General features: G+C 43.3%; 3 protein-coding genes and 2 long non-coding RNA genes across 8 annotated transcripts; 2 read left to right on the top strand and 3 right to left on the bottom strand.

Annotated features, from left to right (window-relative positions):
* Positions 1-553: 553 nt before the first annotated feature.
* LOC115148959 (uncharacterized) lies at positions 554-5,333 on the top strand. The gene is made up of 3 exons (XM_029691312.1): positions 554-943; positions 3,322-4,338; positions 4,458-5,333. Exons 2-3 carry the CDS (start codon positions 3,331-3,333, stop codon positions 4,467-4,469), a joined length of 1,020 nt encoding a protein of 339 aa, XP_029547172.1. The 5' UTR covers positions 554-943; positions 3,322-3,330; the 3' UTR covers positions 4,470-5,333.
* A 6,235-nt stretch (positions 5,334-11,568) lies between these two features.
* LOC115148958 (uncharacterized) lies at positions 11,569-18,466 on the bottom strand. 2 transcript variants are annotated; one of them, XR_003866769.1, is made up of 3 exons: positions 17,435-18,466; positions 15,174-15,342; positions 11,569-12,145 (listed from the first exon to the last, which is right to left on the bottom strand). It is a non-coding gene; the product is annotated as an uncharacterized LOC115148958 (long non-coding RNA). The 2 variants fall into 2 exon arrangements; XR_003866768.1 differs by lacking the exon at positions 11,569-12,145 and having other exon boundaries at positions 13,474-15,342.
* A 904-nt stretch (positions 18,467-19,370) lies between these two features.
* On the bottom strand, positions 19,371-26,057 carry LOC115148956 (uncharacterized). Its single transcript, XR_003866767.1, has 4 exons — positions 25,936-26,057; positions 20,165-20,291; positions 19,962-20,080; positions 19,371-19,864 (listed from the first exon to the last, which is right to left on the bottom strand). It is a non-coding gene; the product is annotated as an uncharacterized LOC115148956 (long non-coding RNA).
* Positions 26,058-33,710: 7,653 nt separating this feature from the next.
* LOC115148955 (zinc finger protein 3) lies at positions 33,711-37,779 on the bottom strand. Of its 2 annotated transcripts, none has more exons than XM_029691310.1 (3): positions 36,803-37,779; positions 36,329-36,688; positions 33,711-34,679 (listed from the first exon to the last, which is right to left on the bottom strand). In XM_029691310.1, exons 1-3 carry the CDS (start codon positions 37,383-37,385, stop codon positions 34,099-34,101), a joined length of 1,524 nt encoding a protein of 507 aa, XP_029547170.1. In that variant the 5' UTR covers positions 37,386-37,779; the 3' UTR covers positions 33,711-34,098. The 2 variants fall into 2 exon arrangements, with proteins under 2 accessions (XP_029547170.1, XP_029547171.1); XM_029691311.1 differs by having other exon boundaries at positions 37,630-37,779.
* Positions 37,780-41,197: 3,418 nt separating this feature from the next.
* On the top strand, positions 41,198-62,037 carry LOC115148954 (insulin receptor substrate 1-B). Of its 2 annotated transcripts, none has more exons than XM_029691309.1 (3): positions 41,198-41,906; positions 43,659-46,967; positions 57,231-62,037. In XM_029691309.1, the coding sequence occupies exons 1-3, from the start codon at positions 41,546-41,548 to the stop codon at positions 57,236-57,238; spliced, it is 3,678 nt and encodes a 1,225-aa protein (XP_029547169.1). In that variant the 5' UTR covers positions 41,198-41,545; the 3' UTR covers positions 57,239-62,037. The 2 variants fall into 2 exon arrangements, with proteins under 2 accessions (XP_029547169.1, XP_029547168.1); XM_029691308.1 differs by having other exon boundaries at positions 43,659-46,973.
* The last annotated feature ends 6,013 nt before the right edge of the window (positions 62,038-68,050 follow it).

Genomic DNA, 68,050 nt, shown 5'->3' with positions numbered 1-68,050 from the left:
GATAGGGCTGGAGAAATGGAACCACTCTCAAATTCAAAGACAGAGCGATTGATGCAAGGGCTCACAGTCATGAGAGCATATTTACATATTTTGAAGCTATACATTCACTCATCTGAAAACAAAAACATAAACAAAAGACAATATCACTTCATATTTTCCTTGGATTATAATCGGGAAATTAGGCAGTTGTAGCCCAAAACCATTAGTCTTATATTCTTAAAGAATTAATGGTTACTTATATCATTATTGGAAATTAGTAATAAATGTAATAATCAATGTAATAAATTAGTCATTACATTGGTGTGAGTTCAAGATAAATTGTATGGTCATAAAGCGTTACTGATAAATGTAGCATCAGCTGAACGCTATTTCTGTTATCTGCCAACGGCGGTAATATATATTCTGGGTTGTAGGATTATAGGAGTGATGCGTGATATTGCCCATCCTAATGGAGAGGACTCATTCTGAACTGTACCAGAACCAGAGCACGAAGGCTCCGCCTACTCAGCTGGAACTAGCTCGAGCATTGGTCTGCATTGTGTTATATAGATAAGGATTCTGTGGGAGTGATTTGACTGTACAAAAACTCTGATTGGTTTGAGACTTTATCAGTCAAGGTAGCAGTAGCAATAGAGGCTTTCAGAGATAAATCATTTGACACAATATAACAACTGTTTCTGGTTAGCTGTCATTGACATCGAGTGATTAAGCCTGTTATTTCTCGGAAACTAATAGCAGGTGTCATCAACCACGCTCGAAGAGTCAACCATCAAGCCTTGCCTTTTTTCTATTCGATTTGCTGCTAAACCGAAACGTCTGTGCAATTACTGGTTGAATCACTTCTTGTAACACTATTTAATTGCTCACAATGCAGGACACAGCATCGCCAATAAGCAGATTCATTACGCGTTTCACGGATTTCCAGGAAGACCGATAACGAAAGGTACAACTTGGATGAAGAAATGCATGTCATAGCCACATATTTTCTTGTATGCTACTTCTATTAAGAACAATGATTCATTTGGAAATGTACTATGTTTTGCTGTGTGAATGTGAATGCGCCAGTCGCTCTCTAGAACTTGCTTTAGGCCTGTAGCCCAGTGGACTTTGTCGGTGTCTAATATACATATTTATACATTGTGTGAAACAGTGTGATCATATGGAAATAATGCAACCGTTCGCCGCTGCAGTTATTGCGACGTGTCATTATGTTTCTAATACGAATCTAGGGTAAACATGTTATAAAATGGGTATGGAAGTTTTCCAAATTTAAAGGTCCTTTTTCATTTCAACTATGTATATTTCTGTAGCCTAGTTACTGATGTGCTGTTGAGCGCACGAGGGCGGGGCCAACCCAAATAAATGTGGGGAGGGAAAAACGAAGAAAACAAACCCTCCAAATGTAGGCCACCGTGCGTGACCCAATTCCTCGTAACACAGCGAGTGAATATGGAACACGGCGTTCCCCCGCCCCTCGTCATGGCTCGGCACAGTTCCAGGGCAAAGCTCTGTGTTTTACTGTGCCAGGATGGTAGGTTCAATAAAAATGACAGTACAAGAAGTAGGTTATCACTATATAACACTGGATTCTAAAGGGATTCCTCATATTGCTGTCATTTCACAGTCTCTACTGATGATGGCAACAAACACACTAACTATTTAAAACAAACAAAATAATAGATTCACTATTGGATTGTGAATCAGAATGCTTAATGGTAGTCAAGTTTATCTTCTCCGTCTTCCCTTGAATCAAGCCATACTTATAAAGGTGAGCAGGGTGAAGAGTTTTGTATTAAAGTATCAGGTTTTCTTGGCTCAAGCGACTGTGTGACAGATATTTTGTTTTGGGCCCCTGGCAGTGTGATCAGTCTGGCTCTGACCTACTTTCCTCCTAACTTCATACCTGCAAAGCTATTAATATCCCTGACATGGGGTTGGAGGAGCAGCACACAGCATATTCAACTGGACCTAGTTTTACCCTTATTATCAGCATCTCATCAACATATATATGTATTATACAGCTGCCTAGAGCTATTTCCTATTAATTATTGTGGTCAGGTCAGGACAACCTACTTCAGGGATCTTCAGCCCTGTTCATGGAGACCTACCCTCCTGTAGGTTTTCACTCCAACTAACCTGGTTCAGCTCATCAACCAGCTACTTATTAGAATCAGGTGTGCTAGATAAGGGTTGGAGTGAAAACCTACAGGACGGTAGCTCTACAGGAACAGAGTTGGTGAGCCCTGGCCTACTTAATACCTGTTATTTCTTAGCACAGGGTTTCCCAAACTCAGTCCTGCCCCCCCCCCCCCTGCACGTTTTGGTTTTTACCTTATCACTTTATACTGAACAAAAATATAAACAACAATTTCAAAGATTTTACTGAGTTACAGTTATAAGGAAACCAGATAAGGAAATGATTCAATTGAAATAAATGAATTAGTCCCCAATCTATGGATTGGGAGCCAGGCCCACCCACTGGGGAGCCAGGCCCAGCCAATCAGAATACGTTTTTCCCACAAAAGGGCTTAATTACAGACAGAAATACTCCTCAGTTTCATCAGCTGTCCGTGTGGCTGGCCTCAGACTATCCCGCAGGTTAAGAAGCTGGATGTGGAGGTCCTGGGCTGGCGTGGTTACACATGGTCTGCGGATGTGAGGCCGGTTGGATGTACTGCCAAATTCTCTAAAACGACGTTGGAGTTGGCTTATGGTAGAAAAATTAACATTCAATTCTCTGGCAACAGCTCTGAGAATTGGCATGCTGACTACATTCCTGCAGTCAGCATGCCAATTGCACGTTCCCCAAAACTTGAGAGATCTGTGGAATTGTCTTTTGTGACAAAACTGCACATTTTAAGTGACCTTTTATTGTCCCCAGCGCAAGGTGCACCTGTGTAATGATCATGCTGTTTAATCAGCTTCTTGATATGTCACACCTGTCAGGTGGATGGATTATCTTGGCAAAGGATAAATTCTCACTAGCAGCGATGTAAACAAATTTCTACACAAAAGTTTAGAGAAATAAGCTTTTTGTGCATATAGAACATTTCGGGGATCTTTTATTTCAGCTCATGAAACATGGGACCAACACTTTACATGTTGCGTTTATATTTTTGTTCAGTATACACACATTTGATTGACACATTTTGGATAAAAAACAGGCGATACATTTAAGTGAAGTAGAGCAACGTTTTATGAATAACCTCCATTTTCCTTCCACCGTAATGTTACTGGATATATTTGGAAATGCTTTAAAAAAAATTCAAGCCTGATTTTACCAATGTAGGTTATCTTTAATTGTGTTTGATGTGTTTTCAGAGGCCAGCCATGGAGGACAGGAGAATTCTCCCTACAGGGGGAGCAGGTGATCCAAAAACAAAGGGCATACCCTTAGTGGTCAAAACTGAGCCGGACACAAAAACCCGTAGGGTGAGAGAGGAGGCACAGCCTACCATACCCATCAGGGTTAAAAAAGAGGACGTCTCTGACGTGCCCCTCAAAGTGCCCAGATTCCAGTACGTGGACTTTCCTTCGCTGCACCAGTGCATCCAGCAGCTCACCGTGCCACCCCTGGACAGCTGGCTGAAGGGTTGCCCTCTGGCCCTGGGAAGACCCTCTGGAGGATGTACCCCTCTCACTTCCAAGGAGAAGGCTCCCAAGTTTAAGTATGTGGATTATCCCTCTCTGCACCACTGCATCCAGCAGTTGTCTGTGCCGCCTCTGGAGAGCTGGAGCTCGGGGTTGGCCAGGCCAGGGAGTGCAGCGACAGGGGGACCTGGATCCACCACCTCTCAGCCCAGCTCTGTGAGGGGGAATCAGACAGGACAGGGAGATGTTTCAGCATCGGCTCAAAAACAGGTCAAGTACACTGCTTTCCCCTTCCCTGGTCCTGACCCCAGTTCCATCCAGTTTGTGAACTCCTCAAACCAGGCATCCCATAAGCCTCAACTGCATCAGATGCGCTTGAGCAGTCCTCCCCGAGCCAGGCCCGCAGTAAGCTCACAGGGGGAAGAGGCTCGCCATAAGGTGGTGTGTTCAGATCAGCTGTCTCAAAAGTCCTCTAATCCCAAATCTTGGGTTGCTGGAATGAAGCGTGTCAGAGGAGCAGGGCCACTCCATCAGAGTAATAGGAAGTCAGCTGGTGATGATAATTGGCATGCAGACCTAAAGAAATTTCCAGAAAGTCATCAAGAGGCCAAAGTGGAGCTCAGTGACTCTCCTGACCTAGGGCAAGGTTTTTGGAGAACCATCCCAGAGTCTGTCTGCCCCTTTTGCCAAAATATGTTTTCAAATCCAGAGGAATTGCGGATCCACCAGAAGAGTCACAGAGAAAAGGTGAGTCTGTAGTACCTCGAAAAATGTTCTGAATATGTGACAAATCCTTCTTTATCCGATCAAATTGTGTATCAAAGAATGATGAATCTTGTCTCATGATGTTTGTCATATAATTTCAGAAGCCACATTGATGTCTTGACCAAGGACACGTACAGCTGACAACAAGGAACATCTTCACAACTGTGCATCTACTTCAGTACTTACTACACAGGCGTGGACTGTGGCAGTCATCTTCACAAATTATTGGTGACCTGAAAGGGGTCCACTGAGGTGGTTTTGAGTGTTGCGTGTTTATCTTGATGACCTACTGTAAGTGAGGGACTACAAACAAACTCCTTTAGCTAAGAGCTTAATTCATAATTCAGTTTAGGAATTAAATGTGAAATGAAATGTAATAGATTGACCTGCAGTGGCTTTTGATAGTCTTACAACTCCTCATTTACTTATGGGTTAATTTGCTAGGAGGTGGAACGAACACATTAGATTAGATATAACAGGAAAATCAACCATTTGATGTTTCAATTCAAATGTCAGGAATTCGATTGAAATGCAATGCAATGCATTCATTTTTTGTGCTGCGGTTGTTGAGAATTTAGTTTTAATATATTTTCCTTAAAAGGGATGCCAATGTTTTCCTGTTTACAAGCTCTTGTTGGTGAAGTTTCGCTTTATGGACAAAAAACATTAGTAAATTGGGGTATCAGCACCTTGTTCACTGGAGATGGCTGCCTGTTCAGTATTTTTAACATAATTATCCAGCTTTGGATGCCTATAAAACCATTAGCTTTTGCTGCAAAACAACACAGGCTTCTTTATTATTATCTAATGTTTTTATGCTTTGTATTTTGATGTTTCTTTTTTTACAATGGTAATTACATATTATTGCTTGTAATGTCAAGAAATAACTTTACACTTTTCTTAAACTTTGTTTTCAATTGTCTGTGTGCATTAAAGCTTTTCTAGTAAAGATGATTACTCTACTTTCTAGCAAATGCTATACGCATACAAGTGTCACATTATTTTCAGTACATACTATGGTAACCTACACTACACTGCTCTCTAAAGAAAATGCCAAGAAAACAACCATGATTATTAAGAGCTCAACCTTTCCATCAACAACATAATTACAAAACTATTTGTGATGATGTATGGCTATGCCATTTAGAACTAGGCCTAAAACAGTAAAAGTTGTAAAGTAAACCAGTCAAATCAAATTGTATTTGTCACATGCTCTGAATACAACAGGTGTCGACCTTATCATGAAATGCTTACTTACAAGCCCTTAACCAACAATGCAGTTCAAGAAATAGAGTTAAGAAAATATTTACAAAAGAAACTAAAGTAAAAAAATCTAACCAAAATTAACACAAGAAAATTACATAACAATAACGAGGTTATATACAGGGGGTACCTGTACCGAGTCAATGTGTGGGGGTACAGGTTAGTTGAGATAATTTGTACATGTAGGTAGGAGTAAAGTGACTGTGCATAGATAATAAACAGCGAGTAGCGGGGGGGGGGGGGGGGGGTCAATGTAAATAGTCCGGGTGGCCATTTGATTAATTGTTCAGCAGTCTTATGGCTTGGGGGTAGAAGCTGTTTAGGAACCTTTTAGACCTAGACTTGGCACTCCGGTACCGCTTGCCATGCGGGAGCAGAGAGAACAGTCTATGACTTGGGTGACTGGAGTCTTGGACAATTTTTGGGGCCTTCCTCAATTTTTGGGGCCGAGTATAAAGGTCCTGAATGGCAGGAAGCTTGGCCCCAGTGATGCACTGGGCCGTACGCACTATACTTTCTGTAGCACCTTACGATCAGATGCCGAGCATTTGTCATACCAGGCAGTGATGCAACCAGTCAGGATGCTGTTGATGGTGCAGCTGCATAACTTTTTGAGGATCTGGGCACCCATGCCAAATCTTTTCAGTCTCGTGAGGGGGAAAAGGTGTTGTCGTTCCCTCTTCAAAACGGTCTTGGTGTGTTTGGACCATGATAGTTAGTTGGTTATGTGGACACCGAGGAACTTGAAATTCTCGACCCGCTCCACTACAGCCCCGTTGATGTTAATGGGGGCTGTTCGGCCCTCCTTTTCCTATAGTCCATGATCAGCTCATTTGTCTTGCTCACATTGAGAGAAAGGTTGTTGTCCTGGCACCACACTGCCAGGTCTCTGACCTCCTCCCTGTAGGCTGTCTCATCGTTGTCGGTGATCAGGCCTACCACTGTTGTGTCGTCAGCAAATTTAATGATGGTGTTGGAGTTGTGCTTGCCCACAGTCATGGGTGGAAAGGGAGTACAGGAGGGTACTAGCACGCACCCCTGGGGGGCGTGTGTTAGTGTTGAGGATCAGCGTGGCAAATATGTAGTTGTCTACCCTTACCACCTGGGGGCGGCCCGTCAGGAAGTCCAGGATCCAGTTGCAGAGGAAGGTGTTAAAGTCCCAGGATCGTTAGCTTAGTGATGAGCTTTGTGGGCACTATGGTGTTGTCAATGAACAGCATTCTCACATACTGTAGGTGTTCCTTTTGTCCAGGTGTGAAAGGGCAGTGTGGAGTGCGATTGAGATTGAGTCATCTGTTGGGGCAGTATGCCAGACCATAACTAAATGCTTTCATTCAAAGAATAGGGATATTCCACTTGGGATACAATGTTTCACTTACACAATACAACTATAGCTGAGAGCTGTGCAGCAAAAGTTTGATTGATGAGGACTATGCGGAGAAGACCCAAAGTTAAAAGTCTGTCTACCGAAAACCCTCAAAATAATAGATTTTAAGGTAAGGGTTAGGGTTGGGGTTAAGGTTAGGGACATCCCAAGGATCCAGAAAAGAGATCTGGTAACCCAGAAGTAAATTTGGTCATCTGTGTTATTAACTCTGTCTGTGCTTCTGTGTTCACACTATACTTGCAGAGGAAAAGGTGAAGCGAGAGGATTTACTCTGCTCAAAATCCAGTAAAAGGCCTAGCTGGCTTCTGGTTGGCAGGTTACTTGACAGTCACCCAATAGCGCCCAAAGGGATGTGCCGGTACTACACTTGGTTTGTAGCCAGGTGCCGCTGCAGCTGCAAGTCACTCAATAACCCCTCACTGGATAAGCCGGTGTCAGTGTCAGATCTGACTGCCTAACTAATCTAACTCACCGTCACGCCGATCTGCGTCACAAACATTTTGGAAACGGTTTCGCTGATTCTCTTCCATAACTCCACCCCATAGTTACTATTGCTATGACCAGTAGTTACTGTTGCTCATCTGTGTGCGAGCAGTTCGTGGGAAAAGGGGAGAGATTGGGCAAAGTACTGCAAGCTAACGTTAGCTAACAAGCTAGCAGCTAATTATGTGGCTATATACTGTATGTAGCTAGCTCACTAGTTAGCAACTCGTTTGTTACTGTATAAAATAGTAGATGGACGTGTTGATTGTATCCTCTGAACTAATAGCTCCAGCACCTTGGTCTGTTAGCTTCCAGGCCAATAAGCTAGCTTGCAAGTTGTGTGGTCATTTAGCTAGATAGCTGCTGTGCAACATAATCAAAGCCATTTACAACCTCTAAACACATCATTGGCTATGCTTATGGAAAGTGTCAAGTTGTGTGTGTATATGTCAGCATTTTAAGGGACAAGTAGATAGAAAATGACTGAAATCCTTCTGGTTGAACACATTTTGGCACACAGTGACTGGGAGAAGAACCCCTTAGGCCGGCTTTCATTACAGTAGGCTATTTGAGTTTGTCCTTGGTGAGACAGTCTTTACAAATACTGCTGGTTGACATCTCTGCCAGTGTGCGTCATGAGGTTATCGTTTGATAAAGTTTGTGCAGGTCCTGTTCTGACCAGAGATGCCCACCTGACAGCCCCTCCAACACCATATTTTGTGAAACAGTAAAACTTGCTTGACTCAATACTGTCAAAGCCGCTAGCCATCGGTATAGCTATACTGCATAATGACTTTTTCCTTGCAAATGTCGACTGGAAATTGAGAGGCATAATAGCCGATAAGTGTTTAGTTAGTTCATTGCTTTGTCATGCCCATGCCATAGCAATCAGTCTGCACAATTAACAAATTATTGTATTAGTGACCTGTGATAGAGACATTGTTCTACAGGTAACAGTTATTCTTGCCCCTGGAATCACTGGTGTTCAAGAAACATGTTACAATTTACACAACGTGTTCAACTAAGTTTCCTTGATAATGGTTTCCAACATACAATTGGCAGAACTTCACTGAAGAGCAAGAACATTTTTGTATTGTAATTCTATTTGCAGAATACCTTATTGAACATGTGACTTGTTGCTGGTAACAAAGTTGCAATGTAAATTTGACTGAACAGTTTCGCAACAGTGGATAAGTCTGCCCTCTTCTTCCTCATCAGTACAGTTAGAAACATTAGCAGTAGAATTGGGGACAAAGTGATGTTCCTCCTCGGTTTCTCTCAGCTATGGAGACAGGTCATCAGCCTGAAACATCTGTGAAAAGGAGCACAACTTATGTATTGGTTAGCATGTGTGGAAACTTAAAACAGAAGAGGTCAGTCTAATGCACCAGGGTGGTCAAGGGCAAATGAAGTGTGAATGAGACTTTCTGTGTCCCGATTCACCACCCTTCTCCCCCACCATAAATTTATAAACATTGAATTGATGTAGTCATTGGCTATAGAGGGAGTTTCCATCATAAAATCCATGACACTGCACATTTTGGGAGATGGGTGGACAATCAGGACATAAGCCTACCCTTTACCCTAAGTCAAAGGAAGCACTCATACAATCACCCTCATGGGCTTAAAAGGAATAGATTGGTGTAAGGAATATGGTGGAACTGCAGTTGGTCAGTGGAACAATTACCTTCTCATAGTTTCCTGATGGTTGGAACACAAAATAGATTAGTTGAAAGGCACAGTGTCAGGTCTCGAAAGCAAATTAACTTGTATAGAAAATACTTTTCTTCCAAAGATAACTTTTGAAGCCTTCAAATATCACATCAGAAAAATGAAACTGAATTAGACTATTTCCAGTCCATATCATAGGTCATCCCCTTTCAGAGACTCTGGTACTGTCCCCACTGTTAACTGACAATATTTACTTGGTATGCATACAAGGCAAATGTAAACATGTCGTCCCCCACAAATGATTTAGTCCCCTTGTGCCAATTGAGATATTGCGTGTGACTAACACATTTCAGTTATTTACTATAGTTCCTGCCTTGGGCCAATCAATATAATTCTCTAAATGCCGGATCTCTATGGCAAGACGCATCATTCACCCAAGTGCGGGCCAGTGCTGTCTGAGATATTGCGTGTGACGAACGTATGAATGGACAGAGACAGATCCACAGTCCACTCCCTCATTTCATTCCGGGGGACAACAAACCTTGACTTGTGTGGTGGAAAGTAAAAAACAGCATAGTATGCCTAATTAAACAGCATAGTATGTAATGAATACATTTCCTCCACATATCCTCCCTTTTGAGACTAAGTCCCAACCTAATAGGAAATTACTTACGAGCATTTCCATCAAACAAGCATTAACATGAGAGGAAAGAGGGAAAGTAGAAGACTGGTCACCATGATGGTAGTGACCCTTAACTTTTTCACACCAACCAACAAACGGTTGTGATCATTCTACAGTGGTCCCTGCAGCGTACGCTCAAACCGATGTGATTAGAATGCTTATTTAGAACGTCCAGTTTCGATTGATGCAACAGTCAGCATTTGAGCTGGCCACACTGTTTATTTCACAGAAACATTTTGCACAAACACAGTCCTTATAAAGTTATGTCCAGAATGTGACCAGTTTATTTTTGGATGCAATGTTCAGACATTCACAGAAGTAGCTACAACATAACACAGTCATCCAAACCAGAAAATGTAGGCTACATTTATCCTAGTGCTAACTGTGGAAAGATTGACATAACATAAGCGTTCATATTTTCATAACTCTCGGTTGACAGAAACTACAGCAGGAATTAGCTAATAGCAATTAGTATATAAAAATAATCACATCACGGGTGAGCTCACCATTGATCTAAATAATTGAGTAAAACACTTTCTAGAAATTGAAATTAATCCAACAATGGGTAGTTTGTGCACGCCACCATGTTTGTTTTTTCTCATGAACCAAAGATAATAAGAGGAGACAAGATGAGTTTGGTCTGTTTATAGTATGCATGTTGAAGGGGGTGTGTCGTCTACCATCGTTCACATCCCATCATTCACTTCCAGAAGTTTACTCAAAAAGTGAGTGAACCCTCCCTCACCTCATTTTGTTATAACATCCTTGGTCCGACAGACGTTTATGTGAAACCCAGAATGCATTGTATTTCAACAAACATGGCTCCACACATAGCTGGAATTAGCTTAGCTCATCATAATCAGTACAACCTTCAAAAAAGTATTTTACACACATAATATGTGTCCATTACAATCTATGCAAGAATCCGAATGCATGATTTGTCACCAGTACTTGAAAATGTGAATAAAACAGTAAATAAATAAATAATTACCACACAACACATTTTCTGATAGTGATGTATCGATACAAGTGGCGCGTGTCGGCAGTCAATTATGTAACCTCACTCCCACTCTGAGCGATTCAGTGTTGTTCTTTATGTATGTAGCTAGTGAGCTAAGCTGTAGCATCAGCAATGTCTTTCAAAAGGAGACAACTCACAAATGCAGATTTTTTTTTTGACAATTCTGACAATGAGTATCAAAGTCAGGAATCAGATTCTGACAGTGACAACGAGGAGCTGCCCCCCAACCTTCTAGCCATTGAGAACCCTGAATCTGAGGACCCCTTGTCCCCTGACGAAGCCTGAGGTCCCTTTGAAGATGCTGGTGTTGATGGAGGCAGACCGACAGTGGCTAATGTACAGGAGGTCTGTGGTAGCTGGAAGGCTGCCAGCCATTTCCTGGCACTGCTGTTTGCTTTGATGAGTCCCAGTCTGGAGTGCAAAGCCCCTTGCCATTTCCCTCTGAGGCAGAGTGCTTCAAGCTGTTTCTGACAGAGGAGCTGGTGGGAGACATACTCGAGGAGACCAACCACTATGCCTTGGGAGCTGCAGGAGAAGAGAGAGCCAGGAGGGAGGGGGAAACTCGCTAAAAGGGTGACAATCACAATTAGTGAATTGCATACCTTCCTGGTGACAATCCTTCTCATGGGAATAGTAAAGAATAACTCCCTAAGAGAATACTGGAGCACAGATCCTATGTTCGCAACTCCCTTCTTTGCCACCCTCTTTTCCCAAGCACGCTTCTTATTTCTGATGCGATGCCTGCATTTCGTCAACAATTCTACTGCCAACCTAAATGACCCGTTACACCAAAATACTTAATGTTCTTACCAGCCTGACATTAGCATTTGGTAGGGTCTTTGTGCCATACAAGGAGCTATGCATGATGAGTCCCTGATGTTATGGAAGGGTAGGCTGGCGTTCTGTCAATATATTCCACCCAAAAGGCACAGGTTTGGGGTCAAGTGCTTTGTTATGTGCGACGTGAAGACAGGATTTGTCCAGGATAGTCTACACAGGATCCACCACTGACATCCAAGATTATGAGGGGCTTGGGGTGTCCGGTTCCACGGTGATGACCACGCTGGCTTCTCATCTCGGCAAGGGACACACTTTGAATGTGGACAATTGGTACAGCAGTCCCACACTCTTCCAGCAAGTGTTTTCTTGCTGTGTTTTCATCCAGTACTGTTTAGGAGTGTACGCTAGCATACAAAAGCTGGCCTCAATCTTCAGCTTGAAAGATGTCCAGTTCCAGTTGATATCGGCAAATAATGTTCAATACTGTTTGTATGTGTGGTTTCTGAAAGTACAGAATAAAAAGAGTAACTATTAGTAATTAGAATACAATATCAGGATATAGCAATAAAACAATATTACAAAGAAGTAACATAACAACACTGCTATAAAAATTATTAAATTGCATTGACAAAATCAATAATATGAGTCATATAACAGTAAGAAACAGTAACTGTTGAGCTCCACAAGGGTGCAGGGCAGAGCAGAACAGGGCTATGCTAAACAGGCCAATTGAAAACAAACCATGGTCATAAGACCAGGGTAGCTTCAAAAGACAACACAAGCTAATACTTCTCCGACACAATTATCATTGTTTTACAGAGCTAATAGAAGAATGTAGGTAGCTACATATGCACGATTTACTCAAACACCATAAAGGTTATGAAAATAGTAATGTTACCTTGCGTGTCCGCAGTTATAAGGAATACACACATATATTATGCTCCATACATACTGTGAGCTATAGTAGAAACAACATAACACGACATACAGAAACTTTTACAATGTAATAAGGCACTTACTTTGTTAGAAACGCACACATGTTCAAAGTTATTATCATTTAGTAATGAAAACCACAATGAAGGCGAAGCGGGCATAAATCAACCAATGGAATATTGTAGCTCCAATAAGACCAAATAATGACTGAACCCATCCAAACGGATTCCAATCGTTGTCTGGTTGGTGTTTGTTTGCGAGATCACAGCTGAGCTCTTTTAGATGTTTCACATTTTTCTCTTATGTCATTGTGCCAACTCACAATGGCATCTCTGAATTCTTTATTAGATTGGAATTTTCTGTCAGCAGGGAAATGCTGCCCAATTGCATCCATGATTAGATTTATTTTCATATTCGAGCCGAATTTGTAGAATGCTCTCACACTTCTTTTAGTGCCTCTATGGCTTTGCTATAGTTTACCTCTTCTATTCCTACTTTTATGGGAGTGTCAGAAACAATGGATGACATTTCAATGGTGGTTATTTCTGTGCTTCTCTCAACGGTGTCCAGGGTGTTTAGATTTCCTCATTCACGGTTTTAATATATGCCAATCTTAACCATTTTCTAAGGTAGTGATACCCACTTCCCCGGAGAGTAGGTATGGTATTTGTGCCTGTTGATTGGTCACGGCACCTGATACCTTGTATTAGAACCAATACTGAAGCTTCGGCCAAATTACTACTGGAGAATATGGGAGACCTAATATCTTATACCATTCTCACGCTTCAAATATCAATGTTGTTGACAACACATATTACCAAAATTAGGGTCCCTCGTCCATCCATAATACAAATCTCTCGTCAATACACACACACAGTCAGGAAACAAAAACAAACACTCCTTCAAAATATTTTTTAATCACTCTATGTAATTTTACATTTTGTACCCACATGGCAGTTCCTCCAATGCAAATATCCGTGTAGGGTTTAAATTTATAGCTGGTTTCCCAATCATAACCAACTGTTTTACCAGTCCACTGATTCATTTATTTTCTTTCACAATGTTTTCTAACCTGCAGGAATATTTTTCTAACTTCTATCTCAGGATTGTGCCCTGGGATCACATAACTCGTAACCATGTCATGTCATCCCATGTCCGCTTCTGTGCTCAACAGAGAACCCCCCTACCCTGCTCCAACAGGGCAAGTCGTCCCAGAATTTCTCCTTTAATTAAAGATATCTCTGCTGCAACAGAGTTCCTAATTAAAAATTATAGGACTTCCCCTATTAGAAATAACTGAGTTTCTAACTAGGGGTGTCTTTTGCTCCAACAAAAGACCTAAAGTGCACAATCTGTTCCCAGAACAGGTTTTTCTATGATGTTTGAAAGAAAATCAGTCTCACCCTTAACTCTGTATGTTCGGGATGGCTTATCCATCCTAACGCTCCCTGCCGGGTTCGAGGCAGGTCCCTTTCTGCTCCGCTAAGTGTGGGCTCCCCGAGCCATGTCTAACGCAGCCCCTGTGCGCAGATAACCTCGGTCACCCCGGGAACGATCAGTAGACGGAGTTAGCCATCCTATGTCTTTGCCAAATTGTGATGGGAATTCTAACAAATGAAGAGAGACTGTAGATTTCTTCAAACAGCAAGATTTGCAACAATGGAGTAATCAATAATACTACTCAAATAGTTCAGAGTTGAAAGCCCAATGAACAGTTGGCTCATTCCTTTTATAGAAAGTACATCCTCTTATCTATGTGACAGTTAGCAGATGTGCATAAACAGGGCCGGCCGGTGAACAGAGTTGTTAAAAGTAGTTTAGCTCATCTGTGCAGATCAAGATAAATGATATCGCCACCATTCTATGTTCCTCCCTGCAATTCCCACATAGCTAAATTCCTGCCGATTGTAAACACAGGTCGCATACTGCAGTCGTACCCAAACGGCTCCTAAATCTGTACGCTCTGATTTATGACTAAGTCACACAAGACAAGTTTGTAACAGCAAAAAATACTAGAATTTAACCATGGACAATTTTTAAGTAAAAAAACAGCATAGTATGTCTAATTAAACAGCATATTATGTAATCAATTAATTTCCTCCACACTTGCAACATGTCATATAGAAGAACTCAGTGAGACAGAATGGGACTTCAATATGAATAGAATTAAATGCCATGCCGTAGAGTATCCCGTATGTTCTTTTGTTAGCATAGGAGGTGGTTGAGAGAGCACACAAAGGCTACGTCCCAATTCTTCACCCTTCTCCCTAAGTGTGCACTTCTTGTCATGAATTGAAAAGCAAAGGATTGGTGTAAGCATTGAAAGGAGGGAGTTTCCATTGCTAAATCCATGAAAAAAAGTATAGAAGTGCACACTTTGGGAGAAAGAAGATAACCTGGACGCAATTCAGCAACATAACTTCAGCAACACAACGTAAGTCCAACTCATTTGAGTACTGCCTATGAGGAGAAAAGGTGCTTCACACAGTCTGTTCACAGTGTGTGACAGTGTGACACATGATGTGTCTTTGGGTTGCACAATCAGTGTCAAGTAATGACTTGGAATCATAGAGTTAGATACAGTACAGAATCTATACCTGTATGCTTGCAACCCCTATACCTCCTATCTATCCAAGCAGTAGTACTTAATATGGGACACCATGTTGCAGGGCTGGCGAATCAGTTAGACAGGCCTTTGAATTCCCTAGGCGGGCACATTTTTCACAGGACCTCCTATGTGCGCACGCCAGTGGCGACCCACCCTACCTGTTTAGCTAAAAGAAACAAAAACAATTTGCATGTTATTTTGGCATTATTTCATGCATATCAGTTTGCAAACAATGTAAAAACATGAATAATAATCCTTGAGTTAATAAAGCCGCATACAAACATGGAGGCGTTTCAGCCTAGCTCAGTGATTTCTGTGGTGGAGGGGCAGCCAGCGAGAGCATAGAGCGTAGGTGTTATTAATTTTCTCTAGTTGCGCCGTGATTGGCTCAGTGTTCTGTCACTCATGGGGGCACTACATCACTGCAGAATCTTCAGGAAGAGCTAGGCAGTTCAATCCCCCTTGGGTGCTGCCATTGATTTACATTAGAAGTGCTCATCCACGAAGGCTCAAGGTCATTGGCCATAGATATAATGATGCCAAATCATGTTATATCTAAGGTAGTTTTGATTGGACTGATCATGTCAACATCATACTTTCAAAATCTTATCTAGCAAGGTAGCTAGCTAGACAAGCAGTCATCGTCATGAATACGGTTGACAATCTACTGGCAAATACTTTTCAATCCTTGTCATATGAAGAGAAATTATAGATAAAATGTATCGGTGCTCATCGCCATTGGACATAAACATTAAACAACAAGTCGGAAATCCCAAATTCAACAATGAGTGGTTTGGAAGGAATCAGTGGCAAACTGCAATGCAAAGCAATCACTATTTTGCTTCCCCTGCCTGCTATTCGAGGAGAGGGTGTGTGGTCCAAGTCTGGGTTTAAGTATTTAAAACAGCTGTCTGAAAGAGTTACTTTTCCAAGCTTAAAAGGATAAACATTCACACGCAACACCATGGGACAGAAAAGGTTGAATACATTGGCCAGCTGTCAATCCAGCATGACTTCTGCCGTGTTCAAAACAACTGGGAACTCGGGAAAAAAATAACTCAGACTGGGAAAATACACTTTGAACGGTCATCCAACTCGGAATTCCAAATCGCGAACTCTGGTCTCTTTCTAGAGCTCCGACTTTAAGACCTGAAGATCACTGACGTCATGATTCAACCTTGTTTTTTTCCTGAGTTCCCAGTTGTCTTGAAAGTACCATATGTCTAGAGAATGCCAAACTTTAATGACAAAGTTTGATGACAAAGTGTGCCCACAAGAAGGTCTGCCAGGCCACCTTCCTGTTCAAGTGAGCACAGCACAACGGTCCAAAAATAAGCCTGTCTTGTATGCTGCTGCATAAATGATGTAATATGTCTGGGATATATGTATACTGTAGCTAAGACAGTGTTGTGTAGTAAGCTGTTAGTAGCCCATGTGTCTCACCCTAAGCATTTAGTCTCCCTCTCCCTCTCAGATCTTAGCCTATAGCCTACAGTTCTGACTTAGTGGTGCACATGTTAAATAAAGGTTAAATAAACAAGAACAAAAAAAACGTAGCCTTTAGCCAGTTTTAGAAAAATGTCATAATCGAATATTGTAAAAGCTTTCATTGTCTGCTTATATGCCCCTGTTATTTATCCTACATTTCTGACTTGGTGTACAGGGAGAATACTGTAAGAACGGCCCATGTTCTGAATTCTGTCGCTGTCCATTTCAAAAGTGCTGAGCAAATAGGCATATTGTCCATCTGAGCTCGCTCATTAATGTCTTAACTGAAATTACGTCTTGCCTCTTATCCTCTCATCGTTCCCTTGTTATATTGCCTATATAGGTTTATCTCAGTATCTAATTCATAATTGTAGGCAATGTTGGAATGATGCATTTCTTTGTTTTGCTTATTGTGTTTATTATAATTAGCTCATATGCTTTTCTCTAAAAGGAGGGGATACTATAATGTTGTTCGGTCTGTAACCATGTTTTCCAGAGAAAGTTCAGCAATAGACCCATGTAATTCAAGTTGATTTTGCGAGGGTTGTGTTGATTGCGCAATGCCCTGTCTTTGCGTCTGTATAGGCCTATTGTCTGTAAGTGGATCCTCGTGATTGTTCCCTTCCTTTTTAGACCACATAGGCATAATAAAATACTTAAAATGGTAGGGTAACCGCATTTCTCTCTCAAAACCATCAGTATTTCAATACTCTCGATGTGGTAACACATGGCAGCCGGTGCCAAATTGAATATCTAAATTACCTTGCAGTAAACGCCTCAACATCTTGCTGATTTTATCTGAACTAACACCGATCTGAATTTCTGTCGGTGTCCAGTTTGAAAGTGCTGAACAAAGGCCTATGTCGTCGCAGCTCGTTTGCTTACACTTAGAGCTTAGTGTTAATGGATGGCATACCTTATCTACGTCATCAGAGTGCGCAGCTGAACACTGTATGCTATAAACACTGTATGCTATAAACACTCGGTTTGTTATTTTAACTAAAACAACCAATCTTTGTTAAATATAAATGCCTAACTCGTTTTTCCATGGATTACGGAACGCGGTTAGCTTTTAACAGCTAGGGCCGCTATTTCTTGTCCTGGAATCCCGCTTAACTGACAGGTTATAGTTTGCTCGAAAGAGCCGCTAACCTAGCTAAACTGCTAACCTTAGCCATCAAGCTAACAAAGTTAGTCCCAGATGAGTTTTCCAATGGAGGCCTCTTTGTCTGAAGAAGTAAATGAACGGTTCCAGCGCTGTATCTACTACATGTTGTTTCGGGACAAACTGGATCACAGATTTCCAATGCAGCAATTGTTTGCTTGCCGAGGATTATAGGCTTGAAGTGGCTTCCTTGATCACGCAGGTTGCCAGCCTACGTAAGAAACTGGGGGGAACGCAGAGTGGAATATTTACCTTTTCTACGCCGGTGGGTGGACGGCGTTCGCACATGTTGGATGCATCTCTGTCTTATCGTTTGTCGTTATCCGACTGACCGGTGTTGCCCGGAGTTTGTTCGCCAGGGGAGCCATCTTCTGCCTCTCCTCCCCCATCTGATAGTGGAGTCGAAGGAGCACAACAATCAATGATGGTCGCATTTCGTGAGCAATGGAAGCCGAAGACAGCAGCCTCCTGCAAAGCAGTCTCCACTCCCAATGAGGAATGATGATAGAAATATTGTGGGGGCTGCTTTGTTAGACTTAAGTGTGGCTTTTGACGTTAACGATCATAGTCTTCTGCTGGAAAAACGTATGTGTTATGGTTTTACACCCCCTGCTATATTGTGTAAAAATAGTTACGTGTCTAACAGAACACAGAGGGTGTTCGTTAAACCCAGACTTGGACCACACACCCTCTCCACTGAATAGCAGTCCAGTGATTGCTTTGCAAAGCTTGCAGTTAGCCACTGATTCCTTTCAAAACCGAGGTAAAGATAGTTTCAAGTTGGATATTAGCGCTTTCAAAGAACTTGAGTCACAGACTCCAAATAAGTGTCTGATGTTGGAAAAATTGTGCACAACATTGCACAGGTCTTATTTTCACGATTTGGACATTAATTCGATTTCCAAAGCTAATAAACATGTGGAAACGTGAGCAGCATTTTGTATTCCAAGTTGAATTAGTTAGGGAGCATAAACACAGAACGTTTTTTTACATTCAACTTTCAATAGCTTCTTGGTCATGTGACCTACTGACTTCAAACAAGGTTCAGAATGTCCACTGACTACCCTTCTATATTGCACACCCTTTAGTTTGTCCATTTTCATCTCACATGTTTTTACATGAATTTTTCAAAATGTAGAATTTCAATAGCTCCTTGGTCATGTGATCTGGGGACTTCAAACAAGGTTCAGAATGTCCACTCAGTAGGCCTACACATTGCACACCCTTTAGTTTGTCCATTTTCATCTCACAAGATTTTAAAATAATTTTTCAAAATGTAGAATTTCAATAGCTCCTTGGTCATGTGACCTAGCGACTTCAAACAAGGTTCAGAATGTCCACTGACTACCCTTAATATCACCTTAAAGGAAAAGGGCAAAGTACGAGAGTCATGCTAGTAATTGTCCAAACAGGGATGGAGAGTGAGCTAGTGAGGTAGGCTGCAGTGGGTTTGCTGGTCAATACATATACTGAACATGTAACCACAGTAATGGTGGCCAGTAAATCAATGAATAAAAATGTAATATTGACAAATTAAGCAGAAATTGTAGACCTTTAATCTTTTCCAACATGTCAACAGACACTTAACTTCAATTAAGTATGAAACATTTCACAGTGTTAACTTTCTCTTTATCCCTGGTTGATATACATTTCAGTGCCTCTTCAGTGTGGATGGGGTATAGCATACATTTTCAACAACAAAGCCTGCACTTCCAGTTTGTGTTCTTTACTCTGTTGAACTCTTTTGTCTTCATTCCTAGGCACAGCACATGGAACCACCGTTGGCATGCAAACATTCAATCTAAACAAAGCGTAACACGTTATAAATAATATCAAATATCAATGCAGTTTGATGAATGACGAATTAGCCATCCATTGTGTTATATCATAAATTGTCTTACATGCTGTCACTGTTGTCAAAAGATTATAAACATGTTAAATAAAGTTACTAACCCAGTCAATCTTTGGGCCACATCCAGGTTCTTTATCAGTGGAACACATAAAGCAGTTGTTGGCTTTGTTGAACTCTGAAATCATGGGCATGAACTGAACATATGGCTGTCCCACACAACTACATAAAAATAAAGAATTTACATTTACTTTGAATTAAATGTCATTACTTACCAGACATTTTTAGTATATCCTCAGCCATTTCTTTTCGCAGTTGCTCCATGTGTTTTTGAAGGTTCCATATCGATTTGGGAGGGGATGTTGGGGAAGTTCTGTGCAACTTCCTTGGCCATCTACACCAAAAAATAAAATACAGTTTTTGACCTAATTGTCACATAACAGCTAACCATTCATTACTGAAAATATAACTATCAAACCTGCATTACAAAGACCCCACAGCTGAAGGTGTCCTGCTGCACGGTGTGAGTTATTTCCCCTCCTTTCCACTTTATGTCCACCCAGTCGTCTTTTCCATGGCAGGAGCTTCTCGTTTTGAAGTATTCTCTTTTTTTTATGTAAAAAGAATGGAATTATGATTAGTTATAGGCAAATGGATACACGAGCTAAATTTGTATGCTGTTTTCCTTATCACTATAATCTAGTAGTCATTTATTAGTAGAGGTAATTTCCTTTATGCCCCATTCTACACACAGCCTAAATTATAGGCACTGAACCATTTACAGGACAATAATAAAAGTATCATATAGAATCCAACCCTATCACAGAGTGAATAAATGTAGAGTGTTTGTAGACTTTAAGAAAAAAATATTAAGTGACAGTTTCATCAGTACGTGCTTAAAGAAAGTCATATCACAAAGATCACAGATGACAGTGCCCACCAAATCTATGACAATAGAGAATGAATTGTAAGCACCAAAGTGTGTTTGTCAAAATAATATCTGAAAATGTCAGTTGTTGAACATAATACTTCTATTTGCAATAGCAATTTATGATATATGCAGTTGAGGAATATTCCATGTACCAACACTATATGTAGGACGGACATAAGACATTCCCACATACAGTATTTTTTATTTTATTTTTTTCACCTTTAATCAACCAGGTAAGCCAGTTGAGAACAAGTTCTCATTTACAACTGCGACCTGGCCAAGATAAAGCAAAGTAGTGTGACACAAACAGCAACACAGAGTTACACATGGAATAAACAAACGTACAGTCAAAAACACAATACAAAAGTCTATATACAGTGTGTGCAAATGAAGTTAGATTAGGGAGGTAAGGCAATACATAGGCCGTTGTGGCGAAATAATTACAATTTCGCAAATAAACACTGGAGTGAGATGTGCAGAAGATGAATGTGCAAGTAAAGATACTGCGGTGCAAAGGACAAAAAAATATTTAAATAAAATAAATAACAACGGTGCAATGATCTGTAAGCTGCTCTGATAGCTGATGCTTAAAGATAGTGAGGGAGATATGAGTCTCCAGCTTCAGTGATTTTTGCAATTCATTCTAGTCATTGGCAGCAGAGAACTGGAAGGAAAGGCAGCCAAATGAGGAATTGGCTTTGGGGGTGACCAGTGAAATATACCTGCTGGAGCACGTGCTATGGGTGGGTGCTGCTATGGTGACTAGTGAGCTGAGATAAGGCGGGGCTTTACCTAGCAAAGACTTATAGATGACCTGGAGCCAGTGGGTTTGGCGATGAATATGAAGTGAGGGTCAGGCAACGAGAGCATACAGGTCGCAGTGGTGGGTAGTATATGGGGCTTTGGTGACAAAACGGATGGCACTGTGATAGACTGCATCCAATTTGCTGAGTAGAGTGTTGGAGGCTATTTTATAGATGACATCACCGAAGTCAAGGATCGGTAGGATAGCCGGTTTTACGAGGGAATGTTTGGCAGCATAAGTGAAGGATGCTTTGTTGCAAAATAGGAAGCCGATTCTAGATTTAATTTTGAATTGGAGACGCTTAATATGAGTTCGGAAGGATAGTTTACAGTCTAACCAGACACCTAGGTATTTGTAGTTGTCTACATATTTTAAGTCAGAACCGTCCAGAGTAGTGATGCTAGGCGGATGGGCAGATGCGGGCAGCGATCGGTTGAAGAGCATGCATTTAGTTTTACTTGCATTTAAGAGCAGTTGGAGGTCACGGAAGGAGAGTTACATGGCATTGAAGCTCGTCTGGAGGTTAGTTAACAAAGTGTCCAAAGAAGGGCCAGAAGTATACAGAATGGTGTCGTCTGCGTAGAGGTGGATCAGAGAATCACCAGCCGCAAGAGCGACATCATTGATGTATACAAAGAAAAGAGTCGGCCCGAGAATTGAACCCTGTGGCACCCCCATAGAGACTGGCAGAGGTCCGGACAACAGGCCCTCCCATTTGACACACTGAACTCTATCTGAGAAGTAGTTGGTGAACCAGGCGAGGCAGTCATTTGAGAAACCAAGGCTGTTGAGTCTGCCGATAAGAATGCGGTGATTGACAGAGTCGAAAGCCTTGGCCAGGTCGATGGATATGGCTGCACAGTATTGTCTTTTGTCGATGGCAATTATGATATCGTTTAGGACCTTGAGCGTGGCTGACGTGCACCCATGACCAGCTTGGAAACCAGATTGCATAGCGGAGAAGGTATTCTGGGATTCTAAATGGTCGGTGATCTGTTTATTAACTTGGCTTTCGAAGACCTTAGAAAGGCAGGGTAGGATAGATATAGGTCTGAAACAGTTTGGGTCTAGAGTGTCTCCCCCTTTGAAGAGGGGGATGACCGCAGCAGCTTTCCAATCTTTGGGGATCTCAGACGATAAGAAAGAGAGGTTGAACAGGCTAGTAATAGGTGTTGCAACAATTGCGGCGGATAATTTTAGAAAGAGAGGGTCCAGATTGTCTAGCCCAGCTGATTTTGTAGCTCTTTCAGAACATCAGCTATCTGAATTTGGGTGAAGGAGAAATGGGGGAGGCTTGGGCAAGTTGCTGTGGGGGGTGCAGAGCTGTTGACCGGGTAGGGGTAGCCAGGTGGAAAGCAACTCCAGCCGTAGAAAAATGCTTATTGAAATTCTCGATAATCGTAGATTTATCGGTGGTGACAGTGTTTCCTAGCTACAGTGCAGTGGGCAGCTGGGAGGAGGTGCTCTTATTCCCCATGAACTTTACAGTGTCCCAGACCTTTTTGGAGTTTGTGCTACAGGATGCAAATTTCTGTTTGAAAAAGCTAGCCTTTGCTTTCCTAACTGCCTGTGTATATTGGTTCCTAACTTCCCTGAAAAGTTGCATATCGCGGGGGCTATTCGATGCTAATGCAGAACGCCACAGGATGTTTTTGTGCTGGTCAATGGCAGTCAGGTCTGGAGTGAACCAAGGGCTATATCGGTTCCTGGTTTAAAAAAAATGTAATGGGGCATGCTTATTTAAGATGGTGAGGAAAGCACTTTTAAAGAATAACCAGGCATCCTCTACTGACTGAATGAGGTCAATATCTTTCCAGGATACTCGGGCCAGGTCGATTAGAAAGGCCTGCTCGCTGAAGTATTTTAGGGAGCGTTTGACTGTGATGAGGGGTGGTCGTTTGACCGTGGACCCATTACGGACGCAGGCAATGAGGCAGTGATTGCTGAGATCCTGGTTGAAGACAGCAGAGGTGTATTTAGAGGACAGGTTGGTCAGGATGATATCTATGAGGGTGCCCGAGTTTACGGATTTGGGGTTGTACCTGGTAGGTTCCATGATAATTTGGCTGAGATTGAGGGCATCTAGTTTACATTGTAGGACGGCCAGGGTGTTAAGCATATCCCAGTTTTGGTCACCTAACAGTACAAACTCTGAAGATAAGCGGGGGGCAATTAATTCACATATGGTGTCCAGGGCGCAGCTGGGGGTTGAGGAGGGGTCTGTAACAAGCGGCAACAGTGAGAGACTTATTTCTGGAAAGGTGGATTTTTAAAAGTAGAAGCTCAAACTGTTTGGGCACAGACCTGGATAGCATGACAGAACTCTGCAGGCTGCCTCTGCAGTAGATTGCAACTCCACCCCCTTTGGCAGTTCTGTCTTGGCAGAAAATGTATACACATACATAGAGGCATTTTTCAGCTGTGATTTTACCATTCAGAATCCAGAATGGGTATGACAATGGGGCCAGCACAGGATGTAATACACCCTTACAACAATCTACTTTTTGTTCTTCTTGACTTCTTATCTGTAAACTGCTACTATGTGTCAAGAAAAGAGCCCCAATTAGGGGTTAGTGTACTCCAGTAAAAAAGGGCTGGTTTAGATTAAAAACTATTGCCCTGTGTCCCGGTTCATAGGGGCATGAGAGACTAGTCAGTGGTAGAATTGAGTTGGCACTTTATAGGCCCAAATACCCACAGATCCACAAGGTTGAGGTTACTCATGGACAGTAATTAGTAATAAAAACATGTTTGCATTGATGCATTGTGTCTTATAACTGTCCAAGAATAGGATCCAAAGTGTTAGGAAATATTTGTTCTCATAAATACAAAGGAGGATGTCTCTCCTCATACCTCTGGCACTTTAGTCAGACTGCCAGACTGTGCACCACAGAGCCAATCAGGAGAGGATACATACAGGTCAACAGTGCCAATTGAAAGTCAAGGGGTGTGTCTCTGCCTTTTGGATTACTCTCTCTTTACAGAGAACCCCTGTGGTTCAAGTCTGCTCTGTGCATGTCTGAAAGTGACAGAGCCAGCAGCCAAGAGTTTTTCACAGTATGTCATAAAAAAGTATTACACTTATGAATGTATGTAACATGTATTAGATCCAGTACAATGGAATAACTAAGATCTGAATTTGAATGCAGCGTGTTCCGATTCCTCCTTCTCTTTCTGTCCAGCAGGGTCAACTAAAAACACTTGGCCTGATGGTTCATGCAGATACTGGGGAAGCAATATAGAAATGTATTGATCCCTTAAATGATTTTACTATTAAATGACCCATATCACAACCCTCATACCTCTTCACAAAAATGTACCTAAATTAATTTTGGAAAAAGGATTTTACTCACGAAAGACGTAGGAATTTATTTTCCCAGTTAGAAGATAGTAGGCCATGCATCAAATAACTATTTTCATCAGAAAACAAACCCTCAAATGCAATATTACATTTTGTAAGTTGTCTACAGGTGGCTTGTTGTGAATGCACTCAAATATCAAGTCATTATCAGGTTATGTAACTGTGTTCTAATACTCAATGTAGAAGGATTTGTCTTAATGTACAGTATATGAAAGTGATGCTATGGAAAGGATTCTATCACGTTATCAAGCTCACTGTGACTGACAAATCACTGCCTATTACTGGGATTAAAAAGAACATATGAAACATTGTTTTTCATGAGGCCTACCTGTGCGCCTTCCTTTAAGCACCTGTTTGAACACCTCTCCTGTCCTTGATCCATACCAAATTCAGCCATTTGCGGATCTTTTCAGTGTCCATGTGAAAGATAGTTATTGCGAGGATGGAACATTTGTTGATTTCAAAAAATATATATTAACACCCATGTAAAATGAAGGCCTGCAAAGCTTACAGATATAAGTCTAATAGCATGAAATGAAAGTACACAAACAAGAGTGTGCAATATAGAAGGGTAGTCAGTGGACATTAGGTCACATGACCAAGGAGCTATTGAAATTCTACATTTTGAAAAATTCATGTAAAACCATGTGAGATGAAAATGGACAAACTAACGGGTGAGCAATATAGAAGGGTAGTCAGTGGACATTCTGAACCTTGTTTGAAGTCATTAGATCACATGACCAAGGAGCTATTGAAATTCTACCATTTGAAAAATTATTTTAAAATCTTGTGAGATGAAAATGGACAAACTAAAGGGTGTGCAATGTGTAGACCTACCGAGTGGACATTCTGAACCTTGTTTGAAGTCACCAGGTCACATGACCAAGGAGCTATTGAAATTCTACATTTTGAAAAATTCATGTCAAACCATGTGAGATGAAAATTGACAAACTAAAAGGTGTGCAATGTGTGTCTATGCCATCGGGTTAGCTACAACCAGTTTTGAAAGTGTTTGGAGTAATGGTTAAAGAGCTATTGAAATTTTAAAAATGTGATTTGTCACTATGTTGACGGTTCCTAACTGCTGTTGGTGGACGTAAGGAAAACTACAGGCGAATAGCCGTCGAATAGCCAAGCTGAAACTGTCTTTACCTCGGTCCTTTCAAACCACTCATTGTTGAATTTGCGATTTCCAACAATGCTTATGGTCGATGAGCACCGATTCGTTTTATCTATAATTTCTCTTCATATGAAAAGGATTTGCCAGTAGATTGTCGACTTGATTCATGATGATGGCTGCTTGTCTAGCTTGCTAGCTAAGATTCTGAAAGTATGATGTTAACATGATCAGTCCAATCAAAGCTACGGTAGATGTAACGTGATTTGACGTCATTTTATATGTTGCAGGTGAGTCTTCTTCGATGGGCACTTCTAATGTAAATCTATGGCAGCACCCAAGGGGCTTGAATTTTCAAGCTCTCCCAAATCAAATGTTATTGGTCACATACACATGGTTAGCAGAAGCTAATGTGAGTGTAGCGAAATGCTTATGCTTCTAGTTCTGACAGTGCAGTAATATCTAACAAGTAATCTAACAATTCCACAACAACCACCTAATACTCACAAATCTAAAGGGATGGAATAATAATATGTACATATAAATATATGGATGAGCGATGACCGAGTGGCATAGGCAAGATGCAATAGATGGTATAAAATGCATTACATACATATGAGATGAGTAATGTAAGATATGTAAACATGATTAAAGTGACTAGTGATCCATTTATTAAAGTGGCCAATGATTTCGAGTCTGTATGTAGGCAGCAGCCTCTCTGTATTAGTGATGGTTGTTTAACAGTCTGATGGCCTTGAGATGGAAGCTTCTTTTCAGTTTCTTGGTCCAGCTTTGATGCCCTTGTACTGACCTCACCTTCTGGATGGTAGAGGGTTGAACAGGCAGTGGCTCGGGTGGTTGTTGTCCTTGATCTTTTTGGCCTTCCTGTGATATCGGGTCCTGTAGGTATCCTGGAGGGCAGGTAGTTTGCCCCTGGTGATGCGTTGTGCAGACTGCACCCCCCTCTGGAGAGCCTTTCGGTTGTAGGCGGTGCAGTTGCCGTACCAGGCGTTGATATAGCCCGACAGGATGCTTTCAATTGTGCATCTGTAAATGTTTGTGAGGGTTTTAGGTGGCAAGCCAAATTTCTTCAGCCTCCTGAGGTTGAAGAGGCGCTGCTGCGCCTTTTTCACCACATTGTGTGGGTGGACCATTTCAGTTTGTCCTTGATGTGTACACCGAGAAACTTAAAACTTTCCACCTTCTCCACTGCTGTCCCATCAATGTGGATAGCGGAGTGCTCCCTCTGCTGTTTCCTGAAGTCCACGATCATCTCCTTTGTTTTGTTGACGTTGAGTGAGAGGTTATTTTCCCGACACCACACTCCGAGTGCCCTCACCTCCTCCCTGTAAGCTGTTTCGCTGTTGTTGGTAATCAAGCCCACTACTGTTGTGTCGTCTGCAAACTTAATGATTGAGTTGGAGTCGTGCATGGCCACGCAATCATGGGTGAACAGGGAGTACAGGAGGTACAGCCCCCACACCACTAGAGAGATATCTTCAACCAACAACTTACTACCCTGAAACAAGGCCAGTATAGCACACAGAGATCTCCCCCACGGCATGAACCCGAGGGGGGCGCCAACCCGGACAGGAAGATCACGTCAGAGACTCAACCCACTCAAGTGACGCACCCCTCCTAGGGACGGCATGGAAGAGCACCAGTAAGCCAGTGACTCAGCCTCTGTAATAGGGTTAGAGGCAGAGAATCCCAGTGGAGAGAGGGGAACCGGCCAGGCAGAGACAGCAAGGGTGGTTCGTCGCTCCAGTGCCTTTCCGTTCATCTTCACACAGCCTACTTTTGTTATCCAACGATTTAAGACTAACCATGACCTGTCCACAGCCTTACAAATAAATATTCAGAAAATCTCTCCCATCCCTAAAAAGGTCACCACACAAACAAGCTGAGTATCTGGATGTGGGTACAAAATACAAATGTCATTATGCCCTAATGCACACATTAAAAACAGAAACAGGTTAAGTAACAGAGTAGGCTATAAAAGGCTGTGTTTACACAGGCAGCCCAATTCTGATATTCTTCCACTAATTGGTCTTTTGACCAATCACATCATATCTTTTCACATCAGATCTTTTTCAGAGCTGATCAGATTGGTCAAAATACCAATTAGTTTAGTTTTTAAAAATTACTTTAAAAACCTGCCTGTCTAAACGCAGCCAAAGTGCATCTCTGAATGGCTCCATGCATTCATCCAAACCGGTCTGGACAGGGTTGATCTTTACAGGGTTGATCTTTATGCATGGATGTTTACATATGTTGTGTTTATATTATTGGAATATTGTATTGTGAATAACCTTTAGTATAGGCCTAAACAGTAACAAAGGAAAAACATGTGGCATGCTGGGAGAACGGCTGTGGATTAGTTTCTTCCAAATCATTGATCAGTGATAATTCACTAACGGAACCTTTAATATGATAACCTATAGCAAGACGCATGGTCAAATTATGAAAATGCATGGATAAGAGCGGCAATTGATAAAAAACTGCAATGGATTACGCATGTTAAGCAATGGAATAAAGGAATAAAGTATCAATCTAAAAGTAGCCTACAGTGTCCCTTGCATTGTAGGCTAAAATTAAAGTCGACTTTAATTTTCTGCAGTTGCTCCCACCAGCTGCAACTTGCAGCCACTGCTTGCATTTTGGGAGGCACTATTTGTCAACCAATGATTAGAGTGTTTTTGTTTGACTCACGCGAACTGGACCAAAGACATGACTGAAACAGGAAAAGTTGCGTATGTATACAGTGGATATGTACAAATGATCCCCAAATTGATAGTACAATGTACACACATATATGTACAATTTGTGAGTGTGTGATATGGGGGTCGGAGACATTTACAAACAATGGCAACACTGCCATGTTGCACTGAGCCTTTCTGTTGAAAAACCACATCAGTGGCTGTAGCAGATGCACCTGCCCCGACTTCTGTCTGCCGTCGGCTGCTTCAGCCTTACTACTTAAACAATAGATCATCTTTGATACTGTTAGAAATTGAGAGTTCCCCACCCTTGCAAAAGGTCATCCCTAGTTACCACAGCCAAGTCATTAACCATGCACATTTCTACAATTTATCTTATTACATTATATTTGACATTTTAGTCATTTAGCAGATACTCTTATCCAGAGTGATTTACAGCAGCAACTAGGGTTAAGTGCATTGCTCAGGGGCACATCGGCAGATTTGAAACGTAAACGTAACCCTAACCTTAACCACACTGCTAACATTTTGCCTAACCTTAACCTTAAATGAAGACGAAAAAGCACATTTTTGTTTTCATGAATTTTTACGCTATAGACAATTTTGTGACAACCAAGAAACTCTCAGCCAAAGCCCCCTCTCCATTCCAATCTGTGTGGGCACACGTGCAATGCACTCAAGGCGAAGTAGTTTAAGCACCTTCCCCCAATCTTAATACGTGCTGGGGATCGAAAGGTCCGGTGCGAGAGAGGCAATTTGAAGTGGATAGTCAGAGTAATGCAGAAGATGTTTTATGCTGAGTGAAGAAAGTAGAGGAGGCTGCGGTACAGCCTCCTAAGCTGTGGTCTGGTGACAGACCCTAAGAGGCATGTTCGGGGCTGCCCAGAGTTCCGTGCCTGCCCCTGATGCTACAGTCTGATAATGCACACATTTGGATGTAAATTAGTGATGGGCATTCCGGCTCTTTTCAATGAGCCGGCTCTTTTGGCTCCCAAACGGCTCTTTAAAAATGTAAAAATAATGTATTTTTTCAAGTCAAACAGTTTGCGATTATTTGACTATTGGTGTTAAAACAATTCTAATTAAATTATTAAATGAAGTCATACTCTACCTTAACCACAATGTATTTAAAAATTCATTGGTTTGTTATGAAAAAGAACGCTATTAAACATTTGCATTTAAAGTATAACTTTTTAACATATATAAACAAAGTGCATATAAATCTAACCATTCAAAACGAATACAATCTGAACAGCATAATAGAATATTGCACCATATCAAAGAAAAATAAATAACAATGTGCAAAACTGCAGCATCCCACTTAAAACATTAAACTGGTCCCTCTTTTCTCTCTCTTCTTTATTGCCATGTTATAACCAGCAGCACACACCAATGCTGACCATATTTTGCTTTTATGAGAGATTTGCATTCAGAAATGCAAGCTGCTTCACTTTCGATGGGCTGATGCGGTTTTTCTCTCAGTAATTATTTGTCCCGTTTTCGAGAAGACCCTCTCAGAGGGAACGGATGTGGCCACTATGCAGAGTCTCCCTGTCATGACTTTAGTAAGCCGTGAGTAGACAGAGGCCTTGTTCTTCCACCAGCTCAAAGGATCTGCAGATCTTTGGAGGAGGGGCTCTTCCAAATCGGATCGGGCCTACATTATGGCATCTGCTGAGGGATTCCTTCGTGCTGCATCCCCAGTTGCTCTCTCGTCAAACAGCATCCAAACAGCAGACGTTTGTGGCACTACTGCTGGTGCTTCTGCCCCATCTACTCCCTCTTCTTCCTGTTGCCCTGGTACCTGAGCCAGCTGACTGCTGGGGCTGTCCCTCCCTGCTGCTGAGGTTATTCTTTGAAGAGCCTCATCAATCGCTCTGGCATTACTGAAGGCTAACTTCTTAAACCTGGGGTCAAGTGCAGCAGTTTCTGATAGCACGTGATTATATTCCATTCTGTGGAACTGTCTGTCCATTGATGAACATAGTGTTTCCATCAACTCTGTCACATGTCCTGTTGTTACATTTGCTTCTCTCTGGTGGCTGGCTGTGATTCGCTGCAGACCCTTACACAGGAGTATCATTTTTGAGGCTGTCACATAGCTGAAAAGAGCGAACAGTAACTTATTAGTTCAGGTTCATGTTTTATCTACTGAATACTACATTCTCATCTACTGCTCATATACGTATATAATAGTGGATTAAATAATGATGTAGTAATAACTGCTTACTGTACCTCTCTCCACTGATCTCCACAGTGACCTGCTCAAAGGGTTCCAGGACTCTGCACACCTCCTCCACCACCTCCCATTCCTCTTGGGTCAGAGCACCAACAGGTGCATTGACATTGGCCAGGGTAGAGATGATGGCATCCTTTGACTCAAGAAACCGCTTCAACACATAAAATGTTGCCTTCCACCTTGTAGTCCAGTCTTACTTAGGCCTCAGCTCAGGCATCCCCATCTGGCGTTGTGTAGACTTTAGTTTTTTAGCACCTACTGTGCTCCTGTGGAAGTATTCCACAGCTGCTTTCACTTTGTCCACAGTGGGCTTCATCACCTTTAGAGCATCTCTTACAATCAGGTTGATTATGTGGGCAAGACATGGATGATGGTTCCATTTAAACATTTGCATGGCTTTGGTTATGTTAGCTGCATTGTCGCTAACATAACAGACCACTTTTCCATCTACTTGCCATTCTCTGGCCTCTCTCAACAGTTCCTCTGCCAAGTTATCTGAGGTGTGTCTGTCACTGAACTCAAAGCAGTCCAGAAGACAGCTAGACATCAAAAAATCTTCAATGAAGTGACATGTAACCGACATGTAAGAAGTGGTTACCCATGATGTCCAGCAGTCAGTGGTAAGGCAAACTGCAGTAGCTTTTTGGACTCTTTCCCGTAATGAAGCCTGTGTGCTCTTGTACAGTTGTGGATTAAGGGCTTTTGAAAGGGTTTTCCTGCTTGGAATTATGTACATTGGATTAAGACTATTGCTATAATTTATAAAACCTCTGTCTTCCACGATTGAAAATGGCTGGAAATCGGTGGCAATCATTTTAGCCAATGAAATATCAATTTAGCCTTGTTTTGCTACAGACATAGACTTTGGCAGAAACTGGTCCATAGAAGACCGCTTTGCTGTGGGTCGCGGAGTAGGCCTACTTGACTGAGTGGATACGCTGGCTCCACCACTATCACTAGCAGGCCCGCTAGTTTCTCGAAGCTCTGCTACAGCTAGCTTCACAGTTGGGTGCACAGTTCGCATATGCCGGTGTAGGTTGTGCGTAGAACCGGCTTTATATGAGATTTTGTTTTGGCAAAATCTACAGTATGCTCTAATATTGTCTACATTATTAAAATACATCCAAATGCTACTGTGCTTCCGACTCATTTTCCAGCTGTTTTCACAGCTGTCCTTCCTTTCTCTCCTCAGCTGCTAAGTGTGTGACTGTGAGTGAGTTGACTCGGCCCTCCCTCACGCATCTTTGGTTCATTGGTTGACAATGAGTTTCTGATTGACAGGAACAACAGGTGAGGCTGTTAGTCTGAGCAGACAGTCAGAACGAATGTGTGCGCTTGAGCATTTAGGCCTATATTATTTTATTTCTTTTTTTGTTCTTTGAATTAGTTCATTCTATTAATTTAAATATTTTGATTATTCATATCTTCATTTAAAAAAATATATATATAAATAGATTCGGCTCTTCTGATATGCAAGCCGGCTCCCAACGTTCACCTACAAGAGCCGACTAGTTCGCGAACGACCCGTCACTAATGTAAATACATGTGCTATTTCAGCTGCCAGTACCGCTTCTGTTGGATCTGCTTACAGTACAGTGAGGAGCGCAGGAAAGATAAGGAGCTGTACTGGTCTCTGTTCTGCACTAAACCCACAGTAGGCAGGCAAGTGTTCACCACGTAGCACTTGTTAGTGGCGAGACCACTCTGGATTTCTTACATACTCTTATTTGATTTCTTTATCCTGCTCTAGAGCTAAAACAATTTAAGCTATGAACACGAATCCATCTTTAAAACATAGACGGCCCCAACATTTTTGATAGCATTTATACTTTTTGAACAACATTTTTTTTAATGATCTCCAGTGGATTTCAATGGCAATAATAACTTTAATGGAAAAAACATAAATGTTCTCCTCTTTCACTGTTTAAGCTATACACACCTAGTCTAGCTGATACCAACCTCGAAGTCCTCCTGACTTCTGAGTCTGGAAAGGATGTTTTGATGTTGTCGGCACGATGTGTTGATAATGAAAGGGTTGTGCTTTTATCGGTTGGTTCTCCTCTGTGTCATTCTCACTCAAACACCCACAGGCTCAGCCACACGAAGTCCCCCCCCCCCCCCGAAAAAGTCAAGGGGTGCGAATACTTTGAAGGAAATGTAAGATCCTTAACTAAAGCTGAATCCTACATGTACAAATTACCTCGATTAACCTGTACCCCCGCACATTGGCTGAGTACCGGTACCCCCGCTCGGTGGTGCAGTGGTCAAAGGCACTGCATCTCAGTGCTAGAGGCGTCACTACAGACCCTGGTTAGATTCCAGGCTGTATCAAAACTGGCCATGATTGGGAGTCCCATAGGGCAGCGCACAATTGGCCCAGCGTCGTCCGTGTTTGGTTGTGATAGGCCGTCATTGTAAATAAGAATTTCTTCTTAACTGGACCCGCCTAGTTAAATAAAGGTTCAATAAATAAAAATATAGCCTCGTGATTTTGTGTTACTTTTTACTCTAGTTTATTTAGTAAATGTTTTCTTAACGCTATTTCTTGAACTGAATTGTTGGTTAAGGGCTTGTAAAGTAAGCATTTCACGGTATGGTCTACAAGTTGAATTAGGTGCATGTGACAAATAAAAATGGATTTGAATCATTGAGGAACTCCCAGATCAGTACAGTAGGTGGCAGTAATGCTCCTTTTTTGACTTGACCCCGTTATTATATAGCTGTTATTAGCAAATGCTGTTGTACATGACACTAGAATCATAGGAACAACATGTTTGAAGATCATGTTTCTGTATTGCAAATGTGATTGATATATGACAGTATACATTCAGCAAGAGAAAGACAAAGGATGTATTTGTTTTGTGGGGTTTTAATACAGAAACATGTCAGTTGGCAACACAGTAAAATAAGCAAGCCATCGTACAAAACACCAGCTGAGTAAATGTGTATGGGAACAGATTGTCATATTTACCAGGATATTTCAAGCCGTACATTTGTCTATACATCATCAATGATGCACCTCACCTTGTATGAACCACATCAACTGTGCTGCACTCAAAGTTCTGCCCCCTTTGCCCCCAATTTGAATAATTTTTGTCCCGTCTGGTAAGACACAGGCTAAAAAAAATTTAACACGTACAGTAAGCTAATACCATAATTTTTTACCAGTCTCTCTGCATATCCCCAGTGCTTTCCTTGCTTCCTGTTTTTCCTTCCATTAGTCTTTCATGAAGATCTTATCAGTCGACCCCTCCCATTGAGTGAGTGCGCTGGTGAAATCGCAGCCCCCCACAGTTTCGGAAAGTTTTCCCACACTGGCTGCAGGTGTAGGGCTTCTCTCCTGTGTGAATGCGGAAGTGTCTTGTGAGAGCCCAAGAGTGACGGAAGCGTGCGTTGCACACTGTGCAGGCATAAGGCCTCTCTCCAGTATGAATACGCTGATGGATCTTCAGGTGCTCCATGCGGTTGAAGTCTCGACCACACAGGGAGCAGTGGTACGGGCTCCGCCCAGGGGGGTAGAGGTTGCGCTTGGGGAGCTTGTTCATATCCTTTGGGTGAATAAGACTACGATGTCGCCGCAGCTCCTCAGACAGATGGAACTTCTCTCCACAGAGCTTGCAGATGTGCTGTGCTGGAGCCATGTTGTTCCCTTCATCTATCTGAGGGCTGTACATCTGGTGTGAATGAGAGGTGGAAGCCCCAGCAGTCTCTCTGGGTGGGTACTGCTGCTGCTTACCAAAGCCTGCATGGAGACCTGTGGCTGAAGAAGACGATAGGATGTCCAAGTCTGGAATGTCTGGGTTGAAAATCGGGGAGTCCGCTACAAAGTCAAATTAGAGAAAATGGATTAACCACTTGAAAAACTATCATTGTCACCTAACATGAGATAAAATCCAGTTACTACAGAACTCTTTGGGCCGGTTTCCCGGACACAACTTAACCTGTTGTGGTATAGGGGGCAGTATTTTCACGGCCGGATAAAAAAACGTACCCGATTTAATCTGGTTACTACTCCTGCCCAGAAACTAGAATATTCATATAATTAGTCGATTTGGATAGAAAACACTCTAAAGTTTCTAAAACTGTTTGAATGGTGTCTGTGAGTATAACAGAACTCATATGGCAGGCCAAAACCTGAGAAGATTCCATACAGGAAGTGCCCTGTCTGACAATTTGTTGTCCTTCTGTTGCATCTCTATCAAAAATACAGCATCTGTGCTGTAACGTGACACTTTCTAAGGCTTCCATTGGCTCTCTAAAGCCACCAGAAAGTGGAATGGGGTGTCTGCTGTCTCTGGGCAAAGTACAGCAGCTCTGTTTGTGAGTGGTCAGCCTGGGGACAGTGAGACTGAGATGCGCATTCATGAGACTTCTCCATTTTTTTCTTTCAGCCTTTGAATGAATACAACGTTGCCCGGTTGGAATATTATTGCTATTTTACGAGAAAAGTTGCATAAAAATTGATTTTGAACAGCGTTTAACCTTCTTTAAAGTACATTAATGGAATATTTTGAAATTCTTTGTCACGAAATGTGCTCGCGCGTCACCGTTTGGATAGTTACCTGAACGCATGAACAAAACGGCAGTATTTGGATATAACTTTGGATTATTTGGAACCAAAACAACATTTGTTGTTGAAGTAGAAGTCCTGGGAGTGCATTCTGATGAAGAACAGCAAAGGTAATCCAATTTTTCTAATAGTAATTCTGAGTTTAGGTGACCCCGAAGTTGGCGGATGTCAAATTAGCTAGCCGTGATGGCCGAGCTATGTACTCAGAATATTGCAAAATGTGCTTTCGCCGAAAAGCTATTTTAAAATCGGACATAGCGATTGCATAAAGGAGTTCTGTATCTATAATTCTTTAAATAATTGTTATGTATTTTGTGAATGTTTATCGTGAGTAATTTAGTAAATTCACCGGATGTTTTTTCGGTGGGTATGCTAGTTCTGAACATCACATGCTAATGTAAAAAGCTGGTTTTTGATATAAATATGAACTTGATTGAACAAAACATGCATGTATTATATAACATAATGTCCTACGAGTGTCATCTGATGAAGATCATCAAAGGTTAGTGCTGCATTTAGCTGTGGTTTGGGTTTATGTGACATATATGCTTGCTTGGAAAATGGCTGTGTGATTATTTGTGTCTATGTACTCTCCTAACATAATCTAATGTTTTGCTTTCGCTGTAAAGCCTTTTGGAAATCGGACAATGTGGTTCGATTCAGGAGAAGTGTATCTATAAAATGGTGTAAAATAGTCCTATCTTTGAGAACTTTGAATTATGACATTTTGTGGTTTTAAATTTGGCGCTCTGATTTGTCACTGGCTGTTGAATAGTGTTACCTCCCCTAGAGAGGTTAAGGCTATTCCGGGACTAAACATTCTCTATTGAAATAGCTTTTTTTTGTCCAGGACTAGGCTTAATTTGTGTGTGGAAACCAGTCTGTAGTGAGGGACTTACATAGAGAGTGGCTAGTGGAGGGGGTGAATGAGTCTGGATCCCTGTGAGGGAGCTGCAGTGCCTCTGGCCTCCAATCCTCCAGCAGCCTAGTTTGAGCCAAGGAGAGACTGTCTGGACAGTAGTCCTCTTCTCCTCCTTCGGTGTGGGGACCAGAGTTCCTACTGCATCCCAGGTCTGCAGACTCCACCTTCACTTCAACCAGACACTTCACCTCTGCATTCTTCGTGGTAACTTCAGGGAAGGAATGGCTGTCAACTGTTGATGTGTCATGTCCTGCGGTTGTCTCTGTGCATGCTCGATTAAAATGTTCAGCATCTTCATGGTTGTTTGAGTACATGTTTGAGAGAATCTCTTTAGTCCCTGTAACGAAATATTGATAAGGAGAACATGCAGCATAGCTTTGTGGAAACAATACATTACAGAATATTTAAAATGTGAATAGTTCCAACAGTAGTGAATGACAGTCCAACTAACCATCTGCATCTCCTTGTCTTAAAGTCGAGTTGCCCAATAAATCTGGTTTAATATCTTGAGTGCAGATACGACCATCCTCACGGATCTCACAAAACGATTCGTTAAGATATGCAGGGTTATCAGCAACTTCTGATTCAAATCCTCGATACCCATCCGCAACATTTGTTGTATGAAGAGACGGATTGGATTCATGAACTCTATGCTCTCCTTCTCTTCCTGATTTGATTGTATTTTGTGAGACGTTTAGAGAATTCAGCTGTTGATGAACCTGTTGAATTCTACTATTGGTACTGGCTTTGTCCCCTATTATTGATTCCACTTGACGTTCCTCTCCTCGCGCTGCACATAATTCAAGTTCGGCTGCTTGCAAGCGAAACTTTAGAGACTTATTGTCCCGCAGCGTCTCGTGCATTTGATCCCGCACGTCCCTCAACACTTGGCCGACTAGTTTTGTAACCTCAACCACCGCCACCTCCACTGCTACTCCTAATGCATTTTGAATAGTAGCAGTCAATTCATCCTGAAACGAAAATGATAATTCCGCTACCAACGCCGTGTTTGGAGGACTCACGTTTGCCGACATTTTCGTGTTACCCTCGAACAAATTCTGACCTCAAGTCATGAGTTATTAATAATACTGAAGTCCAGAGATGTTTTCAAACAAGGCAAACAAGCTAGCTAGTAGCTAAGTAGTTTAGCTTGTTCTGTATGTTAAACAGCTGGCTGAGTGCATCTGGAAGTGTGCTCACGTTTGTTTGGTGAAAGCTGCTAACTCCCCCCCTTGCCTCTGACTGAACGCTGTCCCTCTGCTTGTTTAGTTCACTTACCTAGCAAGTAAATCATTTAGTCTGTAGCTAACATTTAGTCACAAAATAACTGAAAACTATAATTTCAAGTGGCATTTAAAGAATTGTTGCGTGCTTTCCAGTTAGCATCTTTCATCGACTAATAACGGAATTTTCTTCTTCCTGTTTGCTGTTAGGGCCAACCGTTGTCTATACCTTCACGTTGTAGCCAACCATCAATATCTTTCAAAAGACGATATGATAGATCATGTAACTAGAATATGTTTAACATAAACTCAGAATGTATAATATACATGTTGGATATTGTGTTTTTATCAAGTCGTGTGAAATACATTGAGTGAAAAACTCTGGCTTGAGTGTTTGTTGGCCATCTATTTCAAATCAAATGGCCATGTTCGAATGGCTAGTTACCACAGCCACAAAGTCATGACCCCCCCACCTATTTCTACAATTAACCCTTCTTAAAAATGTATTTTAAACCATAACCACACTGCTGACCTTGTGTCTAACCTTTTAATACCAAAAAGCTACTTTTTGTTTTCATTAATTTTTACGATTCACTTTGTGACTGTGGTAACTAGTGGAAACCGCGAGTACGAGTCGCATAATGCATCCTTCCTTTCCTACCCTCCTTGAAATGATGACTACTGGCAAATCAGAGTGAGTAAATCATTAGTGTGATCATTGTGAGGAAGGAGGAATTGACACCTTTTTAAAGGGCGTTGGAATTCTGTAGGCCTACAGCTATAAAATAGGCTGTGTATCTTATGCCTTTACGTTAGACGAAATGCTATTATTGACTGTATGATTGATTGATAGATGAGACGGATGATGATGAGCAATTGATGTTGTTGTTGCTGCTACAGTAGTAGGCCTAAGGTTATTGTTATCATTTTCCATTTTCTTCCATTTCCTTACTCCTTGCCTAATGTTACCACGTATATTAGCAGTGGTGGAAAAATTATCAAATTGTCATACTTGAGTAAAATTAAAGATACTTTAATAGAAAATGACTCAAGTAAAAGTGAAAGTCAGCCAGTAAAATCCTACTAAAAGTATTTGGTTTTAAATATACTTAAGTATAAAAAGTAAATGTAATTGCTAAAATGTCCTTAAGAATCAAAAGTAAAAGTATAAATAATTTCAAATTCTTTATTCAGCAAACCAGACGGCAGTATTTTATGTTACATTTTGTATTTACGGATAGCCAGGGGCACGCTCCAACACTCTTGATAAGTGTGAATTAGACCATTTTCCTGTCCTGCTAAGCATTCAAAATGTATCAAGTACTTTTGGGTGTCAGAGAAAATATATGGAGTAAAGAATACATATTTTTCTTCAGGAATGTAGTGAAGTAAAAGTTGTCAAAAATGTAAATAGTAAAGTGAAGTACAGATACCCCCCCAAATATGTCTACTTAAGTACTTTACACCACTGTATTTTAGTGATTGCAAAGATGAGAGCAGAATTTCCTATGATATTAATTTGAATTCCTATAATTTAGCAATTCTTAAGGTGAAAGGAGAATGGAATTCCAAAGAGTCAACAGGCCTCTCACTCGCAGCCACACAATGACACAGATTATTGTCACGGTTGTTGGGATAGACGGACCAAGGCGCAGCGTGATTCGAGATCCACATCTTTTATTAGTGAAACTTAAACAAAACAATAAACAAACAACGACCGTGAAGTAACAGAGCACACGTCAGCACTCAACAAAACAATATCCCACAACCCAGGTGGGAACAATGGAGAACTTAAGTATGATCCCCAATTAGAGACAATGAACATCAGCTGCCTCTAATTGGGAACCATACCAAGAGCACCAACATAGAAATGAAAGAACTAGAACACCCCCTAGTCACGCCCTGACCTACAACACCATAAAGAACCAAGGGCTCTCTATGGTCAGGGCGTGACAATCATTTAGAGCTGTTCAGACCAAGCGGTAAAAAAGCCTACAGACAAGGGTGTCAAACTCATTCCATTAATGGCCAAATACTGTCTGGTTTTTGTTTTTTCCTTTCAATGAAGACCTAGTAGGCAACCAGGTGAGGGGAGTTATTTAGTAATTAGTGATCTTATTCATCAATCAAGAACAAGGGAGTAGCGAAAACCCATAGACACTCGGCCCTCCGTGGGGAAACAAGTAAGTCTATGGAAGGGGGTGAGACCCATGAGCCTCCTAGGTTTTGTATTGAAGTCAATGTACCCAGTGGAGGACAGAAGCTAGCTGTCTTCCGGCTATACCATGGTGCTACCCTACAGAGTGCTGCTGAGGCTACTGTAGACTATTTTTGCAAAACAGTGTGTTTTAATAAATTATTTGGTGATGTGAATATATTTAGTATAGTTCTATCTGAAAATGATAGCTTTTTTAATGTTTCACTGTTTTTATTTTTATGAAATTCACAGAGGATGGTCCTCACCTTGCTCCTCTAAGAAGCCTCCATTGATAGACAAACAAAACAAGGAGAGCAATTCAATTTATGTATATAAAGAATTAATATAGGGGAAACACTGACATGTATTAAGATAATTAAATGATTGCAGGGACATGTGGTGTGGGAGAGCCATTGTCTTTACACTGTACCACTCAGAGGGGGGTATATGATGTAGACATCCCCCACACTACCTCCTGGAGGTAGTGTGGGAGACATCTCTTATTAAAGAGAGGTTTGTATTCAGATCGTTCTCTTTACACTACCCAAGTATCTCTCCTGGACATAGTTTGTGTCTTCAAAAGTTATGTGGTGTAAAGAGGCCCTTAGCCTGTTGGACCTCTGGGTGTGAAAACTCTGGCATGGTGCTGAATTGTTGACCGCGGCCCTGTCCACGGACGTGGTGCTGAAGAGCTGACCGCAGAGGTGTTCATCCTCATGGTGCTGAAGCGTTGACCGCAGCGCTGTTAACATTTATGACGTTGAAAAACTGACGTGGCGCTGTTCACGGCCCTGGGTGCTGAATCAGCATCAATCTTTTTGCGTTCAGCGCTGACTACCGTGCAGGCTGCTTGATGTATAGCCCACTTGATGTATAGCCCACAGAATGTGCAAAACCCATACAAACCCATACAAGGAGTGACCAACAGGTGTCGCAAACGCTCTGATGAAAACATGATTGGATAAATCTGTCAATGGTCAGAAGGGATTCCGCATTGAATATTTAAAAAATGTTAGGTATAGAAATTGAATGATATGGCTCACAAAAGTATAATCCGTAGATGTCTGGTCTTATTTTCTCTTTTTGACTAGTTAAGAGGTTTATTTCTGTAAGTACATATAACGGCTAAATAGAACATAACTTAGCCTAATTGGCTAACTTATGGATATTTATTGATCAGTCCATCGATGGTAAAACATGTGATCACTGGCTTGTGATAGCCTAAATAAACTAGCCAATATTTGTGTTTTCTTAGTAGGCCTACAGTAAACAAGAACCCGAGATCCTGTATTTTATGATAATTAACCTTAACTGAACGCAATGTCCTTTCAGTTTTGCCCCACTATCAATCTCAAGACCCAAACAGTCATTTGACTGACGTTTCAATAGAAGTGTGCAGCAGATGAACATGCATAGAGGAGCATCAATGTGACAGTCAATGCAGAGTAGTAGTAGGCCAGGCTACAGTAAACAGACTGAGTAGGAGTGGGCATAATACTCCAGCAAGCAGCATAGGCTGGCTACAGGGAGAAGTGCAGGCGTCACTCGCCGCATGTGCCAGTCTGTGTGTGCTCGCAGACGGGGGAAAAGGTTGATTTATAGAAATAACACATGTTCAAATTAGCTCGCTTTTTCTGAACGCACGCGCGTTGGATGCTTCACTATATGGATACGATGAGAAGGAAAATAGTAATGTGGCTATAATAAATTAATAGCCTGCTCGTTTTTAGTGGGGGGTGATTTTAAGCAAGCAAAACAAGAGACCTGCCTAGTAATGGAGAACCAGGCTGCGGAGCTGCTACAGCAGCAGCAGAGCTACGAGGACGTTCGGAAAAGCGGGTATCTCCGCAAGCAGAAATCTATGCACCGGCGATTCTTCGTTTTGAGGGATGCCTCGGAACAGGGCCCTGCCCGACTAGAATATTATGAGAATGAGAAGAAATTCCAAAGCAAGTCACCTGTCCCGAAAAAAGCTCTGAATCTGGAGACTTGCTTCAACATCAACAAGCGGGCGGATTCCAAGAACAAGCACATGATAGTGATATATACCCGCGGGGAGAGCTTTGCCATTGCAGCTGACAGTGAGGAGGTCCAGAATGAATGGTACCAGGCCATGCTGGACCTTCAGTGGAAATGTAAGGCATAGTACAAGGGTTTACTATACATGCTCAATTCTCCCCTTGCGCGTTTCGTCTGCATGGGTCAATGTTGGTCTAGCCATCCTGGATTGACATCCATTTGACATTTACATCTGTAACGCGACATCATGTTAATGTATCCTTTATAGCCCATCACACGTGTCATGCTCTTTGTAGTATATATATATATATATATAGTACATTGAATACAGAATATTGCTATTGGTAATCAACATATAGGCCTATCCTATGAGCAGGTGCATAGCAGTTCAAATGGGGTGGTGGACCACTGCTGCATGCCCTCTGTCTCAGCAGTATAATAACCATAATAATAATGTTTTTCATCATTTTCATTTTCCTGCATGTTAGCCTATAACATTATTGCAAACGTGCATGAACCAGCATATGGAATATTTGTATTCTTATTCGCGACCAAATAGGCTGCAGGACGCCATCATTCATAGCGCATAGTCTAGGCTACTGCAGAGGATGCAGCCGAGTAGTCCGCTGTATGTTTTTATTTTTCTACACATAACTCTGCACTTCGTGCGCATAACCTACATTTCTGTGCTATGGCGTTGGCTGGCATGGGGGAGAGCCGCAGCATCTCCGTGTTTTCATTTGGAAACGGGTTTCTATTCGTTTCCGTAGTGTTTACAGTAGGTTGTTATGCTGTGACACTAACTCCCACTGCTATCGTTTCAGTAGTAATATGATATAAAAAATCATAATAATGATTGTAATAATGTGGCACATAATTTCCTCAACATTATTTTTGTCTTTATTGTAAGGGCGTAGTTATTGTATATTCTATTTATATAGGCATATGTAATTGGGTCATTCCACTAATTGGGTACCTTTTAAGTAGTGTAACTCGGTCCCAAAAACGTTTGATTTCACCTAATTTTAACATCGTCAAAGAGCACATGTTCAACTTAATAAGAAACACGTTTTTTCCATCTCAAGAGGTTAAATAAAAAAAAAGTGACTATAGTAAGTGCATATTAAGTGCCAAACAAATCAACAGGGTTGACTAACAGGGTTTACATGTCAATTGAAAACGCAAAAGGCACTCATTTCGTGGAACAACCCAATTTAAGATACAGTATAGAGAACAAGGCCATACTAACACATATGTTGGTTTCTTGAGTGGAGCATGAATGTTGTTAGATGAAACATATCTGGAGTTACAATGTGATTGTCAGTAATAACATTGTAATAACCTGTAATTAGAGTATTGACACCTTGTAGGTTATAAAGATTGATAATTTTCATGACTATAAACAGTCTTTATTGCACCAACCCAATAATGTTAAAGAAATGGTTTTGAAAAATATGCCTTATTCACACAATATTAAATGTCACTCCACCACATGCTCTTAACCATCATGCAGTGTTTTTGTTATATGATACTGTCTTCAAATATAGTTTTTTATGAATGCATTCATGCAACAACACCTGCCTGCATGAATAATGGGGCTAGTAATGTGTCTCTCACATGGACAGCGATTTTTAAGCCAGTTAGGGTGCGGTGTTCCTAAATGTGCTGTATGTGCTACAACTGACGTTCCTTCTGACCTTTGATAATATAGGAATATTGTATACAATATTTTGGTCTCCTGTCTGTCAACCGTCGTAATGTTCTGTCTCTCTGTGTTTGTCTCTCTCTGTCTCAACAATGTATATCTCTTTGCATAGTTTTTTGTCTTGCTGTGTATTGATATGTGTCTTTGTTGTGATTCTCTGCAGGTAAAAGCCCAGAGAACTGTGGCAGTGGTGGGGAGTGTGGACTCCCCTCTCCTCCAGGCCCAGCTTTTAAGGAGGTGTGGCAGGTCAAGGTGTGGCCTAAAGGGCTTGGCCAGGCCAGAAACCTAGTGGGCATCTACCGGCTGTGCCTGACCGACAAGACGGTCAACTTCGTCAAGCTCAACTCTGACATGGCCACTGTGGTCCTACAGCTGATGAATGTGCGTCGCTGCGGCCACTCTGAGAACTTCTTCTTCATCGAAGTGGGCCGCTCGGCTATGACGGGGCCTGGGGAGTTCTGGATGCAGGTGGAGGACTCGGTGGTGGCCCAGAACATGCACGAGACCCTGCTGGAGGCCATGAAGGCTCTGAGTGAGGAGTTCCGCCAGCGCAGTAAGTCCCAGTCTGTGGGAGCTACAGCTGGAGGTGGCACCGCCTCCAACCCCATCAGTGTCCCCACCCGCCGCCACCACCCCAACCTACCCCCCAGCCAGGTGGGCTTCGGCAGACGATCCCGGACCGAGACCCCTGGAGCAGGTGGGGCCAGCTGCACCAGCACTTCACCCACACCACGCAACGGGTTCCCCAGGGCGCGTACAGCCAGCATCGGGGGAAGGATGGAGGAGGGTGGAGGTGGAGCCAGGGGGGCATGGGCAAGTTCCAGTCCCAGCCTGAACGGATCCTGTTCCACTACACCCACCCTGAGACCCAAGCCCACCAGAGCTCCAACCCCAGCTAAGATCACTCTCAGCCTGGCCCGCTACAGCCCCAACCCAGCCCCCTCCCCAGCCCCAAGCCTCTCCTCCAGCTCTGGTCATGGCTCAGAGTGTGGACTAGTCGGAGGGGCAATGGGAAATGTAGCGATCTGCTCTTACTCCCGTGTCCCTCAAAGAGTCTCTGTGTCGGGCTCCCCTAGTGACTATGGCTCCTCAGACGAGTATGGCTCTAGCCCAGGAGAGCACTCCCTGCTTGTCCCCAGTCTGCCAGGAGGGTCCCATGGGGGGATGGGACACCATGCTCATGGAGAGAGCTCTTCCAGCTACATAGTGATGGGCCAGAGAGAGAGCCTCCCTGGGTCCAATCAGCGTCCTCAGGGCCGCAGGATGCTGCGACGCTCCTCCAGCAGGGAGTGTGAGGCAGAGCGCAGACTCCTCAGCAAGAGGGCCTCCCTGCCCCTGGCTGCCCACGAACGCCTGGCCCCTCATAGGAAAGAGGAAGAGGATGAGGACGAAGAGTATGCTGTCATGTCGCGGAGTATTAGCAGGGATGCCTTTGTGTCACAACGTGGATCAGGGGGCTCGGCAGCAGGGGGCTCGGCAGTGGCGGTCGTGGTTGGGGAGACCCGGGCGAGGGCTGATGGGGTCCGAGGAGAGGTGGGAGGAGGAGGGGCACCAGTGGACAGTGGCTACATGGCCATGTTACCCGGAGTGACGGCTTCTCCTGTTTCTCTCTCTCTGTCTGTGGCCGTGTCTGACGTCGGTGCCAAACCTGGGGCTGATGATGAGTACATGGCCATGACTCCCAACAATAGTGTGTCTCCCCCCCAGCACATCTGCCTGCCTATCTCAGAGGGCTACATGGTCATGTCCCCCAACAGCAGCTGCTCCCCAGACTTGCATGGAATGGCCATGTGGGGGAGCAGGGGCAGCATGGAGAGCCGAGCTGGCAGTGACTACATGAACATGTCTCCTATCAGCATCCGCTCAGCTTGCAGCACACCCCCCTCCCAACCTGAACAGAACCAGTTACAACCCAAGATGGTCTACTCCTACTTTTCTCTGCCACGATCCTACAAACACACACTCTCTACACGCTTCGAAGATGACTTAGATCAAGGGAAAAGGAAGGAGAGGGGTCATCACGACCATGACGGTCCTGGAAATCGAGGTGGACAAGTGGGCTACAGCAAGAGGGACACAGCCACAGTTGGCCCTACAGGAGGCTGTCAACTCTCCCTCTCCTCTTCCTCCTTCTCTTCCAGCTCAGCTAGCAGTGAGAGCCTGGATGATAGGCCCAAATCAGTGGCAACAGGGGGAGGGCTACAACTAACAAGAACAGGGCCAGGGTTCAGGAATGGCGGGTTCAGGAATGGGGGAGCACGCTCAAAGGACGGATCCTACCAGCAAAAACGTGCATCGCATGGCCCAGGGGGACAGCAGATAAAGCCTCGTCCCCTCAGTGTGTCTGCGGACATGTCTAAAGCTAACACTTTGCCAAGGGTTAAGGAGAATCTCCTTCCCACAGTGCCTCAGAGCCCTGGGGATTATGTCAGCATTGTGTTCAGGGGTGGTGACGTGGGGTGCAGGAGAGGAGACCAGTGGGGGCCAGAGCATGGACAGTCAGTGACCCATGGAACCCCAAGGCCACTGCACTGTCCAGCCCTCTGCCACAGTGGCTCCACCAACCTCCCCCGCAGCTTCTCTGTACCTCTGGCCACCCCCGCTGCCTTGGCTGCCTCTGCTGAGTACGTCAACATGGACTTGGGGATGGGGAACTCCCCTTGCCCATCCCCCCGGAGCTCTGTTAAATCACCTTTCAGCCTGCCCCCAGCCATCGCCCCGAAGCCCCGAGTTTTGACCCGTAGTAGGCCCTCTCCTAGGGCAGCAGAGGGCAATGTAGGTGGGCATTGGGCGGCAGTGCCAACAGACTTACCCACGTCATATACAGACTACACAGAGATGGCCTTCAGCATGGGTTCAGGGTCTAACCCTGCAGCGCCTGCCATGCACGCTGCCCAAAGATCATCAATGGAGCAGGAACCAGGCTTGGTCTTTCCCTCAGAAAAGTCCTATTCATCTCCTGCCCAGAACCAAAGCAGCAGGCTGGCCAGAGACAGGGTTGACAGGGGCGACCAACTGGGACGGAGACGCCACTGCTCTGAGACCTTCATCATGACTCCTCCCTCTCTCCCCTTCCACCTGTCCTCCTCAGGCTCCTTGTTCTTGGAGAGTGCCCAGGCAGCATCGCCTCATCGGCACGGAGGGCTAGAGGGGGGTTCACCGTGGGAGAATGCACAGGCAGCTATGTCTCAATGTGCCATTCCTGCTGCACCCGCAGCCCAGGCTTCATCCTCTGGGTCTGCTGTACAAGGCCTTAACTATATTGATCTGGACCTGGCCATTAAGGACAGCTCTCAGACTGGACTGGAGGGGGGAGCCACCGTCCCCCACAACGTCTTCACATCCGTCCACAGTGGGGCAGTTGGGGGAGGCATGACTGGTTTGGGGAACAACCCTGGCTATGCCAGTATTGATTTCTGCAAATCAGAGGAGTTGAGAGCACATCATCAGAGCAGCAGGAAAGATGGAAAAGGTAAAGGTACTAAACACCTGTTCTCTATCTGTTTTATCACCAAATGCGACAGAAATAGGTATGTTAGCTATCAAAAATATGATCAGTAGTAGAAATCTTTGTTATTCTGTGTGATGGAATACATTTCTGGCACACAATTGCTTCAGGGTTGAGGTGTTGGCTGGCCTCCTAAAATGACTGCTGCCTCCCTTGAGTTGAAAAATACATCTTATTTCACCATCAGAGTTTGCAAGGGTATTTACACATAGGGAAGCATGTACAGTTGAAGTCGGAAGTTTACATACACTTAGATTGGTGTCATTAAAACTCGTTTTTCAACCACTCCACAAATTTGTTGTTAACAAACTATAGTTTTGGCAAGTCGGTTAGGACATCTGCTTTGTGCATGACAAGTAATTTTTCCAACAATTGTTTACAGACAGATTATTTCACTTATCATTCACTGTATCACAATTCCAGTGAGTCAGACGTTTACATACACTAAGTAGATTGTGCAACTGAACATGGGGACAAAGATCGTACTTTTTGGAGAAATGTCCTCTGGTCTGATGAAACAAAAATAGAACTGTTTTGCCATAATGACCATCGTTATGTTTGGAGGAAAAAGGGGGAGGCTTGCAAGCCGAAGAACACCATCCCAACCGTGAAGCACAGGGGTGGCTGCATCATGTTGTGGGGGTGCTTTGCTGCAGGAGGGACTGGTGCACTTCACAAAATAGATGGCATCATGAGGTAGGGAAATTATGTGGATATATTGAAGCAACATCTCAAGACATCCGTCAGGAAGTTAAAGCTTGGTCGCAAATGGGTCTTCCAAATGGACAATGACCCCAAGCATACTTCCAAAGTTGTGGCAAAATGGCTTAAGGACAACAAAGTCAAGGTATTGGAGTGGCCATCACAAAGCCCTGACCTCAAACCTATAGAAAACTTGTGGGCAGAACTGAAAAAGCATGTGCGAGCATGAAGGCCTACAAACCTGACTCAGTTACACCAGCTTTGACAGGAGGAATGGGCCAAAATTCCTTCAACTTGTTGTGGGAAGGTTGTGGAAGGCTACCCGAAGCGTTTGACCCAAGTTAAACAATTTAAAGGCAATGCTACCCAATACTAATTGAGTGTATGTAAACTTCTGGCCCACTGGGAATGTGATGAAAAAAATAACAGCTGAAATAAATCATTCTCTCTACTATTATTCTGACATTTCACAATCTTAAAATAAAGTGGTGATCCTAACTGACCTAAGACAGGGAATTTTGACTAGGATTAAATGTCAGGAATTGTGAAAACTGAGTTTAAACGTATTTGGCTAAGGTGTGTGTAAACGTCCGACTTCAACTGTAAGGGGTACGGGACTATAACAAGTTTGGGAACCACTGGTCTCGACAACCTCTCAGAGATGGACAAAAAGGTGACAGGGTTTGTTTGAGGTCGTTTGAGAAGGGGTGTTGGTCACCCCTTCTCAAACGACCTCAAACAAACCCTGTCACCTTTTTGTCCATCTCTGAGAGGTTGTCGAGACCAGTGGTTCCCAAACTTTATATAGTCCCGTACCCCTTCAAACATTTAACCTCCAGCTGCATACCACCTCTAGCACTAGGGTCAGCGCATTCTCAAATTTAGTTTTTTGCTATCATTGTAAGCCTTCCACACACACACTATACGATACATTTATTTAACATAAGAATGAGTGTGAGTTTTTGTCACAACCCGGCTCGTGGGAAATGACAAAGAGCTCCTATAGGACCAGGGCGCAGATAATAACATAATAATAATCAATAATTTTGCTCTTTATTTAACCATCTTACATATTAGACCTTATTTGTTCATCGACAATTGTGAATAACTCACCACAGGTTAAAGAGAAGGGTGTGCTTGAAAGGATGCACATAACTCTGCAATGTTGGGTCGTATTGGAGAGAGTCTCCGTCTTATATCATTTTCCACACACAGTCTGTGCCTGTATTTAGTTGTCATGCTGGTGAGGGCCAAGAATCCACTCTCACATAGGTACGTGGTTGCAAAGGGCATCAGTGTCTTAACAGTGCGATTTGCCAAGGCAGGATACTCTGAGCGCAGCCCAATCCAGAAATCTGGCAGTGGCTTCTGTTTTAAATTCAATTTTCACAGAACCGCCTGTTGCAATTTCGATGAGGCTCTCTTGTTCAGATATCGGTAAGTGGACTGGAGGCAGGGCATGAAAGGGATAACGAATCCAGTTGTTTGTGTCATCCGTTTCGGGAAAGTACCTGCGTAATTGCGGACCCAAGTCACTCAGGTGCTTCGCTATGTCACATTTGACATTGTTCGTAAGCTTGAGTTCATTTGCACACAAAAAATCATACAGTGATGGAAAGACCTGTGAGTTGTCCTTGTTAATGCAGACAGAGAAGAGCTCCAACTTCTTAATCATAGCCTCAATTTTGTCCCGCACACTGAATATAGTTGCAGAGAGTCCCTGTAATCCTAGATTCAGATCATACAGGTGAGAAAAAAACACCCAGATAGGTCAGTCATGTGAGAAACTCGTCATCATGTCAGACATGTGAAAATGATGGTCAGTAAAGAAAACTTTAAGCTCATCTCTCAATTAAAAAAAAAACGGGTCAATACTTTGCCCCTTGATAACCAGCGCACTTCTGTATGTTGTAAAAGCATTACATTGTTGCTGCCCATATCATTGCATAGTGCAGAAAATACACGAGAATTCAGGGGCCTTTCTTTAACAAAGTTAACAATTTTCACTGTAGTGTCCAAAACATCTTTCAAGCTGTCAGGCATTCCCTTGGCAGCTAGAGCCTCTCGGTGGATGCTGCAGTACCCAAGTGGCGTCGGGAGCAACTGCTTGCAAACGTGTTACCACTATGTCTCCCTGTCATGGCTTTTGCACCATCAGTACAGATATCAACATGAGCAGCAGCTACGTTTGGCTACATACGGACCGTTAGTGTAACGGTTAATGTGATTGGATGTTAATTATTTGACTAGGCTACCTGTATATGACATTGTGTTGTTATTTCGCTGAACACTAGATGGTTTAATTTTATTTTTGGCAATGAAACGAGTCTACTCAGGTGAGAAAAAAACCTCAGCCAAATGTATAGCCCCGTTGGAAAATATAAATGGGCTGTTTGAAAATATGAAAAAAAGTGTGTGTATATATATATATATATATATATATATATATATATATTAATGTGAATCACATTTTTATTTGGCGTACCCCCGACGGTATTGCGTGTACCCCTGGGGGTGCGTGTACCCCTGGGGGTATGCATACCCCAGTTTGGGAATACCTGGTCTAGACAATTGATTGTGCTGGGTCATGAAAGCTAAAGTCTATCCCATTGATGTCTGGAGAAATAAGGGCTTTCATTGTACAAGGGTTACAATAGGATCTGAGTGGCACTCAATTACTATTTAGCATTATTAACATTAGTTGCCTTTTAACACAGCAGAGGTTGTCATTTGTAAACTAGGACTGTTTTAGTTTATACAACTTGATAAAGGCTGACCCTGGCCCCACCACTCCTGGATTACACAGGGATTAGATTGGGGAAGGGGAGACAAATACACACCAGGTTTACCTCCCCATTCATTCTAACCAAATCCAATGAAGGAATTCTTAATTCTGGAGAAACGCACACAAAAAAAGTTTAAGAGTTAATGTTTTGTTGTAACCCTTACACTCTTAGCTGTTTTTCACGAGGATTGCTTTTATAAAAGCTTTTGTTACTATTGTAAGGACACCATTTTCTATTACTGCTGGTGTAATTAATGAATACTTCTCAGGTCAAGGAGAGCCTTTGGGTGATGCACTGTAAGCCGTGTATAAAGAACTGAAGTGGAATACAGGTTAGGTTACATGATATCATCCTTTAGCATTCTTCAATCGGATGACTGAAGTTGAACCATAAACTATGACGTCTGGTGGTCAGCAGGCTGTACATTTTACCATGCCCTGACCAGTGTCAGTGGTCTTCATTACCTGTGGTAGAGATTGTTTGCTGTCAGTGTATGTCAAAGGATTACTCATGAGCCCTGTGTCAGCAGCATTTACACAGAGTGTTACAGAGCCTCGAGAAAGGAGCCACATATTTTGGGTTCTTTGATTTTGCTTACGTCAAAGGAAGTCTTATTCCCTTTGTTTCCTTAGTTATGCCAATGAAAGTGTTGTTGTTTTCACTCTGCTCCCCCCTCTCTTCTCCTCTCCTCCCTATTGCCCAGTTCTACTGAGCATATTCTCTCTTTTTAATTTCCTCCTTGTTGTGAAACCATTTCCTAAACCCCAAGGTGCTTATCCTTCAGTGTGTGATTGAACAGCCCAGTCAGCTCTTGTGTGGTAACAACAATCACCAGGCATAAAGTGGTTACTCCTCTTAGTGCAATGTTCAGTTTCTCACCCAGCCAGATACACTTGATTTATGGATCTTTGTTTTTGCCCTAGAGCGTTCAGCCATGTCTGATGTGTACATTGGCTTCCCGTCTGTGAGAAGTGTTGAGCTGCCTTCCAGGCTGAGATTTGTATAGCTGCCTGCCAGGCTCAGGGTTGTCTATAGAGAGTCTCTCGTAATCACAAGTGGGCGTTCAGAGAGTGAAGCCAATTGATTTGTCTACTGGTAATGAGCCATTTCAGATGGGTGGAGGTGGAGGGGTTAGGATTGTGGCCAGGTGTTTGTGTTGATGTGTGGGTGGCTTGTTGGCTTTAGGCTTTCACATGGCAAACGCTGTAGGATGTTTTGTGTGTGTGTGTGTTTGTGTGTGTGTTATATAGAAATGGAAGCCAGAGTGTATTTATATGATCCAATGACTGGAGAATTTAGGTTTATCAAAGGGAACAAAACTGCATTGCAATGGAGGATGATGCAAGAGGTGAGAGAGGTTTATGGATTAACATTGTCATCTGTCTCCACTCTGGTTGAAGGTATACATTCAAAGGCCAGTTTATTAGGTACACCCATCTAGAACCTGGTCAGACGCCCCTTTGCCCACAGAACATCCTGAATTCTTCAGGGCATTGGTCTCATGTGGCTCAGTTGGTAGAGCATGGTGTTTGCAACGCCAGGGTTGTGGGTTCGATTCCCACGGGGGACCAGTACGGAAAAAGAAAATGTATGAAATGTATGCATTCACTACTGTAAGTCGCTCTGGATAAGAGCGTCTGCTAAATGACTAAAATGTAAATGTAAATGTTGGTCCATGCTAACTAGATTGCATCATGCAGTTGCTGAAGATTAGATGGTGGTGGCCTCCCGAGAGGCGCAACGGTTTAAGGCATTGCATTGCATTGCTTGAGGCGTCACTACAACCCCGGGTTCAATCCCAGGCTGTGTCACAGCCGGCTGTGACCGGGAGACCCATGAGGCAGCGCACAATTGGCCCAGTGTCAGGGGAGGGTTTGGCCGGCCGGGATTCCCTTGTCCCATCGCGCTCTAGCGACTCCTTGTGGTTGGTCGGGCGCTTGCCAGCAGACTTCAGTCACCAGCTAGATGGTTTTTCCTCTGACACATTGGTGCGGCTGGCTTCCAGGTTAAGTGAGCAGTATGTCAAGAAGCAGTGCGGTTTGGCAGAGTCATGTTTCGGAGGACTCATGACTCTTGATCTTCGCCTCGCCCGAGTCCGTAGGGGAGTTGCAGCGATGGGACAAGACTGTAAAATACCAGTTGGATATCACAAAAAAGGGGTAAAAAGTACACAAAAAAATGTATTTAAAAAAATTTAATAGATGGTGGTATATTTATGCTGTGAACAGCCCGTTCCATCTCATCCCAAAGATGCTCTATTGTGTTGAGGTCTGGGGACTGTGCAGGCTGCTTAAGTAAACTAAATTCGCTGTCATATTCCAGGCAATGTTTTTCCACTCCTCAATTGTCCAGTCTTGGTGATTGCATGTCCACTGGAGCTGCTTCTTCTTGTTTTTAGCTGATAAGAGTGGAACCCGGTGTGGTCGTCTGCTGCAATAGCCCATCCATCACAAGGAAAGGAAAAGGGGGATACCTAGTCAGTTGTACGACTGAAGGATCAATGAGTTGTGCATTCCAAGATGCCTTTCTGCACACCATTGTTGTACTGTGCTGTTAGTTGTCTGTTTGTGACTCGCCTGTTATGCTCGATTCTTGCCATTCTCCTTCGACCTCTCATGAACGAGCTGTTTTCGCTCACAGGACTGCTGCAGACTGGATGTTTTTTGTTTGTTGCACCATTCTCTGTAAACCTTAGACACTGTCTTGCATGAAAAGCACAGGAGGGTGGCTGTTTCTGAGAAACTAGATCGACAATCATACCACACTCAAAGTCACTTAGGTCACTCGTTTTGCCTATTTTAACGTTCAATCAAACAGTAACTGAATGCTTCAATGCCTATCTGCCTACTTTATATAGCAAGCCACGGCCACGTGACTCACTGTCTATAGGAGAAATACATTTTCGTGAACAGGGTGGTGTACCAATAAACTGGCCTGTGAGTGTAAATAGTGAGGGATGAATGTTTTTAGTTAGTTGTGGATGTTGAAATATTGAGTTTTTATGGGAACAGAATGCAGATTCTTTGTTAACCGACAAAATATGAGCGAGAGAATGGAGCTGAGAACTCTTGAGAAGGGAGGTACAGAGAAAGAAGAAGGCCTTGTTCCAGCTCTTTACGACAGTGCTTGTGTTGAGAGTTCCAGCACTGTCTAAGGTCACTATACAAACAGTAATGTAACAGTGGAGGAGGCAGATGGGGCTGTTGAGCAGAACAGAACAGAACCACTCCAACTTGAGGTTGATTCATCAGGTCTTTTGTATTTTTTATTTATTTATTTATTTCACCTTTATTTAACCAGGTAGGCTAGTTGAGAACAAGTTCTCGTTTGCAACTGCGACCTGACCAAGATAAAGCATAGCAATTCGACACATACAACAACACAGAGTTACACATGGAATAAACAAAACATACAGTCAATAATACAGTAGAACAAAACAAAACAAAAAGTCTATATGCAGTGAGTGCAAATGAGGTAAGTTAAGGCAATAAATAGGCCATGGTGGCGAAGTAATTACAATATAGCAATTAAACACTGGAATGGTAGATGTGCAGAAGATGAATGTGCAAGTAGAGATACTGGTGTGCAAAGGAGCAAGATAAATAAATAAATACAGTATGGGGATGAGGTAGGTAGATGGGCTGTTTACAGATGGGCTATGTACAGGTGCAGTGATCTGTGAGCTGCTCTGACAGCTGGTGCTTAGTGAGTTAGTGAGGGTTAGTTAGTGAGTTAGTGAGGGAGATATGAGTCTCCAGCTTCAGAGATTTTTGCAGTTCGTTCCAGTCATTGGCAGCAGAGAACTGGAAGGAAAGACGACCAAAGGAGGAATTGGCTTTGGGGGTGACCAGTGAGATATACCTGCTGGAGCGCGTGCTATGAGTGGGTGCTGCTATGGTGACCAGTGAGCTGAGATAAGGCGGGGCTTTACCTAGCAGAGACTTGTAGATAACATGTAGCCAGTTGGTTTGGCGACGAGTATGAAGCGAGGGCCAACCAACGAGAGCGTACAGGTTGCAATGGTGGGTAGTGTATGGGGCTTTGGTGACGAAACGGATGGCACAGTGATAGACTGCATCCAGTTTGTTGAGTAGAGTGTTGGAGGCTATTTTATAGATGACATCACCGAAGTTGAGGATTGGTAGGATGGTCAGTTTTACGAGGGTATGTTTGGCAGCATGAGTGAAGGATGCTTTGTTGCGATGTAGGAAGCCGATTCTAGATTTAATTTTGGATTGGAGATGCTTAATGTGAGTCTGGAAGGAGAGTTTACAGTCTAACCAGACACCCAGGTATTTGTAGTTGTCCACATATTCTAAGTCAGAGCCGTCCAGAGTAGTGATGCTGGACGGGCGAGCAGGTGCGGGCAGCGATCGATTGAATAGCATGCATTTAGTTTTACTTGCGTTTAAGAGCAGTTGGAGGCCACGGAAGGAGAGTTGTATGGCATTGAAGCTCGTCTGGAGGTTAGTTAACACAGTGTCCAAAGAGGGGCCATAAGTATACAGAATGGTGTCGTCTGCGTAGAGGTGGATCAGAGAATCACCAGCAGCAAGAGCAACATCATTGATGTATACAGAGAAGAGAGTCGGCCCGAGAATGGAACCCTTGGGCACACCCATAGAGACTGCCAGAGGTCTGGACAACAGGCCCTCCGATTTGACACACTGAACTCTATCAGAGAAGTAGTTGGTAAACCAGGCGAGGCAATCATTTGAGAAACCAAGGCTGTCGAGTCTGCCAATAAGAATGTGGTGATTGACAGAGTCGAAAGCCTTGGCCAGGTCGATGAATACGGCTGCACAGTAATGTCTCTTATCGATGGCGGTTATGATGATGTTTAGGACCTTGAGCGTGGCTGAGGTGCACCCATGACCAGCTCTGAAACCAGATTGCATAGCGGAGAAGGTACGGTGGGATTCGAAATGGTCGGTAATTTGTTTGTTAACTTGGCTTTCGAAAACCTTAGAAAGACAGGGTAGGATAGATATAGGTCTGTAGCAGTTTGGGTCTAGAGTGTCACCCCCTTTGAAGAGGGGGATGACCGTGGCAGCTTTCCAATCTTTGGGAATCTCAGACGATACGAAAGAGAGGTTGAACAGGCTAGTAATATGCAACAATTTCGGCAGATAATTTCGGCAGATAATTTTAGAAAGAGAGGGTCCAGATTGTCTAGCCCGGCTGATTTGTATGGGTCCAGATTTTGCATCTCTTTCAAAACATCAGCTATCTGTATTTGGGTGAAGGAGAAATGGTGGGGGCTTTGGCGGGTTGCTGTGGAGGGTGCCGGGCAGTTGACCGGGGTAGGGGTAGCCAGGTGGAAAGCATGGCCAGCCGTAGAGAAATGCTTATTGAAATTCTCAATTATAGTGGATTTGTCGGTGGTAACAGTGTTCCCTAGCCTCAGAGCAGTGGGCAGCTGGGAGGAGGTGCTCTTATTCTCCATGGACTTTACAGTGTCCCAGAACTGTATGTGCTTCCTGTGATGTAGAAGAGTAGTGGGGGACCGTAGGCTACTCATGGTGGTGGAGGCCCAATGCCATGCTTATAAACCTCTTTGAAAACTGTTTCTTCAGACTTGACAAAAAAATTATATTCCAAAAAATTCAGGATTATTTGATTTGACCACATTATAAGGAGTCCGCTGTTTTTTGTTGGCTCATATTTAGTGTAGCAGGAGTGGAATGTGTTGTGTTGTTGTTGCCACGACTGAAGCAATGCCCAAGAATGCAAAGCGCCCCTTGTTTTGTGATTGGGCTTAGTGTTTACTCCCCTTTGCCGTCTTTGGATCCACTGCTTCCTTGTCCCCAAGCTGGTTGTTCTCAAGCAGAACCCTGATATCCTTCTGTTCTACTCTCCAGTGATGCTCAGGACCATCTGTGGTGTATTGGAAACCTTATTATTCAGAATAACCAATCATATTCATTCCAAAGAGGGTTATGGTTTTAATTAACTAATAGTAATTGGGTTACTGCCCTCCAAAGATTGTGATTGGCTAATGAGAGGCAAGGGAGGGGGTCACCTGGGAAGGCAGTAGGGTTATTAGTAGGGCTGAAGCAGCAAAGAGTGATGGCTTGCTGTGTTAACTGTGTGAGTGTGAAATAAACGTATTCCGTTGTTTTACAATTAGCAAAGTCTTGGAGTCATCAGTAAAGAACCCAGCATCTAAGATGCAACGCCATCCACTCAAACACTTCCATGTGAGTTCATTAATCACAATGGTCCTATGAATTCTCTTTTCTCCTTGAATTTTCTGTTGTACTTCATGCAGTTTGTGTGTCAATTAAAACGGCATTGTTTAAGTGATACACTCAGAGATGCAATGTTATTTTAGCTTTCATAACCCATGTTTTTGTAAGGCTGAAAACAAGACAAAAATATAATTATTTGATGCAGCTTTCAAACATGTCACATAATGAAATGGGTGGGGGGAAGGGAGAGGGAGGAGGATTCAGTCTAGCTCACTCTCAAACAGACTGAATAGGAGACAGAGGAGTCTCCCAGTGGCATTGTTAATGACCTGTGTACAGACAGCGAGGAAAACAAAAAACAAAATCTATCGATTGACATTACAGTTATGTACGCGTGTGAGACAGATAGAGACAAAGAAAGAGATCTCCTTCTTTCGGGCGTCTCAACCATTTTCCCATTAGGCTTCTGAGGTGATTGTAAATCCTACATCCTAGACCTCTCCTTGACGGTACTGTTATGACCTATATTTATTCTTCCTTTCTTTCAGAATGTTAATGATACGTCTTCATGTGGACATTACTCCTGGGATTGAGCAGCACTGTCCAACACTCCTCCTTTCTAACCATGGTGGGGTTGGTGGGCAACAGGATGTTTCTCACTGGAAGAGGAGTAACAGAGGTGAAGATAGACCCATCAAATCATCATTAACTATTTGTCATCCTATCCAGTTGTTGCTATCCAATACTAATGTGTGCCAAAAAACTGCTGGTTATAACCAACACGACATGGTTATTTGAGGTAGAAAAATCTAGCCAATCAAGAGTGATTACAGCAACTCCAACCAACAACAAGGATTTAATGATACTTTGTTTCTTTTTCCTAAACATAAACTTCATGGAAATGGTTATAAAAATGTGAAATAGTATAAAGGTACATACAGAAAAAAATATAGTAAACATATGTTAATGAAAGCTACAAAAATATAGAAATATATATATTATACTTTTTAAAAAGTGCCTAATTTTTTGAGTGTAGCCATTTTTACACAGGGAATCTTGAACTGATCTGTTAGAAGGGAAAATATGTTTGTCTTGAATATAATTTTGTTAAGAATATTGTGAATACTGTATGTTGAAAATGACAGAAAATGTAATATAAAGTTATATAGTAAGAATAATCAAACTGCCTTACCATGTTTGTGAAAGTGCTAAAAGAATAGCCTCTATTTGCTTTATGCTGTGCCTCATGCTTCAGTCACAATGAAGGCTCTCGTTCCCTCACTTTCCTGCCTGAACCCTACCAGCTGGATCTCAGCCAAAAACCAATGCTGCATAAAGACAACCACAACACACACACACACACACACACACACACACACACACACACACACACACACACACACACACACACACACACACACACACACACTAGTCCTACATGTGGTCCAGCTGAGTAGATGAGGTTGATAGTCACATTTACTGCTGAGATACTTGTGTTTGCCAGAACATTATTACACTAACAGGCTGAGAATGGGATTGGATGTCTTATCAATATGATTAAAGATTCCTGTACGGCATGTGTGTGTGCATGCAAGAGCAAGAGCATGATTAGAGTGGAGATGGTGGATATCAATTAATTATGATATTTCCAGACCACATTATGGCTTCCCACAGCCTGTCAATTACCAACAGGGTAACTTTTATTTATTTCATAATAATATTCATCCTTTAATCACTTGCTTGTTAAAGGGGCAATCTGCTGTTGCTACATCCATTTTTGGACTTATAAATTGATGATATGTGCCCACTGATTCTTTAAGAATTTAACTTAGAAATGCCTCATGAGCTTCGTTCCTCTGTCGTACCCCATTAGAACCCCAAATATAAGCTTGTTTTACTCCAACGTTTGTAAACAAAGTAAATGTAAGTAAACAAAACATGGTTAATACAATAATTTTGATATCATGGATGGCCAGTCCTTGCATCCATAGCTCTATCTGTGAATTTGAGAGTGGTTACATTTCTCCAGCCCCATCCCTCAGTTTTTTTTAATTACTGAAACAGGGAAAACTCTTTGTTTCACCTGCTAAATGCTGCTTTAAGGTTCCCTCCCTCTATATAACCTTCAGAAAATGATGATCATATCACACACACGTCCCATGTAACCTAGTCCCAGATCTGTTGGTGCTTTCTTTCCAACTCCAAATGACCATAGGAGCTGGCACGATAGTACAAACAGATCAGGCACCAGGCTACGTCTTCTGTGTATCCGAAAAGACACTCAAGTGCCTGTGTTCTTTGGTGTCCTCACATTCTACCGGTTACCCTCACTCATCCTCACTAGGTCCCCATTCCCTTATATTTCCCTACCCCTCCTGTACCAGTTAGATTCTCTTGCAGAAAAACTATTGGTATTTTTGATGTGGTTGTTCAGTTTTATGAAATCACTTTAGTGATTTGAACTTAGCCCCCCCATTTCTGCCAGTGTCTTGTGCTTTAATGCAGAGAAATTTAGTGCCAAAATCCTGTATTACATAGACCAATGGATTACTCATACTTCACTATGGTAGACTTATGCTGTTGTTGCTCTTAAGTTCGTTTCAACATACAGGCTAATGGCATTGCTTAATGTGACTTTTATAATATGCCTTTCTTTCTTCTTCCCTTAAAATTATTCTTCTTAATTGGGGATTTTCATTAGTGAGTTTCTCTTACCTCATAATCATGTCTAAAGACTCTGAACAGACGTAACAGTTGGTCTTAAGCCCCCCAGGGCTGTCTGAGAAGGGTTCAGGATCACACCTTAACTTCCCCAGGGCTGTCTGAGAAGGGTTCAGGATCACACCTTAACGTCCCCAGGGCTGTCTGAGAAGGGTTCAGGATCACACCTTAACTTCCCCAGGGCTGTCTGAGAAGGGTTCAGGATCACACCTTAACTTCCCCAGGGCTGTCTGAGAAGGGTTCAGGATCACACCTTAACTTCCCCAGGGCTGTCTGAGAAGGGTTCAGGATCACACCTTAACGTCCCCAGGGCTGTCTGAGAAGGGTTCAGGATCACACCTTAACTTCCCCAGGGCTGTCTGAGAAGGGTTCAGGATCACACCTTGACTTCCCCAGGGCTGTCTGAGAAGGGTTCAGGATCACACCTTAACTTCCCCAGGGCTGTCTGAGAAGGGTTCAGGATCACACCTTAACTTCCCCAGGGCTGTCTGAGAAGGGTTCAGGATCACACCTTAACTTCCCCAGGGCTGTCTGAGAAGGGTTCAGGATCACACCTTAACTTCCCCAGGGCTGTCTGAGAAGGGTTCAGGATCACACCTTAACTTCCCCAGGGCTGTCTGAGAAGGGTTCAGGATCACACCTTAACTTCCCCAGGGCTGTCTGAGAAGGGTTCAGGATCACACCTTAACTTCCCCAGGGCTGTCTGAGAAGGGTTCAGGATCACACCTTAACTTCCCCAGGGCTGTCTGAGAAGGGTTCAGGATCACACCTTAACTTCCCCAGGGCTGTCTGAGAAGGGTTCAGGATCACACCTTAACTTCCCCAGGGCTGTCTGAGAAGGGTTCAGGATCACACCTTAACTTCCCCAGGGCTGTCTGAGAAGGGTTCAGGATCACACCTTAACTTCCCCAGGGCTGTCTGAGAAGGGTTCAGGATCACACCTTAACTTCCCCAGGGCTGTCTGAGAAGGGTTCAGGATCACACCTTAACTTCCCCAGGGCTGTCTGAGAAGGGTTCAGGATCACACCTTAACTTCCCCAGGGCTGTCTGAGAAGGGTTCAGGATCACACCTTAACTTCCCCAGGGCTGTCTGAGAAGGGTTCAGGATCACACCTTAACTTCCCCAGGGCTGTCTGAGAAGGGTTCAGGATCACACCTTAACTTCCCCAGGGCTGTCTGAGAAGGGTTCAGGATCACACCTTAACTTCCCCAGGGCTGTCTGAGAAGGGTTCAGGATCACACCTTAACTTCCCCAGGGCTGTCTGAGAAGGGTTCAGGATCACACCTTAACTTCCCCAGGGCTGTCTGAGAAGGGTTCAGGATCACACCTTAACTTCCCCAGGGCTGTCTGAGAAGGGTTCAGGATCACACCTTAACTTCCCCAGGGCTGTCTGAGAAGGGTTCAGGATCACACCTTAACTTCCCCAGGGCTGTCTGAGAAGGGTTCAGGATCACACCTTAACTTCCCCAGGGCTGTCTGAGAAGGGTTCAGGATCACACCTTAACTTCCCCAGGGCTGTCTGAGAAGGGTTCAGGATCACACCTTAACTTCCCCAGGGCTGTCTGAGAAGGGTTCAGGATCACACCTTAACTTCCCCAGGGCTGTCTGAGAAGGGTTCAGGATCACACCTTAACTTCCCCAGGGCTGTCTGAGAAGGGTTCAGGATCACACCTTAACTTCCCCAGGGCTGTCTGAGAAGGGTTCAGGATCACACCTTAACTTCCCCAGGGCTGTCTGAGAAGGGTTCAGGATCACACCTTAACTTCCCCAGGGCTGTCTGAGAAGGGTTCAGGATCACACCTTAACTTCCCCAGGGCTGTCTGAGAAGGGTTCAGGATCACACCTTAACTTCCCCAGGGCTGTCTGAGAAGGGTTCAGGATCACACCTTAACTTCCCCAGGGCTGTCTGAGAAGGGTTCAGGATCACACCTTAACTTCCCCAGGGCTGTCTGAGAAGGGTTCAGGATCACACCTTAACTTCCCCACATGTTGCTTCACTTAACCACCGTAGCTATGGAAAAGTCCAATCAAGAGCGTTGTATTTTACTGGGTATCGTTTTACCTGGGTATCGTTTTAATGCCTTATTATTTTCTATATTAACTTTCACATGATACAACAGCTGTATAAAGGCGCTTTGCATTCTAGAATAAACAGAATTCTGTCAAGTCTGAATATTCTTTGTTTGGTGAACTGCAGAGATGTGTTCTCTGTGGCTGTAGTGTGTTCAGCATAACGCGGTACAAAGTATATATATACTGAGACCCCTCACCATATCAAAATACATGCCAATAGTTGTGGGAAAAGGGTATGATATGTACAATCATGGTAATAATTCCTATTACCAAGGAGAGAGCTGTATACCTATTTCAATGCTATTAATAATACAATGACTGACAATGATGTATAATGTATTGTAAAGAGGAGAAGGAGCAGGATCTATGGGTATGTACAGTATTCTGTGTATAAGGGAGTAGGCTTCAGGGGAGGGATATGGGCATGGGGTTCATGAAAATGTTATGGAAAAGATTTCTGTTCAAAACAGAATAATTCTGATGAGTCTTGCCTGTGGTGTAAACAATGTCACTTTGTTTCTTGGAAAAACTGAGAAATGAAATAGAAAGAACAAACTGTATTGTGTGTCGTGTCTGTTTCCTAGATCAATGACAATGTTATTCAGATCGAATTCATTAGAGCCACTAAAGTGGTGCAACGTGTCAACAAACAAACCAGCCAGTCTAGACTGTAATAAGCCATCAGTGAGCCGGCTGAAATAAGGATAAGCCTGGGGGACAGAGGGGTGCTGGTTGGCTGTACGTGTGTATTATGCTAGTCTTCCTGAACACAGACAGTCACAGTCATCCCTACTGTATGCAACTTCATGACATCAGAGACTTCTGAATCCTCACAACATACACACTGGTTGGTAAGGACTGTGTAAGGGCTGGGATGCACATATACACAGCTTTAGTCTATTTTTTATTTGCTAAATGTTTTACTTTTTAACTCTGCATTGCTGGGAAAAAGGGCTCGTAAGTAAGCATTTCACAGTAAAGTCTATACCTGTTGTATTCGGCGCATGTGACAAATAAAATTAGATATGATTCGATTTTTATTTATTCCCAAACCTACAGGATAATAACACTTTATCTGAGTGGAAATTGAAATGTGATTAAGCATCAGATATAAACAGTGAGGAGATTACCTATTAATCATAAACACAGGACTTTGACACGTCTGGTTACTTTAAAATTGAACAAAGAGTGAAATAATATTTTTTTTCTTGTGAACACAGATTGTAGGCCTATTATGGACGAAGTTATCCAATAGGAAAAACAAGACCAGGAGATATACAGTATATATAATATAACTCATGTTGCTGTTTCAGCTCTGAGGCCTTTCTCAATACCAATCACAAAGTGAAAATGACAAAGTTTGTTACGGATAAACTAACTTGACTCAATGTCTCAACATTACAGTTATATTTCTGCATAGACCCAAAGCATCTGGTTTTGGATTAAAATAAACATGTTCATTAGTTTGCAATGAGACGTGTTGGGATGTAAAACTCTGATGTTGCTGCCACATTCTGTGGTGCTTCAGCCATCATTTGAATGGTGATGAGAAGCCTAGCAAGCTTTTAGTTTTATCCACAGGTCAGTGATTTCTTCTGCATGTAGAGAAAACATGTGTGTAGGCATGTTTTATTCATGGTTTCTTGTCAACAGTATTTTTGCCTCGTTTGCAGACTTTATTGAATCTTCATGAATACATATAGCGCCATCTAGCGTACACTGACACAAGCAGTTACCTGCAATGCACGGTAGATTGAAGACATATAACTACCCAAAGCAGGACATTTTATATTTGGACAATTTTTTAAAACTTTTCTTTAAAATTCAAGGAAAATCTGATATCCTCCCTGAATGGAATGCGTTGGATCTCATTGATTTCCAGTTACATGTTGTGGAGAGGCCTTCCTCTCACACACCCACCCCTGACTATTCCTTTCATCCAGGTTCATTGAGGGCTGAGATCCCCAGTCAGGAGGCCACATTCAGCCGCATATTCAGCATCCTCCTGAGGAGGATCAAACAAAGGTTATAAAGGAACTTATTAGGAAACATTTTCTTAAAAGGCCTAGTGCAGTCAAAAACATGATTTGTATATACACTGCTCCAAAATATAAAGGGAACACTAAAATAACACATCCTAGATCTGAATGAATGAAATAATCTTATTAAATACTTTTTTCTTTACATAGTTGAATGTGCTGACAACAAAATCACACAAAAATAATCAATGGAAATCCAATTTATCAACCCATGGAGGTCTGGATTTGGAGTCACACTCAAAATTAAAGTGGAAAACCACACTACAGGCTGATCCAACTTTGATGTAATGTCCTTAAAACAAGTCAAAATGAGGCTTAGTAGTGTGTGTGGCCTCCATGTGCCTGTATGACCTCCCTACAATGCCTGGGCATGCTCCTGATGAGGTGGCGGATGGTCTCCTGAGGGATCTCCTCCCAGACCTGGACTAAAGCATCCGCCAACTCCTGGACAGTCTGTGGTGCAACGTGGCGTTGGTGGATGGAGCGAGACATGATGTCCCAATTGCTCAATTGGATTCAGGTCTGGGGAACGGGCGGGCCAGTCCATAGCATCAATGCCTTCCTCTTGCAGGAACTGCTGACACACTCCAGCCACATGAGGTCTAGCATTGTCTTGCATTAGGAGGAACCCAGGGCCAACCGCACCAGCATATGGTCTCACAAGGGGTCTGAGGATCTCATCTCGGTACCTAATGGCTCCCTCTGGCGAGCACATGGAGGGCTGTGCGGCCCCCCAAAGAAATGCCACCCCACACCATGACTGACCCACCGCCAAACCGGTCATGCTGGAGGATGTTGCAGGCAGCAGAACGTTCTCCACGGCGTCTCCAGACTCTGTCACGTCTGTCACATGTGCTCAGTGTGAACTTGCTTTCATCTGTGAAGAGCACAGGGCGCCAGTGGCGAATTTGCCAATCTTGGTGTTCTCTGGCAAATGCCAAACATCCTGCACGGTGTTGGGCTGTAAGCACAACCCCCACCTGTGCACGTCGGGCCCTCATACCACCCTCATGGAGTCTGTTTCTGACCGTTTGAGCAGACACATGCACATTTGTGGCCTGCTGGAGGTCATTTTGCAGGGCTCTGGCAGTGCTCTTCCTGCTCCTCCTTGCACAAAGGCGGAGGTAGCGGTCCTGTTGCTGGGTTGTTGCCCTCCTACGGCCTCCTCCATGTCTCCTGATGTACTGGCCTGTCTCCTGGTAGCGCCTCCATGCTCTGGACACTACGCTGACAGACACAGCAAACCTTCTTGCCACAGCTCGCATTGATGTGCCATCCTGGATGAGCTGCACTATCTGAGCCACTTGTGTGGGTTGTAGACTCCGTCTCATGCTACCACTAGAGTGAAAGCACCGCCAGCATTCAAAAGTGACCAAAACATCAGCCAGGAAGCATAGGAACTGAGAAGTGGTCTGTGGTCACCACCTGCAGAACCACTCCTTTATTGGGGGTGTCTTGCTAATTGCCTATAATTTCCACCTGTTGTCTATTCCATTTGCACAACAGCATGTGAAATTTATTGTCAATCAGTGTTGCTTCCTAAGTGGACAGTTTGATTTCACAGAAGTGGGATTGACTTGGAGTTACATTGTGTTGTTTAAGTGTTCCCTTTATTTTTTTGAGCAGTGTATATTTCCACACTATGAGGTTGGAATAATACTGTGAAAACATAAAATTATGATAATTCCCTTTTAGTGTAAAAGCTGTTTGAAAAGACCGACTGAAATTTCAGCCTGTTTTGGTGGAATGGAGTTTGGCCTGCCTGGTGACAACACCAGGCAGTACATTTGTAATAGACCAATAAAAAAGAGAGTTCCAAATCTTTGTGCCAATAACAGATAGTTTTCAGTTTTCCCCTCCCAACTCAGACCACTCACAGACAGACCTAAAACAATCTTGCTTGAGAAGTTGCTCTTTGCTAAGAAGCTATTTTTGTTTATTTTTGACCATTTTAATTGAAAACAATCACAGTATGGTACTACTTAATTCGATTTTTAGATAATGAAAAAAATGAAAAAAATATATAAAAGCATGACATGAAATAGAATAACTTATGGAGGATATCTGCTTTTCTACCTTAAACATTTCATGGAATTTGTTGTAATGCATTGCTTGGAAATATGGTTGAGATCTTTACCATAAAAGAAGACAGCTGGTGAACTCTCTTTAGTATTCATCATTTGTTTTCATATTACAATGGCTCTCAAGCTGATTCAAATCTATAGCAGAAGAGAGTAATGATTCACTGCAGTAAACAACTGACACCACCTAACCCTTGTTTATTTCATACAAATGGGACAGCGCCCTCTATTGCATAAAAGGTTCAAACAAATATATGGGTAAACAACAACATCAGTAAAACTATGTGTGGGCCCCATAGCCTCATAACATACACCAAACCAGATTGTGTGTGCATACGTGCGTGCATGCTTGCGCTCGGACAGCCAGTTACAATGTCCCCACCACCGCTCTACCCCTCCATCCCTCCAGCTCTTCCAGCTCCTCCACCCTCCATCCCTCCATTCCTCCAGCTCCTCCACCCTCCATCCCTCCATCCCTCCAGCTCCTCCATTCCTCCAGCTCCTCCACCCTCCATCCCTCCATCCCTCCAGCTCCTCCATCCCTCCAGCTCCTCCACTCTCCACCCTCCACCATCATCCCTCCATCCCTCCAGCTCCTCCATCCCTCTAGCTCCTCCAGCTCCTCCACCCTCCATCCCTCCATCCCTCCAGCTCCTCCATTCCTCCAGCTCCTCCACCCTCCATCCCTCCATCCCTCCAGCTCCTCCATCCCTCCAGCTCCTCCACTCTCCACCCTCCACCATCATCCCTCCATCCCTCCAGCTCCTCCATCCCTCTAGCTCCTCCAGCTCCTCCACCCTCCATCCCTCCAGCTCCTCCAGCTCCTCCACCCTCCATCCCTCCAGCTCCTCCATTCCTCCAGCCCCTCCACCCTCCATTCCTCCATCCCTACAGCTCCTCCATCCCTCCAGCTCCTCCACTCTCCACCCTCCACCATCATCCCTCCATCCCTCCAGCTCCTCCATCCTCCAGCTCCTCCACCCTCCATCCCTCCAGCTCCTCCATTCCTCCAGCCCCTCCACCCTCCATTCCTCCATCCCTACAGCTCCTCCATCCCTCCAGCTCCTCCACTCTCCACCCTCCACCATCATCCCTCCATCCCTCCAGCTCCTCCATCCTCCAGCTCCTCCACCCTCCATCCCTCCAGCTCCTCCACTCTCCACCCTCCACCATCATCCCTCCATCCCTCCATCCCTCCAGCTCCTCCATCCCTCTAGCTCCTCCAGCTCCTCCACCCTCCACCCTCGCAGCTGCATTGATTAGCTGACGTTCCAAACCACTAATTAGGTCATTTAGAAAAATCTGCTCTCCCTTTCCATAGATGTTAAAGTGATGTCACAATGTCTGATAGCCTTATCCCTTGTCTCTCTAAAACCACACTTCCCTCCCTCAAGCCCCTATTGTCTTGTCTCTCAGCCTCACCACTGTCTCTTTCCTATTATTGGCCTCATTCTGTATCAAAACCCCTATCACTCCATCCTAGCCATTCTCACCACCAATGTGCTACTGTTAGGTGTGCTACACATTAGGACACATTGGGGAAGTGATCACACCCACATGACCGTGTCGAGCTGAGGTTGTCATTGATAATGTGTGTGGTGTGGGCCTGGATGGAAGTGTTTGTCTAATGTGTGAAAATACAGACACAATATAATGATCACACATGCACGGATGGACGGACGCACACACACACTACTGTTTGTGGTTGGGGTGATTAGGCAGCCTGGCCTCATATTGCAACAAAGGACCTCATCCACAGATGTGGGAAGGGTGCCCTCTGTACGTGTGTGTTTCTGTGTATGTGTGTGTGTGTGTGTGTGTGTGTGTGTGTGTGTGTGTGTTTCTGTGTGTGTGTGTGTGTGTGTTTCTGTGTGTGTGTGTGTGTGTTTCTGTGTGTTTCTGTGTGTGTGTGTGTGTGTGTGTGTGTGTGTGTTTCTGTGTGTGTGCGTGCAGCAGCCTCGGCAGCTCCCTGAGGTGTAGAGGATTAGAAGCAGTCTCTCTGGAGGGGTCATTAGACGCCACTGATTATCTAACTACCCCTGAGCCCCTCCGTCACCCCCAAATCCCCCACACTAGCCCACGCTACCCCCCCCATATCCCCCCAGGTGGCTGAGGTAGGGTCTGGTGTATGTGGTGTGTAGTGTGTAGTCATCTGATATGATAAGGACTATACTGGGGGTTTAGAGGGGTTTGGATGGATTAACAGTCCTCCTTGCACCCTTCAACTCTCACCACCAGTTACAGTCACTGAAATGGTTTGAAGTGTTTTGAAGGTGCATTGGATTTTAAAGAAGACACACCTGATTTAGTATCAGTCCTTCCAGAAATCAGTCCCTGATTAGAAGGCAGATACAAATCGGCAGATCTGCAGCCCTTGAGGACTGGACCTGTGCACCCATGCCTGCTCCCATATGCCTGGTTCAAGTTCAATATTGCCATCTTTCCCCAATCCT

Source organism: Salmo trutta, chromosome 15, assembly GCF_901001165.1.
Source record: "Salmo trutta chromosome 15, fSalTru1.1, whole genome shotgun sequence".
In the NCBI taxonomy this organism is placed as follows: Eukaryota; Metazoa; Chordata; class Actinopteri; order Salmoniformes; family Salmonidae; genus Salmo; species Salmo trutta.
The sequence above is the reverse complement of the archived record's forward strand: the minus strand, read 5'-3'. Positions and strand labels throughout refer to the sequence as shown.

Excerpts from the sequence above, each read along its gene's own strand:
- LOC115148954 (XM_029691308.1), top strand. The coding sequence starts at position 41,546 with ATGGAGAACCAGGCTGCGGAGCTGCTACAGCAGCAGCAGAGCTACGAG. Across the intron at positions 41,907-43,658 it reads GCTGGACCTTCAGTGGAAAT|GTAAAAGCCCAGAGAACTGT; the intron begins GTAAGGCATAGT and ends GATTCTCTGCAG.
- LOC115148959 (XM_029691312.1), top strand. The coding sequence starts at position 3,331 with ATGGAGGACAGGAGAATTCTCCCTACAGGGGGAGCAGGTGATCCAAAA.
- LOC115148955 (XM_029691310.1), bottom strand. The coding sequence starts at position 37,385 with ATGTCGGCAAACGTGAGTCCTCCAAACACGGCGTTGGTAGCGGAATTA. Across the intron at positions 36,689-36,802 it reads AAGACAAGGAGATGCAGATG|GGACTAAAGAGATTCTCTCA; the intron begins GTTAGTTGGACT and ends ATTTCGTTACAG. Across the intron at positions 34,680-36,328 it reads CTCCACTAGCCACTCTCTAT|CGGACTCCCCGATTTTCAAC; the intron begins GTAAGTCCCTCA and ends TTGACTTTGTAG.